Source organism: Carassius auratus, unplaced genomic scaffold, assembly GCF_003368295.1.
Source record: "Carassius auratus strain Wakin unplaced genomic scaffold, ASM336829v1 scaf_tig00011994, whole genome shotgun sequence".
In the NCBI taxonomy this organism is placed as follows: domain Eukaryota; kingdom Metazoa; phylum Chordata; class Actinopteri; order Cypriniformes; family Cyprinidae; genus Carassius; species Carassius auratus.
Window position 1 is genome coordinate 182,462 of NW_020524254.1, and position 72,089 is coordinate 254,550.

A 72,089-nucleotide genomic window follows, 5' to 3' on the forward strand; every position below is an offset into this window, starting at 1 on the left:
TATGGCACGATTCCCGACACGTTCGTACGCTAAGTATATCTTCTGTAAGTCATACTTTCGTAAGGTTGGTCCGAACCATTCGTAAGCTCTCTCTTAGTGTTGTTTGAGCTCAAGACGCTACTGTACAGCAGTCTTTAGAAACCAGTGCAGCGCAGTACAAGTCAAACTATGGTATGTTGACAATGTTGTGGCTCAACAATGATTTTATGTTATTTTTTAAGACTCATAATAATTTATGTTCGCAATGGATACATGCCTATTTATGAAGTTGACTTTATGTGGTATCAGAACTAATATGGTAATTAGCCTAGGCTTTTTCGTAATGTAATTAAAGTGAATTGACAATCAGTTTTTTGATAATTAAAATCTGGCAAACAATTTGGCTCTAAATGGCTAAGATCTATAAATGGGTAAGCATGGTGGTGTCCAGTAAGGGACCAACTATAGCAGCGATCCAACGTGTCCTTGTTTTGAATCAAAGACGGAGCCAGACGCGGAGCCATTTAGTCCATGTCAATTTTTTTATTCGGCAAAACTTAAGCCCTTTTGACATTTTTCCTGACGTGGCTATATTAAAAAACAAAATCGCCTCCCAAGACAACTCATTATGGAGCGGCTGGACCTTCTCAGACCTGCGCTTGCCAGGCTAACGTGGCGGAATTTTGCTTTAAGCCCTGAAGTTCAGCACTACTTTTTCTTTCTTTCTTTCTTTCTTTTTTTTTTTTGCTACTGAGAGATTCATCGAGGTCGTGGGAGAGGGCTACGGCCTAATCGAGACCTCTGTGTGGAGGTGCGTCCACACAGGATGGCACATATCCCTATAGCCAATCCATCTGTGATTGATCAGGCGTACATATCGCGAAAGGGATACGCGGCCATAAACGTGCAGGTTATAGTGGACCATAGGGGTGTGATATCTGACCTCATGGCAAGGTCCAGCAAAACTTCAACTTCCTCTGACGAGAGGCTTGGTGCCCTTTTTTATGTTGCTTCCCCAGCATATTTTGTATCTAACTCTCTCTCTCTCTGTTCATTGTAGATAGGTTGCTTTTTATTAAAAACATAAACCAATTGCAATCGATAAGTAACTGCAGCTGCTTGCCAATCAATTCTGATTGTAAAGTACCTTACCATTAATATAAAAGTGTATTATATAATTTGTATAAGTCGTTAAACCCATGTTAAGAGGCGGCACAAGTGGCACATCGGGATAAGGAGGATGGATGATTAGCGAGGGATCCCCGGTTCGTCTAACCCTCACAACATATGGTGTGAACATATTACTGACCATTTGATAATTAAATTTATAGTCTATATTCTACTGGTAACTTAAAATATGTTAAAATAAATGTTACTATAATAATTTGAGGAATATTTCATTTGCATAGAACTTGTTGTCTTTCTTAACGCTGTATTGCACCATCGCGTGAAGTGGAAAATCGATTCATGAACAATAGATACCAACTAATTCAGCACCCTTACTTTGGACAGCGCTCTTGTTACGTCGGACATAAGAGGCAGCGTGCTAAGAAGCTTCCTAAGGGACACTTCGGGGAGCACACTTAGGAACATAAACAACTTTGGTAAGATATATCTTTCGAGGTCATCTTAGCACGCTAAGAGTGAGCGTTATCGGGAAACCGGGCCCTTATCATTATCACTGAGAGATGTGGCATTTAAAATAAAGACATAAAAGTAGTTTGAATAGTACAACAAGTAGCAGCTTGACCACACAAGTAAGTTAATTCTAACAAACCTTAGATGCTTCAAGAAATTCAAAACATTGCAAACATGCTTCAAGCAAAAAAATATTGAGCTTCTTGCTTAATGTAGGAATTTCTTCCTCCGGGCCATCAGCCTCCTAAACTCAAGACCAGCCTCTCCACTTAATATTCACTTTATCAGTAAGATATTCATCATTCAATTCCTCACATACTGAAAGTGTCAACCTGTTTGCACATTTGCTTCTTGTACATCCCTGGGTATCTTAATATATAAGACTAAAGTGTACTTTCATGCACATTATTTTCCATTTTATATTTAATTCTACAGTATACATACATATATATATATATATATATATATATATATATATATATATATATATATATATATATAGTGTTCCTGTAACTCAAGTGGTAAAGCATTGCCTTAGCAAACAAGTAAGAGCAAGATTGGGGGTTCGATTACCCGGGAACAAATGATAGGTAAAAATTGATAGCCTGAAAGCACTGTAAGTCTGAGCTGAACTGTAAGTGGATGAAAGCATCTGCTAAATGCATACATTTTATTTGATTTAATTTTAATTTAATTTAAATGTAAAAAAAAAAAATTATATTTAATTTTTATATTTTTATTGTTTACTTTTATTTCATTCTTTTATTGCTATTTATGTATATTTTCATCTATGTTGTACTCTTCAATAATTTAATAAATTGCACTGTCCATGAAGCGGACCTGACTCACATTTCACTGCTGGTTATATATGCTCTATAATTGTGTATGTGACGAATACAAATCTTGAATCTTGAATCTTATGTGTGTGTTGATTAATTTTTGTAAGTGAATAAAAACCTAAATCTGCCAAGTGTCTATAGAAGACTTGAAATGCTTGGATCTGCTCTAATTCATATGAATACATTTTAGTCTTTATGAACTTTTTGAAGTGTCAAAATGTGAACTGTCAGTGGAGAGACAGAAATCTGTATGTTAGTGCCGCTATCATTATTTATGGTTTTGCAATTATTTATGTCTCAGTTTCTGACAATAACGAGACAGAAGAGGTTTCTGTGAGGGTCTCAAGAGTCTACCACAACATCAAATGACTCTTGACTGGAAGTTTACAAGCTGGCTTATCTTTATGTGGAAGTTCTAAAGAAAGCTCTGTGCAAATAGTAAATTCTTCTAAATTAGCTTTCAACCTTTGTCTAAGTAAGCAGTAAGTAATTGTTCACCCAAAAATGAAAATTCCAAAAATCATTTATTCACTCTCATGTTGAGCCAACTTTCGTTCATTTTCAGAATCAGAATCAGAATGAGCTTTATTGCCAGGTATGTTTACACATACGAGGAATTTGTTTTCGTGATAGAAGCTCCGCAGTGCATCAGAATGACAGCGACAGAACAAAAATCATATAATAAAAGAATAAAAAATAAAACAAAATACAAATAAGTAGGTGAGGAATGACCAGTGTTGTGGGTAACGCGTTACAAAGTAACGCGTTAGAGTACTCTAATTACTTTTTTCCTGAAATTTGTAACTTAACGCGTTAGTTTCGTGCGTAAGTAATCAGTAACTTCGTTATTTTTTTTTAAAAAAGTAATCCGTTATTTTAAGGAAAGGAAAATCCCGACTGCAGCCTGCTTTTTGTCAGACAGTAGGCCTAGGTCTACTGTGCCACCTGCGGATGTACAGTATCAGCGGAGCCGAAGCTCTGTGATCGTAAAGTCAATGGCTGTGATGCGTCTGTGCCCTGCGCCTGACCCTGTGTGTGTGTGGGTTTTTTTTTTTTTTTCGAACTCCCGGCAAGATAGCAGAGAGGACAGCGTTTGGTTTATGGAAGTACGCACATTATTTTCAATTTGTCAACGAAAAATAAAAGAACATAACGGTAAAATGCACACTCTGCTTTGGTGAAAAGCTTCTGTCGACAAAAATTCTACCTCAAATTTAACGCTAAGTTTTAATCACTACTTTGAAGAGTAAATGTAAGAGGACTGTGTTAAAGCGAATTTAGGCTTGTGACTGTGAGTGACAATTTACTAATAATTAGTTCGGCTATTAAGCGATTTGTCATTTGCCTGTGTGGCAGTGAACGATTTAATTCGGTTTGTTATCATTTTTGTTTGACAGGCAGCTGTTAATTTCTGTTAGATCATTGGCTGGCTGGTTGTTCATCATTTTTAAATGGATTTAAATCTGCAAGCCTGTTTAAGGTTGTGTTTACAAGTAAGCATAATTGTACTTTGATAACTGCATTATTTAAAGTTAAATAAAAATCAGGAGTTATCTTGTGGTGCTCATAATATACAGTAGCTACCCAGGCTGGGTAGGTGCGAATTTTGATTAATAATATGTTCTGTGATAATAAATAAATAAAACACCATGTGGAATAGCCGATAGCTGACTGTCTTTCCTGTTATTGTTATCCTGCAGTGTTAATTTAGTTGGATGACTGACGTTATTCATTGTCGGGAGTCACGACTTCTAGGTGCATTTAAAGGGGCCGGGGGCTGTGTCTGTCATGTGTGAGCCGCTGCGAACTGCTTTTAATTTTTGGTAACGCATGAGTACTCTAACGCGTTACTTTTATGAATAGGTAACGCTGTATCATAACTGATTACTTTTAATTGATGGTAACGTTGTAACCTAACTAACTACTTTCCAAAGTAACTATACCCAACACTGGGAATGACAATATACTAATTGACAATGGTATGGCAGGTATATTACAAAAAGCAGTTATGTATGTACAGGTATGTTATGTGCAAAATTTAAGTGTACACTAAGTATGTGTGTGTTAGATATATAAGTGTATGTGTATATAAATATAAATAATGTAGTGTGTTCCACAGTCATTATCAATTGTTCATTAGATGGATTTCCTGAGGGAAGAAACTGTACCTGTGTCTGGTCGTTCTGGTGTTCAGTGCTCTGTAGCGTCGACCAGATGGCAACAGTTCAAAGAGGAAGTGTGCTGGATGTGAGGGGTCCAGAGTGATTTTACTGGCCCTTTTGCTCACTCTGGTACAGTTCTTGAATAGAAGGGAGGGTTGTACCAATGATTCACTCAGCAGTCCGGACTACCCTCTGTAGTCTTCTGAGGACAGATTTAGACTGAGCTGAACTAGACAGTTACTGAAGAGCAGAAGATGGATTCGATGATGGTGGAGTATAACTGTATCAGCAGCTCCTGTGGCAGGTTAAACTTCCTCAGTGGGGGGAGAGCAGGGGGGTTTCTCCTGAAGTCCACTATCAATCAATCAATCAATCACCTTTATTTATATAGTGCTTTAAACAAAATACATTGCGCCAAAGCACTGAACAACATTCATTTGGAAAACAGTGTCTCAATAATGCAAAATGATAGTTAAAGGCAGTTCATCATTGAATTCATTGATGTCATCTCTGTTCAGTTGAAATAGTGTCTGTTTTAATTTGCAATCAAGTCAATGATATCGCTGTAGATGAAGTGACCCCAACTAAGCAAGCCAGAGGCGACAGCGGCAAGGAACCGAAACTCCATCGGTGACAGAATGGAGAAAAAAACCTTGGGAGAAACCAGGCTCAGTTGGGGGGCCAGTTCTCCTCTGACCAGACGAAACCAGTAGTTCAATTCCAGGCTGCAGCAAAGTCAGATTGTGCAGAAGAATCATCTGTTTCCTGTGGTCTTGTCCTGGTGCTCCTCTGAGACAAGGTCTTTACGGGGGATCTGTATCTGGGGCTCTAGTTGTCCTGGTCTCCGCTGTCTTTCAGGGGAGTAGAGGTCCTTTCTAGGTGCTGATCCACCATCTGGTCTGGATACGTACTGGATCCGGGTGACTGCAGTGACCCTCTGATCTGGACACAGACTGGATCTGGTGGCCACGGTGACCTCGGAACAAGAGAGAAACAGACAAATATTAGCGTAGATGCCATTCTTCTAATGATGTAGAAAGTACGGTGTTATGTGAAGTGTTCCGGTTCCAGTTTACCTAATTAATGCAGCCTAAAAATCCTTTAACGGATTTGGATATTAAAAGCATATTAGTATGTTATGTGTATGCCAGGTTAAAGAGATGGGTCTTTAATCTAGATTTAAACTGCAAGAGTGTGTCTGCCTCCCGAACAATGTTAGGTAGGTTATTCCAGAGTTTAGGCGCCAAATAGGAAAAGGATCTGCCGCCCGCAGTTGATTTTGATATTCTAGGTATTATCAAATTGCCTGAGTTTTGAGAACGTAGCGGACGTAGAGGAGTATAATGTAAAAGGAGCTCATTCAAATACTGAGGTGCTAAACCATTCAGGGCTTTATAAGTAATAAGCAATATTTTAAAATCTATACGATGTTTGATAGGGAGCCAGTGCAGTGTGGACAGGACCGGGCTAATATGGTCATACTTCCTGGTTCTAGTAAGAACTCTTGCTGCTGCATTTTGGACTAGCTGTAGTTTGTTTACCAAGCGTGCAGAACAACCACCCAATAAAGCATTAAAGTAGTCTAACCTTGAAGTCATAAATGCATGGATTAACATTTCTGCATTTGACATTGAGAGCATAGGCCGTAATTTAGATATATTTTTGAGATGGAAAAATGCAGTTTTACAAATGCTAGAAACGTGGCTTTCTAAGGAAAGATTGCGATCAAGTAGCACACCTAGGTTCCTAACTGATGACGAAGAATTGACAGAGAAACCATCAAGTCTCAGACAGTGTTCTAGGTTATTACAAGTAGAGTTTTTAGGCCCTATGATTAACACCTCTGTTTTTTTCTGAATTTAGCAGTAAGAAATTACTCGTCATCCAATTTTTTATATCGACTATGCATTCCATTAGTTTTTCAAATTGGTGTGTTTCACCGGGCTGCGAGGAAATATAGAGCTGCGTATCATCAGCATAACAGTGAAAGCTAACACCATGTTTCCTGATGATATCTCCCAAGGGTAACATATAAAGCGTGAAGAGTAGCGGCCCTAGAACTGAGCCTTGAGGTACTCCATACTGCACTCACACTATCATCTCCACACTGTCAGAAATAGGGGTACAGTAGGGGTCCATTTCTGTCCCCCAAGGTACAATCTAAACTAATGTACCCCATAAGGCTTATTATTGGACCTCAAGGGTCAAAAAGGTTTCCAAGCATTAAAAGTTGCATATATGTACCATTTCTTTTAAAGGTTAAGGTACAATATCAAGAGCCAGCCCTGATTGGCTGCTTGATTTTCATTTGAAAAGTCATAGCATGGTTCTTACAGGGCTTTCAGTAAAATCAGCAGTGTAATATTTGCAGTGTTAAAAGTCATTAATTCCCAAAGAGTTTAATAAAAAAAATTTACAGTGTTAAATAGTAATCATGTTCAGTGTTGTTATATGGTGTAATTTCACTTTTACACTAAAAGTGTGGAATAAAAAACAAAACGCAGAATTGTCATGACTCCGCCCCTCAGTAACTGCTGCCTCCCGAGGTGACGGCGACATTCTTTCCTCGAGCGACCGAGATGGTAAGTTGGATTGCTTTTCCCTTGATAAAAGTACACTGGAAAAACATTTTTGTTCATAATTTTACTCAAAATATCATTGGTGGTGAAATGACTAACTGCGAGTGTTTTTTGTCAGGTTTAATGATGATCGTGAGGTGCAGAGATGTAAGATACAGAAGCGTAAAAGTTTCTCATCATTCGGTTTCCTCAAAAAAAGGTGATTAACATTACGTGTAAAATAACTTATTGGAATGTGCTTACAGTGCACTATTTTGAGGTTGTTAAGCTCCAGGTTGTTGAGAGTGCACCAGCTCTTTAACCTCCTGGGGATCTCCGGTGCTGATTGTACGGGTACTGGATGCGTATTTTCCCAGCCTCATTAGCTGCTGCCTGTCTGTCAGACGGAGGTGGGCACTGAGAGCTGATTTAGTTTGGGCAGGAGGAGGTTTGGGTTGATCATGTTAAAGGCCGAGCTGAAGTCCGCAAACAGGATCCTCACATAAGTCCCGGGTCTGTCAAGGTGTTGCAGATCGTCCACAGACCTGTTTGCTCTGTAGGCAAACTGAAGAGGATCCAGCAAGGACCCAGTGATGTCCTTCAGGTGGGCCAGCACCAGTTTTTCAAATGACTTCATGATTACAGACGTTAAAGCCTGTAGTCATTAGTCCTGTAATTTTGGATTAATTTGGGATGGGGATGATGGTGGAGCATTTGAAGCATGAAGGGACTTCACACAGCTCCAGTGATCTGTTGAAAATCTGTGTGAAGATGGGGGCCAGCTGGTCAGCACAGGATTTCAGACAGGCTTTATTTTGTGTTTCTAAACACAAAAAAAAAAATACTCTTAATAAAACCTGAGAGTTTCATGTTGTTTAACAATATTTTACACTATCGTAACTTTATGCTATCTCGAGATGCGTAAATGATTTCATAATGGTTTTCTTGATAATCAATACCTTCATAGTTTTAAGCCTTTATTATTTCTCGATTCACTTTTCAATCATGAAGATACGTAAAAAGATGACAAAAATGTCTCCTAGTGGAAAAGAAAGGCATCTTAAGATTAATCTCATGTCTCATGTCATTAATTTTTTATATATATATATATATATATATATATATATATATATATATATATATATATATATATATATATATATATATATATATAATTAAGCCCAGACACCAACAGCCTACAAGGGAAATTATTTAAATACTGAACTACAAATTTAATATTTTATTAAAAGTTAATTATTAATGCTGTAACAATTCAATATTAATGCATTTAATATTTTTAGATTTAATATAGAAAAAAAAAAATCCCTTCTTCAAATTGTGAATGGATTATGTAAAGAAAGTTTATGTGCTCCCCTTAAAGCTGTTTTTGACCAGAAATGACTGAGACTTTATCTAAAACCAGAAAGTAACTGTCTATATTGTTATGCAACTTGCTTCACATTAAGAGTGTCACAGTCAGTTAGTTCTGCAACTCGTTGAAGCATTGGGTCTGTGACAATTAATGAATTGAGTCATTCTTGTTATCATATGGTAAGAGTAGGATGAAAAGCTGTCTCTGATTTGGCCACACACTAGTGGCGAGATCTGCTGACAGTGTAAGATTTTATATAGAAACCATCTCTCATGTCAACAGGAAGGCACACCTGACACTCTCCTTGCTGCTGAAAACAAATGTTATTCTCTAGATGAAGGAGGGTGAATGATATACCGTTGTGTTTATTTTTTAGCAGAAATTTTGGTCCTTGGTGATTCGTGAACCACATGTCAGTGTCTGCCTGTATTTGAGAATTTAAAAAAAGCATCTCCATTAACGCAAAATTAATACCAGTGGCTCCTGACATCATACTGAGGTCTCATGTTTGGGCTTCCTTAAGACCGACTAGCTGGTCTGATGTCTACTATTCAATTCTGAAACTGCTGGTTTGCACGTTATTAACCGGGACAAGATGAAATGCAGCAGAAATCAAGTGAGAGTTGCTCAAGCACTTGGTGTTTGGTATTTAAAACTTGATCTTGTAGTTAAATGCTCCATAATCCATATTTTCCAAAGATTTGGATAGCATTTGAACTACTTAGAATTAAGTACTATTGTTAACAGAGGTCACAGGTATGGCATATTTGGTATCTTTCGGCTGTATTTTTAATGGTCTAAATGTTTGTTTATATTATATGTTGATACCTATAGAAGGTATGTTACCCGAATCTTTAATAGTTTCTTCATCAACATCCAATCAAAGACCAGACATGCCTGAGGAAAAAGGGTCATAAACTTTCCCTCCAAAGCTACCATTCCTCATTAGCTCGCTCACTTTATAGATCACTGATCACCAGATCAGAGAAGGTTTTTTGAGATGCATAAACTCTAGGGCAAGATGCAGTGCTAAGAGTCCTCAAGAACCCAACCTAAGCTTGTACCAGGCTAGTCTTTCCACTTCAAGATCCTCTGACTTTAAACTGGTTCTTTTCAGCAAAGATGAGCTTAAGACTCCAGATTGGATCAGGACTCCCTTTCAGACAGATAAGACGTGCACGTATCAAACTTACTCTTATTAATTGATACAATAAGTATAATTTTCACCTTTTTACAACTGATGTGTCCTTCAGGCTATAGATCTACTGAACGACAAATTGTGTCATAGCTTCATGTCTTTATTTCTCTTCTCTTTACTGCTTAAGCTTTAACCCCTCTTCCTATGCCAACTGTATGCGTGTATGTTAGACTAGTTTAAGTGTTTATGTAGTTAATAAAGTCTAACTTGTATCACACTTGAGGTTGTTCATTGTTTGTTCATAACTGGAGTCCCTAATCATGAAGATTTTAGCTACATGCTCTGAGTAGTATTGTACAGTGAGAAAGTTGTTTTCCTTAAACAGGAAAGTAACGTTCTTAGAATTGACAGAGGGCTGACACTGCGATGTCAAGTAAATACTTACAGTGGATCTAAATATTTATAATTAATCATTACTAGTTATAATTGATTAATCATATTTCCGCTTTGAGCTGATTCACTACCCATACATAAATACACATTAAAAAGTGCACTCTGTAATAATGTCAAATTAATAGTACATTTGAAATCATTGTTTTATTATGTTTTGTTGTGCTAAGTTGACTTATTTTGCAGTTATTTGATGTTACTTTTAAAGTCAATATATTTGAAATGTACTCAATTTCAGCTTCACCATTACAAATGTGTAATTACAAATCCATTAAAATACATGTCCATGCAATCCATGAGATACAAGTTTCAGCAGAAAATAAAGTGTTGGACTGAGTGACATAGATGAAAGCATGCTTGATCACAACATAATCTCTCTCACTCCTGCAATCCTTTGACTCTACAGTGTCTCACAAGAAGAAGAAAAGATACTGTTATATTTTACAGTAGTTTACCAAATGCTTATCAGTACATTCAGCTGTATACTTTAACCATATTTTAAAGGCAATAAAAGTAATTATGAAATTCCATATAAAATATATATAATATATATAAATGCTAAAGTGTACTTATTCTTCACAAAGTTATTGAGCCTGAACAGAAATATATATACATCAAATCAGTGCCTTTGTTGACACATGAACCCAACCAAATACATTCGCATTGAAATAGTAAAGGATTTGACTGACAAATGCTACAATAATTAAGGGACATTTTTTTACCAATTAGTAAAAAAGTTTGGCATATGAATATCCTGGAGTTTGTTTTTGGATGAGAGCAGAAGATTTTTTTAAATACACATTTTTGAGCCCAAGACTCAAGAATGTCTGCTATTTTTTAGCTGAGATCTTTGGAAAGTCTTTGGCCATTCAAACTTTCCTCCTCACTGTGCATTGACGATATCGACACACGTCCTCTACCAAGATTTGTTACATCTCCAGTTGATTGGAGTGTCTTAATGATTGCCCTGGTGATGGAAATGGGGATTTCCAATGCTTTAGCGAGGAATTACAAGCCGAGCAGAGTGCCTCTTCCCGACTTCCAGATAATTTTTAAACATGTCTAAAAAGTGAGCTATCGGTTTGAATTCCTGACATGTGCGGATGAATGAGCCGATTTGTTGATCTATCTGAAGTTGACCAATCACGAACTAGGAAAACCACAGAAAAAGAAAGATGAAGACTATGGTATGATATTCCGGACATTATTCAAAAGGAATTGCAAATTGTATTTGCATTTGCGTTTTCAATTTGTGGACGCATAAAATGTGACATAATCCAAACGCAAATGCAAATCGCTCAGTACCGTTTGCATTTTCATTTAAGCGAACGCACAGTGTCTGCCAAATTTAAAATGGAAATGCAAAGTCCGTTTGCAATTGTGTTTCCCATATCTTACGAGCTATGAGCCTGTCATATTTAAATAGCAATATTAATTACCACATTTGCCTTTTCACTCTCTCTGCACTGTGCATGTAAACTGCCAAAACTCAAATGGAATCGCAATTCCTTTTGCATTTGAATTTGAGTTTCTGTGGGCATTGTGTGCTGGAGAAAGCATTTATTTCATAATGTGAACCCCACAAAATTTCTTTGTGAATTTTCTGAATGTAAGATTTAAAAATAATCCTGAAGATTTATTTTCACAGCCTTCTCTGCTCATATTTAATAGGGGTGTGTCTGTTCTGTGTGTCCCTGGGTAACCACTATAGGCCTCAGTTCCCCATATCGTCACTCCACTTCAGGAACTGTTTTCACACTAGACTTTATCTGGACTTATCACTGTTCATTGCACACAACTGTTCCCACTCACATTGTTTGCACCTGTCTATATATACCCTGATTGTTTCTGTCATTGTGTCCTTGTCTCATGTCACCCTGTGTTTAGTGTTTCCTTTCGGACATTCATTTTTGTTGTTTTAACTGCTTACCTGTATTTTGATCTTTGCTTGGCTGGATTATTGATTTTTGGATTCCCCTAATAAACACTGCATTTGAATCTACCAGTTTGTGTGTGTGTGTCCATGACAGGGTGTCAATAATTCGGACCTGAACTAGATAACCCAGTTATAAAATATGAAACAAATACTTGAAACATGACTCTGTTCTGTATAGAAAATATACATTCATACATTGGGATGAACTATAATGGATATTCATACATTGGGATGAACTATAATGGATATGTGACATTCAGTAGTATGGCATCTGAATGTGCTCATGTCAAATCTATATACTGTTCTGAATATCATACACATAAAAATGAACAATTTTGTTTATTTAAACAAGTTTTATTTACTTTTATAAGAGGATTCATTTAGTACAAATAAATGCATAATTGTATATACACAACCAAATTTTCACATGGTTTTGAGAAAGATTTTACAAACATGCATGGTCACATTTTTGTCAAAACATAAAAAATAAAATACTTTGGAAAAAGCACTGATCTTTATAGATATTCATTATATTTGGCTTTTAAAACTGAAAAATAAAAGAATACATGATTGAACACATATTACTGAGCTTAAGTGCATGCAGGCATTATTTAGTGAGGTAATTTGCACATGTACAGCCTAATGAGATTGTGACTGGTTTTACTTCTAAAAAATAGCTAGTTCTGTTCGGGCAGACCTTTTTGAAAACCATACTGATATTTTGCAAAATTGGTACTGCCTCAGAATTTTGATCTGCGCACTTTCCACATGTGACGTTATGGACCATGGAAGGCCACCTGTTTGATACCGTGTGTGGTCTGTGAAAAAATAAAACATAAGACTCATAAGTTTTGGAGCACTGTCACACATCATATCATTTATCACCATCAAATTCTCAATCTTAAACAGCCTTTTAAATGCTATGGAATGTCAAACAAATACTGACAAACAAATACTGTTAATACAGTTTCAACCACAAAAGAGTTCAGCTGATAAGAGTCAGCATTTTAAGGGAAGTCATATTAATCTCATCAACATGAACCAAGCTGCATGCATAAGCATGTCCAAAGTACCTTATTAAATATGTTTAATAAAATGAAAATTAACCTTTATAAAGCTGTTAATGAAATAATAATAATGAACCAAAAAGGCAAATAAGAGTGGTCTTCCATATAAACACTTTGTTCTTTGAGTCCTCAACACCCAACAGCCTCTCATCTAAAATCTCTACAAGTAATTGTAGGAACACTTACATGCACTTCCAAGTAGGATTGGTTTTCCTTGGAATATGTTTGTTCTGTTTGCAGTCTTCAAAGCCCTTGGGTAATTGTTCTGTGACGTTTCTCAAGTGTTCAGGAGAACATGGTTGATCACAGTCAGAGCAGGGCAGCTTACAATAGCCGTAAACAGACACGACAGCAGAAATAAACACCTGTTTCAAACAGCACAAGTTAGTGGACACTCATACAGTATGCGCCAAACTATACAACAATTACTGTTTACTAGATTGACTCACCAACAGAGCAGAGATATTCATTCTTCACTTGTTCAGTGTCACTCTTGTACAGCTTCTGTCCTGTAAAGCAGAGTAGGAGTATTGCTATATTGTGCTTCAGACTGACTTTTTATACCTTTATCAGGATGGCACTGAGGATTCCTCCTGACGTAATCCACCTACCGCTTTCCTACACAACAAATTTGCATGAGACAAACAGCAGCGGTGCTTGTGCCTGTTCTGTTTTTCCATAATGATGCAGGGACCATTCAGGTGAGGGAATGGCCCTTTTTTTCTCCATGATAAGTGAGTGACAGACAGTCGCACACAAAGCCGACTGAAGAACAAAGAGCAACTACAATGCTGTGCTGACAGTCATGATGCTCCAGGACAAATGAGCTCAAGTGTGCCCTATAAAGACATTTTTGCTTATTATTTCTCCATCGCTGTACCTTATGCATTGACAAAAGCAGTATAGAAGTAGACTTGAACTGTATTTTGTTATGCGATTTTATTGTATTGTTATGTGTAGTTGTGTGAAGACAGTTGAAAAAAAAGAAATGAATATTTTAATATGGAGCTTTTATAAGATGTTGCTTCATATTTTAGCTGAATAACAAATATAACAAAAAAAAACACATTCCATTTTTGATGAACGTAATATTAAAGACAATAATAAATGTTTCAGGAGGATCGAATTAAATCTACATATTTACTGTGGTATATGGATGTGTGCTTGTGAAATATGGAATAAATATATGAAATTTTCAAACCTATACCCATAAATCAACCTATGTGTTAACAAAGATGAACTTAATAATGCATTTGGCAATATTAAATGCCAATATTGATGATAACTGTCCATATTTGCATACACTGAATTTTTTTCTATTACATTTATTACATTTTAAAGTAGAAACGACCACGTAACTGCTTCAGGCATAAGGTGCTTCAGGCATTCATTTGTTGTTGTGTTTTTCAGGTGACATATGCAAAGCTTCATGACATGTGCCTCCAAGCTATCGGTTGAAACCATGACGGACAATATTGAGAGCAATTGTTCCATGGGGATTCCTTTTGTGTGGGATTTCTTTACCACAATGATTCATGCAGTTAGAGGAATCCTGGATACAAAGAGAATCTCCACTGTATCACCCAGATAGAAATTCCTCACTTTATACGTCATATTGAATACACTTTTCCATTTTAAACTTTTACTTTCAACAATGTAACATATTCAAAACTATTCAAACACTATACTTGATACTTGAAAAATGACATCTCTTAAAGTGTATTCTATTTTAAGAATACTGTCTGTTCTGTGGTCTGTTTTGACTGATATTAGACTCTATTTACATAAATAGATTGCTTTCAATTTAGTTTTCGCTTGAAACATTTTTAAAATAGGACAGAAAAAAGCACTGTAAGTAAAGGCGACAAACTGAAATTAAAGTTACATAAAGGTAAATGACCAGTCTATTTATTAATTTATTATTTGACAGTTTATCATTATAAAAAGTTTTCAATATTTTTTTTTCAAATAAATGTCTAAATATTAATCTAAAAAGACAAAAATTTTGGAATTATCTAAATGTATATTTTTATATTGTATTTCACAAATTGTATTCTATTTGCAATTTTTTTTTATCAGTTTTATTGATCATCAAATGTATTTTGTGATCAAATGGATGCAAACAATCTTGTTCATCTTTGTAGCCCACACTCCAACCTACACATCTACTCTTATTAATGATTTGTTTATACTATGGAAAGGTCACTTTCAGCATGGAAGCATTCTTGTCAACAAAACAAAAATGACACCCACCTTTTCTTTGAACCAGTCCTGGACTGGCCATCGGGAGCACCGGGAGAATTCCTGGTGGCCCAGTGGCTGATCTGTTTTGTTTTTTTATTATTTTATATTTATGCCTTCTCAATGTACCAAAGTGATCATTTCCAATGGTATCATTCGATAAGAAATAGAAAATAAATCATAAATCGAATAGTCTTGACTGTCAGCGCTGCACTATACCAATCAGCTTACATCTGTTACGTGTTTCTGTCAAACCAAACTTAATTATCCCCATTATTATCATCATTCAGAATGTGATACAGGACATGAGTATCAATTTTGAAGTTACATTAAAAAAAAAAAAAATTGCGAGTGACAGATATTCACATGAATTTATCGTACAGGGAGGGAGGCAGCTATGCAGACAGCAACACAAAAATATCACAGCTTAATAATTCAATATTGTGCTCAGTATTAGATTTTTTCAACAAATATATATTAATTTTGACATTTAGGCACTTTAGAAATTGTGTTTTAATACACTACCTGTCAAAATGTTTTTTAGCATTACGTTTTTTAATGTTTTTAAAGAAGTCTGAAATAAGTACACAAGTAACTTATGCAATTAATTATGTATTTTTAATGTAATTTTGTATTTAGATAATTCCAAAAATTTTGTCTTTTTAGATTGTTTATTTGAAAAAAAAAATATTTGTAAACTTTTTATAATTATGTTTTTTGTTTGTTTTTTTTTTTAAGTATTGTCTGACTGGTTTCACACACTTGGATGTATTTATTAATATCTTTATTTAACCAGGAAAACATTCCTGACCAACATAGGAAAACACAGTTTGCATATACAAATAAACAACGTAGTTACAGCATACATTTCAAAAGCAACAAATAACTGGTTAAAAACAATTACACACTGTTAAGTTGCTCTATAGATTACATAATAAGGATTTAAATTAATTATAAGATGCCAAGTTTAGTAACTTCATCTCCTTCCTGATTGATTTTATAAGCAGTTTTACTACAATAACACCATTAATTTTGGTAAGGGTTGTGATGACCACATGTTTTTGTTGAAGAAATTAAAGAGGCTGCAGCATTTCTGGCCAGCAGCAATTATCTGGCATTTGGTGCCCTTTGCAGGCATTTGTAATAATGTAAATTGTTTATTTTGTATTACATTATGTATTTTAACATTGTTATTCAATTAAACTAATTGATATTAATTAACCAATCGCCTTGTTTTATATAATACATTTTAAGTCATGAGAACTAGAATATTAAGTCAGATGTGTCATTGTTGTTGGTGGTGTAATTATTACAGACATTAAAACATGTCACTAACATTAACAATTTTAAAAGTTTCACAGGATTATGAACATATCTACCTGAAAGTGATGCACGGGCTTCATCTCAGGCTTTGTCTATTCTCTGCACCGATGTCTTTTTCCTGATATAGCCTACTTGTCCTTTAATTATGATGATCACTTAGAGGAAAATTTTGTGATTTTTGTTTTTACAAAACATTACAGTAAATAAATATTGTAGTATTTGCAGTAAACTGCAAGTATTGGAACAGTAAAGACAAAATTGCTTGCCCTGCTGTGGAGTCAAGACATTTGCAAATATGATTAAAATATGATTATGTGACAAAACTACAGAATGTTCAATTCAGTTCAAATCAAGTTTATTTGTATAGTGCTTTGTACAATACAAATCGTTACAAAGCCACTTTACAGAATATTATGTTGCTACAATATTTAGTAATAGCTTATAAGTGGTGACTGTCATTTTGTGCACATATGACAGGATTTTTAGAAAAATTAATACTAGTCAGCCAGACAAATGCGCATTAGATCAGATGCAACTACACTCACAAGAGATGCATTATTCAAATGCTTGGTGAAAGAGATTTTTAATCTAGATTTAATCAGAGAGAGTGTGTCTGAACCCCGAACATTATCAGGAAGGCTATTCCAGAGTTTGGGAGCCAAATGTGAAAAAGCTCTACCTCCTTTAGTGGACTTTTGCTATCCTAGGAACTACCAAAAGGTCCAGCGTTTTGTGACCTTAGGGAGTGTGATGGATTGTAACGTGGTATAAGGCTAGTTAGGTACGCAGGAGCTAAACCATTTAGGGCCTTATAGGTAAGTAATTATAATTTGTAACTGATACGGAACTTAATAGGTAGTCAGTGCAGAGACTGTAAAATTTTATTGATCTGGTAAGGACTCTAGCTGCTGCATTTTGGACTACCTGTAGCTTGTTTATTGGAGAAGCAGGACAACCACTTAGAAGAGCATTACAATAGTCCAGTCTAGAGGTCATAAATGCATGAACTAGCTTTTCTGCATAAGAAACAGGTAACATGTTTCGTAGCTTGGCAATGTTTCTAAGATGGAAGAATGCAGTTTTTGTAACCTGGGAAATATATGGGAAATATGATTTTCAAAAGACAAGTTGTTGTCTAATATAACACCCAGATTTTGTTACTGTAGAGGAAGTAACAGTACATCCATCTAGTTGCAGATTGTAATCTACAAGGTTCTGTGTAGTGTTTTTTGGTCCAATAATTAATATCTCTGTCTTATCCGAATTTAATTGGAGAAAATTATTTGTCATCCGATCCTTTACATTTTAACACACTCTGTTAGCTTAGATAATTTAGAAGTTTCATCTAGTCTGGTTGAGATATATAGCTGAGTATTGTCAGCATAACAGTGGAAGCTAATTCTGTATTTTCTAATAATATTACCAAGGGGCAACATGTACAGTATATTGATAATAGAAGGGGACCTAGGACGGATCCTTGTGGCACTCCACAATTTACTGGTGATAAATGAGATGAATCCCAATTTAAATAAACAAAATGGTAGCGATCGGACAGGTAGGATCTAAACCATCTTAGAGCCTGCCCTTGAATACCTGTATAGTTTTGAAATCGATCTATGAGTATGTCATGATCTAATGTGTCGAACGCACATTAGATCAAGTGCAGTTTCTGTGCTATGGTGGGGCCTGAAACCTGACTGAAATTCTTCATACAGTTAATTTTTGTGCACAACTTTTTCTAAAATTTTAGACATAAATGGAAGATTTGAAATAGGCCTATAATTTGCCAGTTCACTAAGATCTAGTTTTGGTTTCTTAATAAGAGGCTTAATAACCACCAGCTTGAATGGTTTTAGGACGTGACCTAAAGATAACGACGAGTTAATAATATTAAGAAGCGGTTCTTCGGATACAAGTAACAACTCTTTCAGTAATTTATTGGGTACAGGATCTAATAAACATGTTGTTGGTTAAGATACAGTGATAAGTTTATTTAGCTCTTCCTGTCCTATATTTGTAAAGCACTGCGGTTTGTCTTTGGGTGCGATGGATGAAACTGAAGTGTTAGACGCTGTAGAATCTACATTTGCTTTTGTATTTCTAATGTTATATATTTTATCAGTGAAGAAATTCATAAAGTCATTACTATTAAACGTTGGTGGAATATTTGAATCAGGTGGCATCTGGTAATTTGTTAATGTAGCCACTGTTCTAAATAAAAACCTTGGATTGTTTTGGTTATTTTCTATGAGTTTGTGTATATGCTCTGCCCTAGCAGTTTTTAGAGCCTGTCTATAGCTGGACATACTGCTTTTCCATGCAATTCTAAAAACTTCCAAGTTAGTTTTTCTCCATTTGCATTCAATACTATGAGATACTTTCTTGAGAGAGTGAGTATTACTGTTATACCATGGCACAGTACGTTTTTCTCTAACTTTTTTCAATTTGATCGGGGCAACAGCTTGTAATGTATCAGAGAAAATAGTGCCCATGTTGTCAGTCATTTCGTCTAATTCATGTGTATTTTTGGGTACAAATAGCAGTTGAGATAGATCAGGCAGGTTATTTGCGAATCTGTCTTTGGTGACTGGAACAATAGTTCTGCCCAGACGGTAACGCTGAGACATATAGTTAATATCAGTGATACGCAGCATGCACGATACAAGGAAATGGTCTGTAACATCATCACTTTGAGGTACGATATCTATAACAGTAAGATCGATTCCATGCGATATAATTAAATCTAGTGTATGATTAAAATGATGAGGGGGCCCGGTGACATTTTACTTGACTCCAAAAGAGTTTATTAGGTCAGTAAACGCAAGTCCTAATGCATCATTTGTATTATCAACGTGAATATTAAAATCTCCCATGATTAGCGCCTTACTGTAACCAGAGGGTCTGAGCAAACCTGCAAATTCTTTTAGGAATGCTGTATACGGCCCTGGTGGTCTATACAAAGTAGCCAGAGCAAGAGATACATTAGATTTCTTTTGCATATCTGACAGTGTAACATTAAGTATTTCAAATGAGTTAAACCTGTATCCTGTTTTCTGGGTAACATTGAGAATATCACTATATTGTTGCAACACCTCCGCCACGACCGGTCTGACGGGGCTCATGCTTATAACAGTAGTTTGGTGGAGTGGACTCATTTAGACCAAAATAATCATTTGGTTTTAGCCAGGTTTCAGTCAAGCAGAGTACATCAAAACTATTATCTGTGATCATTTCATTTGCAATAACTGCTTTGGGTGTGAGTGATCTAATATTTATGAGCCCAAACTTTAAAAATTGTTTTTGTTCATTTACTTTACATGTTTCTGGTTTAGCCACAATAAGATTTTTTCTAGATCCTACATTAAATTTATATATTTGACCTCACTATTCGGGGAACAGACACAGTCTTAATAGATTTTACAGCGCAAGTATGTTTATCATTTAAGCGGGTGGAACAAAAGTCATCATAATAGTTATTTGAGAATTGTCTTACTAGTGTCCTGGAATGTCACATTTTATTATTAGGTCTTTTGACACATACATGTTTTACCAAATAAAAAGAACAGCACTTTTAGAGTTCACCCCACTATTTGATGTGAGCATAATTATTGGAACAGTTGAATTCAAGGCAGATTTAAAATATTAAAAGCTAATATTTAGTTGCAGATACCTTGCATGTGTGGCACCCAAGTGGTGGGTTTTGTTGTTCAAGACTCAATTAATTACAACACCGACTAAGCCACCCTGGAGTTTCACCCAGGGAAATAATGGTCCAGTAAGGACACAGGTTCATTCCCACAAAGATAGAGCAGAGATGGAATATAGAAAATAACAATTTATTATGACAAACTAAAACTCCACACACACTTCAGTACACAAGGGGTTAATATGGCTCAAATCAAAACTAAAAGAAAAATATCTAAATCATACAATCCAAAAAGTAACTTGTCAGTTGGTGAGGAGAAATAACAAACCTACTAGGGCTGGGATAAACAATTATTTTTTAAATGATTAATCTAGCGATTATTTTTTTTTGATGCATCGATTAATCTAACGATTAATTTTTTCAGACCAATTCGATTTCGATTATCTCCCCATAAATTGACTACTAACAATTTATACATGTTGATTTACACATCTGAATGAAAAAAACATGAATTGCTTAACATTGCAATATATGTTTATTGCTCTTAAAATTACAAAATAAAAGACTGACTAAGAATGCATTACTTTGCACTTGTATAGAGATAGCATTCAGTAAAACCTTGAAGCCTTGAAAACACATAGCTTACTGAAACAAGCTTACTGAACACATAGGGCCTAGCTTTCTGAAAAAAAGTTCTTCTTTCAGATGAAAATAACAACAACTTGATGTCTAGCATTCAATAAAAAAAATCCTCCATGTGAAACTTTGGCGTTCTGCCCTTTTTCTATCGTGTCTAATGATTTTGGTTAAAATGCACGAGGGAGAGAGAGAGAGAGAGAGAGAGAGAGAGAGAGAGAGCGCAAGACAGCGCTCGTGTAGTTTGAAGACTGTTAGTGCGCGAGCGCGGGTGAAACTTTGGTGTTTCGCCCTTTTGCTATCCTGTTTAATGATTTTGATTAATATGCACAAGGGAGAGAGAGAGCAAGAAGTGCTCGTGTTGTTTGAACACTGAGTGTGCGCACGCAGCCGGGGCTCTCTCTCGTACGCGCCCTGTCAGGCGCAGCAGTCATTCTATTCTACCTCACTCACCGATCAAATAAGGCTTTGACAGCCGCCAAAAAAAAGATCAATGCAGAATAACCCCTGGATTGGTTATATAACGTTGGACAGAATGTTGATCCGGCCATCACGTATATTCATCGCACATAAGGTAAACGTTTTGCAAACGTTTTTTAGAGAAATAAAAACAGGTCGACGAATCGATGCGCATATTTTGCATCTTTATCCCAGCCCTAAAACCTACCCAACTCCACTTCACTACACACTTCAAACGTACAGTGATGTACTCACTGCACCAAAAGCACACGTGCATTCAGGTGACGGAAAATTAAGAAGAATTAAATCACTCAGTGAACAAGGGTACCCATTAACTTGGACCTAGAGTGGTCAGCACTCCTTCCTAGCCAATCCAACAAAAAATATACAAATTAACATCAAATTGTCACAAATCAATAAACAAGATAAAAAGAATACAATCAAATATCACAAATCAATACACAAAAAAAACACAAAGTTGATCAAAGAAATACAAATAAACAAAATCACCAATTCAATCACCTACCCATAAACATTACTCACACACACACACATCACTCCATAAAATCACGCAAACTCACAACCATTAATACTTATTTCTCACACACACACACTTCCAACAGTAAACGAACACACTCACACAACTTGCATCAATTTATGAATTCATTCACACAACAATCCACTTATACCATACAACCCCACAAACACAATCTCCCAGTTGAAACAGTGTGAAGGTGACTAAATGGCCACGTGGACTAAACTCGGGTCTCACAATCTCCAGACTTCAAGTTCACTGGATGCAGACTGGTAAAGCAGGTGCGAATGAGGCAAGGCGGAACATCACGGCCACGCGCCACAGTGCGAAGGTACTCGAAACACAAAGATAAAGACCAAACAGGAAGGGGAAGCCCAGTCGCGGTCGCACTCAGCTCGCTGTAATCATGCGGACATATTACCAGCTCTTGACCCCCTTAAACTAAAACAGAGGTGGACACTATATAGCCAACAAGTCTTTTCGCGAATATTCCTCCATTAAATCAATAGTTTACTCACCTGAATATTAGCAAATCAGCCCTTCCAACGTCATACCACAAATGGATAAACACAGCCCAGGATGCATACCAAATTGTGTGTGGCTCAAAGATCCCCATGTGGGAACAGCTCGGAAAGACGGCGTCCAAGTCTGCAGCAGTCAACACGCTTCCCAACAACTCAGAAACCCTCCTTACTCACTCACGCGCCTTGTTATTACCATGCAGTAAGTGATCAAGTTGTTACCAACATTAACTAGGCAGCTATGCCTGATACACATGCAATGAGAGCAGTGAGTCTGCAACCCATAGACATCACCATACTCTTGGTCTTATGCTTTGAAATGCTTTTCTCCAGCCTTCAATGCAGCCAATTCCAAATGTTGTTTGTTTTGGGGAGTTCTGTCTTTAGTCTCCCCTTAAGCTGTTGAAATTAATGTTCAACCGAATTTAAATCTGGAGATTGATTTGGGCAATCTAAGACTTTACATTTCTTTGCCCTGATAAATTCCTTGACTGAACTGGCAGGGTGTTTTGGCTCAGTGTCCTGATCCAATATTTTCTTGAATATTGGTAACCAAGATGATTTTTTACCCTTCCAAATTCATTCTGCTTCTGCCATCATACATTAAGTCATCATTAAAATGAAGAGGTCCTGTTCTAGAGACAGCCATGCATGCCCATGCCACCAACCACCACCACCAAGCTTTACAGATGAGGTTGTATGCTTAAGATCAATTTCAGTTCCCATTATTTCACACTTTTGCTTTCTAATCACTTAAATAAAGTTTATTATTTGTCTTATCAGTCCATCAGCTCAGCTCCAAAACTCTACTGGCTCACATTTGTGAAGAAACTTGCTAGTTTTGCCCCCATGGGTGGAGTCCCATAACCTCTTGACCATCACCTGCGTACATGGAGACACACGACAGGTCCCCGCTCGTCACCATCTTGGCCGCCACAGGCACCTGGCCCATTGAAGTGGGGATGGTGAGGTACTTCCCTGTCCCCATGCTGCTTGGGAGAGACTGGCCGGGGTTTGACCGGCTGCTCACCACCACTCAGCATACCAGATTGCCGAAACCGGAATTCGACCCAAGGGCCTCGGCAGGGCCCCACCTTGCTAGCTTCAGACAGCGCCAAAGATGGTGAATCCCCCTCCCATGCTCAACTCTACTTTGATGTGTTCCAACAGGTGGTGGGAGGGGAGAGTTTGCAAAGGAAAAACATGGGGACGATCGGTTACAACATTGCTGGTTACAAGTGAGAGTAATCGAGGGGAAGGAAAACCAGCCACCGCCTCATCCAGTTCCTCACTTTGATTTCCAAAATGGCTTGCTTTACTGTGTCATGCAGTGAAGGGAGAAGGGAAAAACTACTGGTTGTGCCCCGGACGAAGACCAAGTCTATGATGACTGGCCACCTGGGGGGCGCAAAACACCATACAATGGATCAGTGACCGCCTTTACTGGCCAGGCCTGGATGCTGACATGAAGCGGTTTTGTCAAGCTTGTCCCACCAGCCAACGGACGTCACCACAGACACCTCCCCCAGCCCGCTGATTCCTCTGCCTATCATCAAAGTTCCCTTCGAGTGTATAGGGATGGATTTGGTTGGGCTGCTGCCAAAGTCTGCCCAGGGCCACGAACACATCCTGGTGAGAGTGGACTATGCCAGTCTCTACCCAGAAGCTGTCTCCCTTCGAAAGGCCAAAGCCATTTCTCAGGAGCTGTTCCTCCTCTGTAGTCGAGTCGTCCAATTCTCCAATGTGTTCTCCCCCCTCCCTGGACGCACCCACACACTCCAGCATGATGTCTGCACACCACCAGGCATGATTGTCAGGCAGCGGCCCTACCGAGTTCTGGAGGCTTGGCAACATGCCATCGAGAGAGAGATACAGGTGATGCTGAAGTTAGGGGTGATAGAACCATCACACAGCCCATGGTCCAGCCCCATCATCATGGTCCCAAAGCCTAATGGCAACCTCCGCTTTTGTTATGACTTTCAACGCCTCAACAAAGTCTCTGAGTTTGACGGCTATCCGATGCCGTGGGTGGATGAGCTTTTAGATAGCCTGGGTAGAGCCCGGTTCATCTCCACCCTAGACCTCACCAAGGGATACTGGCAGGTACCATTGACAGAGGAGGCCAAGCCAAAAACTGCGTTCTCAACCCCCAGTGGCCACTGGCAGTACCGGGTTCTCCCCTTCTGCCTCCATGGGGCCCCAGCCACTTTCCAACGAATAATGGATATCCTTTTGAGGCCCCATCAATCCTACGTGGCCGCTTACATGGATGACGTCATCATGTACTGGGAGAGCTGGGAGGACCACTTGGAGCAGTTGCGGAGGGTGCTAGTGGAGTTACACCGGGCTGGACTGCCAACTGCCGGAAATGTAATCTGGCCCTCTTTGAAGCTAAGTACTTGGGCCTCCAGGTGGGCCGTGGCCTTATCATCCTCAGGAGATGAAAGTGGCAGCGACCCTCTCAGCGCCGCAGCCCATCTCCAAAACCCAGGTACGAGCCTTTTTGGGTTTGGCGGGGTAATATCGCTGCTTAAGTTAAGTTACTTAACTGAGTTAAGGCGGGAATACACTGTGTGATTTCGGCGCGATTTCGGCAAGGTACCAACTCACACTGTACGAGTAGATTGCTTGCGGTGTAAAGCCAAAGCTCACGATTTGTATGCACTCACTGTATGGTCCGATCGTCGAGTTGTGATTTGACTGCTCACACCATACGTGAGGAATCAACCGAATCAACACGTAGGACCCCTCAGAACCCGGATGTTTGTTGCGGTTTCTGAATAAACATGCTTTCCCGGGATAAACGCAATGCTTTGGTAATATGCGCAATTCTGTGTGCTGAAACGTCAAAAATAACAAAAAGCGTAGGCATATCTAGACGCGCAGGTGGCTTGGAGGCCGTGGCCAATATGTTTATCCATTTTGCAACGTGAACTGGAGGAAAGCAGGCCTTTTCTTCCCTATTTTTTTATTTTTCTTTGCCATAACTCCACAAGTTTTCCCTCCATCACTTCAGTCCACGCTACACGCCGTGTCACCATGGTTTCGTTTATGGTTTTGCGCACGCGCAGTGAGGGAAACGCGGAAAATCGGTCCATAGCCCTGCTTCAATAGTGCAATAACTCACGAGAGGCGACCAAAATTTCTGACATGTCAGAAATCCATCCGACCAACCGATTGCCGGTCGGGAGAGGTTAATCGCCTCTCGTTTCCCCTTGTACACTGCATGAACACTGCATGACAAACGACGCACGAAAATGCTGAAAATCGGCCTGACCCAAAAAAGAGTTGCATGAGTCAGAATTCGGCTCAAAATCAGATGAAAATCGCACAGTGTATGCCCGGCCTTAATGGATTGAGCAAACTCCCCATTAAATGAACCCAAGAGCAGAGGTGATCAAACAGCAAGGAGTCATGGATCTTCAACAAAAGACAATCTTTACTAATAAAAAGTACTATAAATCAAGAGAAGCTGGGCTTTCGAGAAACAGTACAAAGAAAAATAGACACAAGGGTCCAAAGACTTAAACTTTAACAGACTTAGCTTGCAACAGGTAACATAGGCTCAAGACTGAACAATAAAGTATGGCACAATCACACTTAAATATGGCAAGATACAGGTGTGATGCATGGCAAGATACAGGTGTGATGCATCAGGCATAATGAATGTTAGTGTTCAGCAGGAGTCTGTTGAGAGGCGCCACCTGCCGACCAGGAGGAAAATAGCAGTCCAGTTAATGGTTCCTTACATTAGACAAATAGCTGAGAAGTATAGACATTAAGTTTACTGCCTTTATTTACAAGTTTATAATAATGTTATATATTTTGTTTTTAGATATTAATTGTACTTGACTGGGTGAAGGAGTGGCAGGAAGCAAGTGCGAGAATAACACAGTTTAATGAAGACAATGATACAAGACAACAATAATACACAAATATGACGGGAAAACTGCGAGAAAGCGAGCCGAAGGTAAGTGATGTTGCTTGTTGGTGATGTGCGTAGAGTGGATGGGGTTCCGGGGGGACACGGACATCCAACGCAGAAACACACAAGAAAGCAAACATAAGTCACGTACATGAAACAATGCTCTCATGAACACAAGACGCTAGACAAGCCAATATATGGGGATGAGTAATGAGTGACAGCTGTTGCTGATGACAATTAGGGGAGACGCCCACAAACTAATCGGTGCTGACGCGTAACACACAGACTTCACCCACAAAAGTGCAAAACCCTGAGATCACGGTTTACCAACCGTGACATTAATACTATTATGTCTAATATAATAAATATAATATAATAAATTTTTTTGATATTACTCATTTTTACAATCCACCTTATTTTTCCTGTACGAGTGGGTGTGGTCATTTGTACTTTTATGGTTCTGGCTTCTGGTTTCCTCTTCTTCCAGCTGTTTTTAGCTGAACAAAAACTTTCTCAGGATTTTTCTGCTTGATATTGCAGATTGGTGTGTCTTACCATATTATTACATAATTATTATTATTAAATGTATTTTCTAGGGATGCACGATAATATCGGCACAATATCGGTATCGGCCGATAAAAGCTTAAAATGACCATTATCGGTATCGGCCGATATGAATATTTCTGCCGATGAGCCAAACCGATATTCTCCAAGTGAAATAATTGACCTGTTTTTCAGATGTGAATGTCTGTCTACATTTGTAAAATAATAAATTTATGGTAGAATCATTACAGAAGAGATACATGGATTTCTCTTCAGTAAAATTAAAGTTTAAATATATCAGTATATATTTGTATATATATCTATATCGGTATCGGCATCGGCCAAAATTATTTTGAAAATATCGGCATATCGAATATCGGCCAAAATCCAATATCGTGCATCCCTAGTATTTTCTTATTGTGAATACACTGCTTTACTGTTTACTGCACACTGTTATTCTTCTCTTTTTTTTTCTCTACCGTAGTAAATAAATACATTAAACGTGATATACGCACGCTTCCTAATTCGTCCCACCGAGAGCAGAGACTACATTACCCATACACCCTTGAGTTTTACAAGTGAAAAGCGCATGCATCGCTTTTACCGCTGTCATTGTCAACCACTCAGTGTGGTCGGAGAGGGTGTGTGAAACGCGCACACTCGGCTCTGTACAAATACAGTGAACAACACTTAAAGGAGGGATGAAATGCTATTTCATGCATACTGAGTTTTTTACACTGTTAAAGAGTTGGATTCCCATGCTAAACATGGACAAAGTTTCAAAAATTAAGTTGTACGTTTGAAGGAGTATTTCTGTTCCAAAAATACTCCTTCCGGTTTGTCACAAGTTTCGGAAAGTTTTTTTAGAGTATGGCTCTGTGTGACGTTAGATGGAGCAGAATTTCCTCATATGGGTCCTAGGGCACGTCTGCCGGAAGAGCGCGCGCTCCCATATAGCAGAGCACTGAGAGCAGAGGCATTCAGTGATCAGAGCGAGAGCGTCGCGAAATTTCACAAAAGAAGTGTATTTTTGGTTGCCAGGGCAAGACAACCCTGCACAGATTACCAAAAATAAAACAGCATTAAGGGACCAGTGGATGGAGTTTATTTTTACAGAGCATCAACGGAGTTGTGCAAGTGTTTGTGTTTGTTCCCTGCATTTCGAAGATGCTTGTTTTACAAACATGGCACAGTTTGACGACGGATTTGCGTATCGTTTATTTCTTAAGGATGATGCAATCCCAACGAAAAAGGGCCACGATCGTGTGTTGGAACCGCAGGCAGTGAGTAAAACTGCCTTCTTGTTAGTGCGTCCGCCTCTCATGCCGAGACCCGGGTTCGAGCCCCGCTCGGAGCGAGTCATTGCTGCTGCTGCTCTCGTTCAGTTTCAGCCTCGGGATCTGATTCTGGATCATAAATATACGCTGAATCTGACTGTTAGCCATGGTTTGTTTTGGTTGTTTTTTTCCTCACGGTGTCACAGCTTCCAAACGCTCTCAACACAAAAGCCTACTCGCGCTCGTGATTCTTTAGCTCCACCCACACGTCACGCCTCCAGTCGGTCGTGTTTTTCCGGGAAAAATCGGTACAGACTATCTTTCTCTTATGAATATAATAAAACTAAAGACTTTTTGGAGTTATGAAGGATGCAGTACTACTCTATAGGTACTCAAGATTAACAGGATATTGAGTGAAACGAGCATTTCACCCCCCCTTTAATATGCTCTCCTGACTTCAGACTCTGAGTACTAAAAGAACACGGTCAGAATCAGATGACTCGCTGGCTGACACCCAACCAAGACAGAATGGTATCGCTGCAGGTCAGACGCAAGCTAATGAAGTAATGCAGTATCTCTTTCTAAGGGTATTTTTTCAAAATTATTTTGCACATTTTATGTTCAGTAGCTTTTTCTAAGTGTATTTTTTCAAAATTATTTTGCACATTTTATGTTCAGTAGCTCTTTCCAAGGGTATTTGTTCAAAACTATTTTGCACTTTTATTTATGTTCAGTAGCTCTTTCTAAGGGTATTTGTTCAAAATAATTTTGCACATTGTATTTATGTTCAGTAGCTCTTTCTAAGGGTATTTTTTCAAAATCCTTTTGCACATTTTATGTAGCTCTTTCTAAGGGGTATTTTTTTTTTTTTTTTTTTGCACATTTTATTTATGTTCAGTAGCTTTTTCTAAGGGTATTTTTTCACAATTATTTTGCACATGTTATGTTCAGTACCTCTTTCTTAGGGTATTTGTTCAAAATTATTTTGCACATTTTATTTATGTTCAGTAGCTCTTTCTAAGGGTATTTTTTCCTAAATCTTTTTGCTCATTTTATTTATGTTTGTTAGCTCTTTTTAGCTCAAGCAAATCCACAAACTAAGGATTTATAATTTTTTATAAGGTCGTCTGTTGACTGCTGTATATAAAACCCCTTCAACACAGGGGATGAGGGGAGTCGTCAAAAAAATTATATATATATATAGGCTATAATAGAGTACAGGCACCTCTTTTGGGCCACTTAAAGCACTGGTTGGATGCACATGTATTATTTAATACATTTTAAAGAAGTAATAAGCATGATAACGACTGTGTGAATTGCTTTATATCTATAAATACATCATTATACCTATGTCTCTACCTAATATATTGCACCATTTAAAAAAAATAAAAATAACAAAGCAACTGAAAAGAATAGACACTGCAAGTAAATTGCAATGGCTTTTTTTTTTCTCTTAAATAACTTATGTGGTGGATATGGCTGTCAGGGATACGCGGGACTCAGATGCAGGTAACAGAGTTTATTAGCCCACACTGGGCAAACAGGGAAAAAAAAAACAGAAGAATGGCTACTCCTCAGAGTAGAGCAAAAGAAATCTCTCAGCGGGGACCAGTCCAAGCGTCTTCTGTGACGCAACGTCAGGTCTCATCCACCAGAGCGTCGTTGGGGGACGCAGCGTCAAGTCACACCAAAATCCCTGAAGGAAAGGACAGAGTGCAGAGAGGAGCTGGGGGTCAGGTCTCAGAAGATCCAAAAGAGAGGTGAGGCAGGGACCGGAGGCAGAACCAGTCTAGACTGACAAGAGCAGTACCCGGGGAAAAAATACAAATCCAAAAACACGACAAGGCAGGACTAGGCAGACAGGTTGAAACAATCACACTCGAAGCACAAAACAATCACAACGGTCTGACAAAAGACAGAGCACGAGAGGAACTAAAATAGAGGAGAGCTAATGAGGAAGGAGTGGCTACAGGTGTGACGGAACACAGGGAATTAAGGGTAACGAGTGGGAGGGGGAAGAAACACTGACAGCAGAACACATGAGCTGTCAAAACAAAACCCATGTGTTCTGAGACTAGACACACAGACAAAAATATAGCAACACAGACCTAAGTCATGACAGTACCCCCCCCTCCAGCTGCGCCACCAGGCGCAACCCGGAGGGTCTCACCTCGTCGCCGGCGGAAGTCCTCAATCAGAGTCTGGTCCAGAATATCCCGAGCCGGAATCCAACTCCTCTCCTCAGGACCGTAGCCCTCCCAGTCCACTAGATACTGGAAACCCCGACCACGACGTCTAGCATCCAAAAGCTTTCTCACAGTGTAAACAGGAGTACCATCCACTAGACGAAGGGGGGGAGGGGGTATGGGGGAAGAGACAATGGGATTAAGGGGGGGGGGGGATCTAAACACAGGCTTAACCCTGGACACGTGAAAGACAGGGTGAACCCGACCAAGCGTGGGAGGAAGCTTGAGCCGCACTGCCACCGGACTCAGGACCTTGGTGATGCGACATGGCCCAATAAACCTGGGTGCCAACTTACGAGAAGGCTCCCGGATGGGCAGGTCTTTGGTGGAAAGCCATACCTTCTGTCCGCAAACGTACTGGGGAGCCGGAGTCCGGTGACGGTCAGCCGCCAATTTGATCCGTCTGGAAGCCCGGGCCAAGGCCTCCTCAGCCCTCCTCCAGGTGCGCCGACACCTACGGACAAAGGCCAAGGCAGACGGGACCGCAGCTTCGGGTTCCTGTGCAGGGAAAAGGGGTGGTTGATAGCCAACAGAACATTGAAAAGGAGACATACCCGTAGACGCCACCGGGAGGGAATTGTGGGCATATTCAACCCACGACAACTGCTGACTCCAGGAGCTCGGACTCTGTGATGCTAGGCAGCGGAGAGCACGCTCAAGATCCTGGTTGGCTCGCTCGGCCTGCCCATTGGTCTGGGGGTGGAAACCTGAAGACAGACTCGTAGAGGCCCCGATCTGTCTACAGAACTCCCTCCAAAACCGGGAGACGAATTGTGGTCCTCTGTCGGAGACCACATCAACCGGAAGACCATGGATCCGGAAGACGTGGTCCACGACCACCTGAGCTGTCTCCTTGGCGGAGGGGAGTTTGGGTAAGGGGATAAAATGGGCCGCCTTGGAGAAGCGGTCCACCACCGTCAGAATAACAGTGTTACCCCTCGACGGGGGAAGGCCAGTGACGAAATCAAGGGCCAGATGTGCCCATGGACGAGAGGGAATGGGTAGGGGCTGTAACAGACCAACAGGAGACTGGTTAGAAGTCTTATTCTGAGCACAAACTGAGCAAGCCAACACAAACTGCCTGACATCTTGGGCCATGGATGGCCACCAAAATCGCTGACGGATGGCAGCCAGCGATCTCCGAACCCCTGGATGACAAGCAACTCTGGACTCGTGACCCCACCGAAGGACCTCAGGACGCAGCGCAGCCGGTACAAACAACCGACCCCCCGGACACCCCCCTGGGACCTCCCCCTCCCGCACGGCCTCTCTTACCCGTCGCTCGACATCCCAAGAAAGGGACCCCACCACCACCTCTCTGGAGAGAATGGTACTGGGGCTCACCTCCTCACCGGGATTCTCGAACAAACGAGAAAGGGCATCAGGTTTAACATTCTTTGATCCTGGCCGATACGAGAGGGAGAAATTAAACCGCCCAAAAAAAAGTGCCCAGCGGGCCTGGCGGGCATTCAACCTCTTGGCCGAACGGATATACTCCAAATTCCTGTGATCCGTCCAGACCAAGAAGGGCAACGCTGCGCCCTCCAACCAGTGGCGCCACTCCCCCAGGGCCAGCCTGACTGCCAGCAGCTCCCTGTTACCCATGTCATAGTTTCGCTCGGCTGGGCTCAGACGGTGAGAAAAGGCGCAAGGATGCACCTTCCCATCCTTGGGGGACCGCTGGGACAGGACCGCGCCTACCCCGACATCAGAAGCATCCACCTCAACAATGAATTGCCGTTCCGGATCTGGGAGACAAAGAACAGGAGCAGAGATGAAACGGGACTTGAGAGCACCAAAGGCCTCCTGAGCTTGTACATTCCATTTGAACGATACCTTAGGAGAGGTGAGTGCAGTTAAGGGTGCAGCAACCAGGCTAAAGTTCCTGATAAATCGCCTATAGAAGTTGGCGAACCCCAAGAACCGCTGCAACGCCTTCCGTGAGTCAGGGGTTGGCCACTCGGCCACGGCCCTTACCTTAGCGGAATCGGCCTTGATCCCCTCCGTCGAGATAATATGCCCCAGGAACGAAACCGACTTGGCATGGAACACGCACTTCTCCGCCTTGACGTACAGCTGGTTCTCCAGCAGCCGTTGTAGCACCTGACGGACATGTTGAGTGTGGACCTGCAATGAGGGAGAGAAGATGAGAATATCATCAAGGTACACAAAGACAAATCTGTTCACCATGTCGCTCAACACATCGTTCACCAGGGCCTGGAAGACAGCTGGGGCATTAGTAAGCCCAAAGGGTAGGACCCGGTATTCAAAGTGTCCCGTGGGGGTGTTAAATGCTGTCTTCCACTCATCCCCCTCACGTATACGGATCAAGTGGTAGGCATTACGGAGGTCTAGCTTGGTAAAGACCTTGGCTCCCAGTAACAACTCAAAGGCTGATGACATCAAAGGCAGAGGATACCGGTTTTTTACAGTGATGTCATTGAGGCCACGGTAGTCAATGCAGGGTCGCAGGGAGCCATCCTTCTTAACAAAGAAGAACCCAGCCCCAGCAGGTGAGGAAGAGGGCCGGATGAGGCCGGCATTTAAGGAGTCCTGAATATACTTGTCCATGGCCTCTCTCTCAGGACTAGACAGGGAATACAAACGACCCTTGGGCGGAGAAGTGCCTGGGAGGAGGTTGATGGCACAGTCATACGGCCGATGAGGAGGCAGGGATGTGGCCCGGGACTTGCTGAAGACCTGACAGAGATCACGGTACCCCTCCGGGACCCCGGCAAGATCACCCTCCTCAACCTGAAAAACAGGAGACACAGAGCCAGGAGACAAAGCAGAACCAAGACAAGACGCAAGACATGACTGACTCCAAGAGAACACAGAATTGCCGGACCAATCCATATGAGGGTTGTGCTGCACCAGCCACGGGTGCCCAAGGACAACAGGAGCACCCGGGGAATCTAGGAGGTACAACTCAATTACCTCACAGTGATTGCCGGACACAGTCAAACTTACAGGGGTAGTGGAATGGGTGATGGAAGAGATGAGGAGACCATTTAGGGAGCGAACAGAAATAGGAGAAGGAAGAGGAATAGTAGGAATACCCCACCGTGCTGCAACAGAGGCATCCAGGAAGTTGCCCTCAGCACCAGAGTCAACAAGTGCAGAACAGGAATGAAAGGAGTCCTTGTGCTGAATCGAGACCTTTAACATGGTACGAGAGATGGGGGAGTCGACATGATGAGTAGCACCCACCAGGATCCCCCGGACTACTGATGGGCTCTGGCTTTTAACGGGCACTGGATAGCTCGATGGCCCGGCTTCCCGCAGTACAGACACAGGCCCCGAGTCAGACGATCCTGCTTCTCTTTAGGGGTGAGGCGAAGACGCCCCACTTGCATAGGCTCAGGGTCTGTTGACGGTGACAAGGAGGTGGAAGCACTACTAGGAACGCCCTCCACCAGCATCCAGGGGGACTGAGCACCACGCCGCTGATGTCTACGCTGAAGGCGCCCCTCCACACGGAGGGCCAGATCCACAAGGATGTCAAGACTCTGCGGTAGATCTTGAGTGGCGATCTCATCCTGGATGTCATCATCCAAACCTTCCCGAAACCTTGCACGCAACGCTGCCTCATTCCAGTCACAGGAGGCGGCCAGAGTTCTGAACTGGATGGAGTAATCGGTGACTGATTGCCTGCCCTGGCTCAACCGCGTTAACTGGGCAGCTGCCTCATCGCCCTGAGCAGAGCGGTCAAACAGTTTGATCATCTCTGCCCTGAAGTCCTGGAAAGTGGCACAGAATGGAGCACGGGCATCCCACACAGCTGTTGCCCAGTCCCGGGCCTTTCCTTTCAAGAGGGTGATCACGAATGCGACTTGGGACTCCTCAGTAACATAGCGCCGAGGCTGGAGGGCAAAGACCAGAGAACATTGGGACAGAAAGGCACGGCAGGAGTTAGGGTCCCCATCATATGGCAGTGGACAATTGGCATGGGGTTCAGGCTCAGAACAAGTAGCCGATCTGCTGGCCAAGGCTTCAAGCTGGAGCCTCTGAATCTGGAGATTGAGGTCCGCTACCTGGGCTGTGAGGCCCTCAACCTCCCTAGTGGTGGTGGTCAACTGGCTGGAATGCTGTCCCAGAAGAATGCCTTGTTGACTGACTGCGACTCTTACTTGGTCTGCACCTGCTGAATCCATCGTGGTCAGACCGTTCTGTCAAGGATACGCGGGACTCAGATGCAGGTAACAGAGTTTATTAGCCCACACTGGGCAAACAGGGAAAAAAACAGAAGAATGGCTACTCCTCAGAGTAGAGCAAAAGAAATCTCTCAGCGGGGACCAGTCCAAGCGTCTTCTGTGACGCAACGTCAGGTCTCATCCACCAGAGCGTCGTTGGGGGACGCAGCGTCAAGTCACACCAAAATCCCTGAAGGAAAGGACAGAGTGCAGAGAGGAGCTGGGGGTCAGGTCTCAGAAGATCCAAAAGAGAGGTGAGGCAGGGACCGGAGGCAGAACCAGTCTAGACTGACAAGAGCAGTACCCGGGGAAAGAATACAAATCCAAAAACACGACAAGGCAGGACTAGGCAGACAGGTTGAAACAATCACACTCGAAGCACAAAACAATCACAACGGTCTGACAAAAGACAGAGCACGAGAGGAACTAAAATAGAGGAGAGCTAATGAGGAAGGAGTGGCTACAGGTGTGACGGAACACAGGGAATTAAGGGTAACGAGTGGAAGGGGGAAGAAACACTGACAGCAGAACACATGAGCTGTCAAAACAAAACCCATGTGTTCTGAGACTAGACACACAGACAACAAGACAAAAATATAGCAACACAGACCTAAGTCATGACAATGGCCCTCCAATAATGAAATATAAAACTCATCCCATAGCATCCTTTATTCATTTCAATTTAAGTTTAACTTAGTAAACAAATAAATTAAAATAAAATAAAAATACCATAAAGGAAGAAAGAAATCCTGCATATTCCTATAGTTTGTAAGAAATCCTGTATTTATTAAGGGTTCAATCATGTAGTTTTCTTTCAGTTGTTTCTTATTTCCATCACATATTTGTTTATTTAATATTCTGTTTTGTTTTCTTTAAATATTTTTGTATTACCCCAAAATGCAAATGGTGGTGTGGGGTGGGTACATATGTAAATGTATAGCTGGTATGTGTAATAGGTTTGTGTATATATAGAAGCGTATTTTGTTGCCATTCTCAAAAAGACCCTATTGGTTTTGTGAAACATTAACACTCACCTACATCAACCTCTTTCCAACACACTAAATTTGCATGAGATTTTTATCTTTTCCACCATGTCACCTTGTGAAATGTTATAATCTCACCACAAGTAAACACATTCACAGGGTCATTCCCCCTTATTCTGCAAGTTTTACATGTATACATAATGCAGAAGGAAAACAAAAACTGCAAACAATGTCATACTGACAGAGATGATGCTGCAGGGCAAGTGAGTTCAAGTGTGCATAATTAAGACATCACTGTTAAAGGAACAGTTCATACAAAAAATTACAATTTGGCCTCAAGAGGTGATTTTGCTCCATTATCAGAACAGAACAGATAATCCACAAGACTCATTAGTTAACAGGAGAAAAATGCAGAAAAGTTAGTTCATGCATTCATGACCTCTTGACTGGACTATTGTAATTGCCTTATAGCTGGTTGTCCTGCATCTTCAATAAACAAGCTAAAGGTAGTCCAAAATGCAGCAGCTAGAGTCCTTACCAGGTCAAGAAAATATGATCATATTACCCCAATTTTAAAGTCTCTGCACTGGGCTACCTATTAAGTTCCTGATCAGTTACAAATTATCATTACTTACCTATAAGGCCCTAAATGGTTTAGCTCCTGCGTACCTAACTAGCCTTATACCACGTTACAATCCATCATGCTCCCTAAGGTCTCATAACGCTGGACTTTTGGTAGTTCCTAGGATAGCAAAGTCCACTAAAGGCGCATTCTTATTGTCCAGTGAGAAACTTTGTTCCCTGACCCCTGTTTATCCTTTCACATCAAAATCCAAATGTTTTTGGCTGTTTTCATTTGTAAATGGTTCTTGATCTGTGCATATTTCGCTCCTGATTCAGATGAGGCAACTTTTTCATCAGGAAGCAATGTTAAGCATAGATGACTTGTTTTTATATAGCTGAAAGCAACAGTTAAAACGATCTACATCTTGTTAGGATGAGTGCATTTTTAGAAATGTTTAATTTTTTGGGTGAACTATTTCTTTAAGGTGTATATTCTATGCAAAATAGTGAAATTCAAGGTCGTAGACAGAGGAATGACTGAGAGGAAATCCCTTTTCTGTCATTGTAACTCATCTGATGGACCATGGACAAGACTGCCCACGAGCTGTTCACATCTCCCACTGACTCTCGTAATGGTATTTTGCTGCAGGCCTTTGCAAGCTGGTTTCTATCATTTAGCACATGGCACATGACATAAAAACAAAGCTAAACAAAGAAAACAGAGCAGGTGTGAAATGTGAAATGTGAGTGTGCTGTATCTTTTGAAGTTAGTTCTTTCAGTAGCTTCCCCCAAAAATGAAACACACAAAAAAAGGTGATAATTTATGTGGGATTGCGCATTCTCTTTTGTACTGAAATTAAATTCCCGTGAATTGTTGTTGAATCATGCTTAATGTGACATTTCAACTATTGAATAGCTTGTGACATATAGGAATCTCTACAATGTATGCATGGCCTGCAGTGAACTCTGTAGACCTCACCCTGGTATAATATTTTATCTTCTAATATCTTAAATATCTTGCCTCCACCCACACTTTAAGATGCCTATCCTGAGGTTCACTATAGTTCCCGTGGTTAGATCCATCCCTTGGACATGAAAATTCAACTTATCCCTCAGATTCCATATTTCATAAATTCTCTCAGTTTTCTATTTTATTAAAAGTCATTACATTATAATGGTTAAATTTCAACAACAAATTATTCAGTTCTATCATACAACGTGGGTGGATTAAGTTTAAATGAATTTTTGTGCATGCATACATGTGTATGAAAGCATGATAATTAAAATTGATTGACAGTCTGTTATGAACCCAGTTTGGGTCATATTTGTCGGTTGCTTGTTTTTTTTCTTTGTTTGTTTTGCAGGATGGAGTTAGGGTGAGTGACATCGTGATGGCTGAGATTAAATTTTAATTTCTAATTTAATTTTACTTTAATAAATGTTATTCCTTTTTCTTATCATGATCCAACATGGTGTCTTCTGTTGCGGCTTGCGAGCCGGCCGTGACAAATGAGGGCTCGTCCTTTAAATTTGGAAAAAACGCTGTTGTTTTCAAAATGGTTTGAAAGCGCTTTTTTTTTTGTTTGCGTTCGGTTATTGTGTAAAAAAATCAGCATGCTGGTTAACCGAAGGTTGTAATGTGTGTGTTGCTTTAAGAAAACGTGATTACGTGGTTGTTCCAAGAGGAAGCTGTATGTTAATTCCAGATGTCTTGAGGGCCGATATTCTAAACAGAATGCATGATGGGCATCAAGGTCTGATGAAGTGTAGGGAGCGGGCCAGTACATCTGTGTGGTGGCCAGGCATTTATTCTGAAATCAGACAAAAGGTTCAGATCTGTCAGAAATGCCTAGAGATGAAACAGACACAGCATAAAGAGCCCCTCATCTCGACACCCCTTCCAGACAGGCCTTGGAAAAGGCTAGCTATTGTTCTGTGAGAGCACAACAAGCACGCTTATCTGATTGTGTCTGACTATTTCTCTCGATTTCTTCAGATTCTTCAGATGCCAACAGTTAGTTAGTTATTTTTCTAAAAAGTTTTCTTCTTATCAGTTAAATTATTCTGTGGTTGAGAAGTAGGCATTATCTTTAATTTGGGCCCTGCAAAATTTTGAGGTGTAAGTGGGATCCGTGTCGTACCCATTAGTCATGTATACAGACCATAATCCACTCACTTATTTACACACTTTAAGGTGCCCAAACCAAGCGATTGACTTGTTGGTGCCTCTTTCAAAAATCATATGCCGTTGATATCTGACACATCAAAGGTGCCGACAATGCAGTGGCTGACGCATTGTCTAGAGCTCCTTACTCTGCTTAGCTGTTGATTTTTCCATGTTCAGTTTTACTCTGATTCTCTTAAATTGCTTCTACAGGGCTCGTAGTTGCTGAGGACACTGGGAGTATGATAGAGTGGTGGGTGCTGTCCAGTATGTGGGGGTTATCGGGTGAAGGGTTAGATTGGGTTTCATAAATGGACACCCTTGTCTAGGGGGAGGGTGTTATGAACCCAGTTTGGGTCATATTTGTCAGTTGTTAGTTTTTTTTCCTTTGTTTGTTTTGCAGGATGGAATTAGGGTGAGTGACGTCATGATGGCTGAGGATTTACACCTGTGCTGGAACTGATGCTAGCAGATTTAACTAGCGCACTGCTTGCTTTCTTCCTTCGTGTTGCTTTTGTCCCGTTTCTACTTTAATCTTACTTTATTAAATGTGATTCCTTTTTCTTATCGTGATCCAACATGTCGTCTCCTTTTTTGTCACGGCTTGTGAGCCGGCTGTGACAGTCCAAGAAAGAAAGTTTGACCAACTGAAATGGAAATTTCCTCTTCATCTACCTATACGATTCCCACTCATTTCTTTTCAACTGCCACAGTGATCATACATTTACAATATTTAATTTACTTTAATTTAATAAACATGATGAAATGTGCTGTTCTTGCTTTTATCTATTTTTAAACTGATGATAAATGTATGTATGTGTCTATCCATCCACTCATTCAACCATATATATATATATATATATATATATATATATATATAAAAAAAATAGATCAGTGGAATTGTTTCATTTTGCCATTTAATATGCATTATTTTATTAACAGATATTAACAGATATTTATTTGTATAGTTTCCCATAAAGAGCTCTTTTATTATTTTTTTTTATTTTTTTAATGTTTTTATTGAGAACATGTAAACAACATTACAGAAAAAACAGGCATCCAAAAAAGAAACTCCAAAGACGATGAAAGCAATAATAATAATAATAATAAGAAGAAGAATAAGAATAAGAATAAGAATAAGAATAAGAATAAGAATAAGAATAAGAATAAGAATAAGAATAAGAATAAGAATAAGAATAAGAATAAGAATAAGAATAAGTAAAATAAAAGGAGACATTCACAAGAATTTTTCCCATAAAGAGCCCGCACTCTTATTGTGTCTTTCGTGTGATGTCACTTCCTGGCCTTTTTTCCTTCCTTTCCGCGTCGGCCATTTGTGATAATCGGTAAGAACATCACGAGCTCTAGAGTACAATGAGATTTTTTACTGTTTTGAGCAAATATTTATAACATATGCCTCACACCATTTATGCACGGGACTGTTTTGTACCGCGTGTGTCACATATTCGCCGAGTAGTGTGTTTGGAGCGTGTTTTATCGTGAGTGAAGGATTAGCGGGGCTGAGTCGCTACACGTGCGGGGCTGACCGAACTCTCCCCAAATCAAATAACGTTACACGTTAAAATACAACTCTCAGTTCTGCTTCCAATTTGTAAAGAATGGTGTTTATGTGTGAATATAGCTTGGTTTATGTTTGGATACTGACTGGTTTGATTGTTTACTGCAGACTGAGCTGATAATCATCAAATAAAGTCAGGATGCAGAACGACGCTGGTGAATTCGTGGACCTGTACGTCCCTCGCAAATGGTGAGCTTCGATGGAGAACAAACACTTGTTTGGTTTAGGAACTTTGGTCATTTAATCCTTTTTATTAAATTTGTTTATTTTGAATTGTTCGCACAATTTATCTAGAAACATATTTGCAGTTAAAATACTGGTAAAAAAAATTGTGAGCACATTTGTACACAATATTTTTGTTTATTCTTTTTTTTCTAGTTCTGCTAGCAACAGAATTATTGGTGCCAAGGATCATGCCTCCATCCAGATCAACATTGCTGAGGTTTGACATTGTTTTGAGTATCTCAAAACTATTTTATTTGGTTTATGTGTATCTACACATACGTATTATTAGACTGCAAGCATATTATTACAACTGTAAAATGCAGTTTAGGCTATATACATGAGAAGAAGAAAAAAATCTTTGACAAAATTGTTGGTGTATGTTTTAAGTGACACCAGCTGAAATGACAAGTGTTCGATACCAATAGGTCTATTATTGTATTCCAGTGAACAAATGCTCATAGATCTGATGGTTAATGTGCTGCTGCTTATGGTGTTTCAGGTGGATAAGGCTACAGGGAGGTTCAATGGACAGTTCAAGACCTACGCCATCTGTGGTGCTATCCGGAGAATGGTATGTTCAAGCACCCTTTAGAGAATTGTTCACCCAAAAATTACAATTTAGCCTCTGGCCATCGAAGATGTTGATTAGTTTTTTTTTTTTTTTTTATCATCACAACTTTGGAGAAATGTAGCATTTTATAACTTGCTCACAAATTGATCCTATGTAGGTTATTAAAATGTGTCATTTGGAGTGTGTTCGTATAAATGTGAACGCATGGATTCGTGTGGTCTCAAGACTTTGCTTTGTGATCTGCAGGGTGAAGCCGATGACTCCCTCCTGAGGCTCGCAAAGAACGACAGCATTGTGGCAAAGTAAGCCCATGTCAGTGAACTGCTGCTTTTTCATCTCCTTCTGGATTTTTTTTTTTTTTTTTTTTTTTTCTTGAGCGTGTGAAAAGAAAAACTTGCTGTAAGATTAAGTTTTCCTGTTCAGCAGCTGATTCTTTGTTCTATAACCAGTATCAGTGAGCACTTTGAAGAGTTACAAGGCAAAATGTCCTTATGTGAAATCCTTTGTATTAAAGTCTTTTCAATAATATCAAAACTAATTTTAATAACTCTCATAGTATTCACTGAATTTCTGCAGTTGATCAGATTTGTGGTGTAATTGTGGATGGTTTGTTACAGGCGGATGCTAAGTAGGTTTCTCTCTAATGATTGTTTTTCTCTTTACAGGAACATCTAAAGGAATTTCTTTGTAAAATAAAACCTCAAATTGGACACTTGTGTCTGTGTCTTTAATAGATGGTAGAAGTGCATGAGAATTATTAATGGATGCTTGTTTTAAGTAATGTAAATGATCATCTAAGAAGAAATGAATGACCAATTATTGTAAGACTAAATCAGAAGGGAGTACTTTTAACCATCATAGGAAAAGAGAAACAGTTCTGATGTTAGGAGTGCATTTATTTGACAGGACCAGGTTTACTAAGATTTACTGTCGGTCACAATCTGAATGGGCATCAGAAGAGGAAAATGAATTCATATACTTTTGGAGAAGGTTCAGCTGCAGTAGAAATAATGGCCAGATGGAGGAGATAAACGGAGGTGATCTAGTTAGTGAGACTAATTATATTAACTATCCGAAGTAGTCAGTGTTGGGAATATAAGTGTAAGTGTTCTAACTTGTAATATGTAACCTCTTACCAAAGTAGCCTTCAAAACACTGGAAGTAATGCCCTAAGAACAAACACTTAACACCGGTGCACACAGTGTCTGGTTTTTATAGGAAAATACCATTTTATAACTCAAAGAATGGTTAGTTTGTGTGATTCTCTTTTTTTTCTGATATACCTATCTATACCCATCTATTTTAGTGGAAAAAAAGAAGCTATATGTATATACACTGATAATAGGTTGTAACGACGGGCCTCCGTCCAGTAGAGGTGCTGTTGAGCTCAAACAGCCTCCTACTGGAGGAGCTCCTGTGCGCCGCCCACTCTTCTTCCTCTAGAGGGCGCCTGGAGGCCCGGACACCCGAAACCTTCATAGTGCTGCATTCAACTCCAGAGTTAAATATGATATAGATGACAGTAAAGTTACGCCCTTCGCCACTGCTTTTGAATATTAATCGTTAACTTAATCTCATATGGCATGCTTGAAAGTTAAGTCGGAAACTGGAATTTGATTACCAATAATAATAATAGATTTATTCGTATCGTTTAAAAGAGATGTTACAATAAATGTTATGGTTATCCCCTACTGGAAATTTTTGTGAGTGTAAGTATGGCAAAATCTACTTAATGTCTCGTTCAAAAATAATATTCATATATGTGTACTTTGATTTCAAATAAATAAATGTTACTTAACTTCACTAATAAATCCCCGAATTTTGTGGTGTTGAATTCCGTACGTAATAATAAATGCTAGATAAAAAATAATAATAATATGTGACTTACAATGCCCTATTGTATTTTTTTTCTCCTTTTTTGTTTATGGTATTATATAATTTTGTTAAAAAATAACAAGTAGGCCTACCGTGAATAGTTAAATTAGGAGAGGGCCAATAAGAAACAACATCCGGTAGATTAAGCCCCGCCCACCGAAGAACCCTTGGCTCACGCTAATTAATGTTCTAGTTGCGTTCATTGTTTCTGCGCTTCAATGGCTGTCCTGCAGACACTGAGGATTTGCAATCCACGCTTGGAAGAATGACTAATCTCAAACTGCATGCACGTCTAATTTGATTGCATGTTTGATTAAATTAAAAGCTGCATTTCCTCTCTAATGCCGGGAATTTTTCCAGCTTTAATCGACCTTGCACAAGATAACCTCAAACTGGAGGACAACTACTGTCTGTTTGACAGCTCTCAAGTGCATCTTAATTTTTATATATAAATATATTTTTTTCTCTCTGTACGACTTACTCTAAGTCCAAACTTACATTGTTATTTCGTCTGCAATCGTCGGAGTAACATTATAGCTTGTTTATAAAAATAATATTTGCAAGTCCAATATTAAAACGCGTCTCGGACAGCTTTTCCTTTCCTTTAAGAACTAAATCCGAATCGTCGCCGCTTCGTTCAAACACAGCAGCGCCAATCTAGATTCAACTTTTCTCTTATTTGATTATATTTCAGACTCAAATGCACACAGCGGCTGTTTGGGAGTGAAACTCACTCTCCCACACGGAAGTGACTCACACGTTAGGCCAGTGATCGTTTGTGTTTTTCTAAGTGTCTTTGTATTAGTTGCGTCTATTGAATTAGATATCAAAATGATTCCTGACAAGGCTCCAGGCGAGGATGTGTTACACGCTTCAGGAGACTTGAAGAAACAAGCGCACATCCCCAGCTTTGAGAAATACAAGGAGCTCTACATCAGATCTGTCGAGTCTCCTGAGGGTGAGTTTCATTGGGCTGCTCATTGACAGGTTAAAAAAACTGTTTTGTTAAAAGCTTCACTTGGCTGTATCTCAAAGCATCGTGCCCCTGTTAGACAGCAGTTTTGGACATCTGTAACCCACCTATTTAAATGTAAACATTGCATTAAATCTGTTATTGTAGGATCTAACCAGCGTAACTCGATTTCGTTGTTCTTGTGTATTGAAAGTGTTATTGTTATTTGCAATATCATTAAATGTTGTTGTCGTTTTAATTCTAAATACTTAAGAAAAATTGTTACTTGGCCCACATGCACTTTCTAAATAATAAAAAAATATATTACATTCCCTTTTAGATATGCTTAAATAAACCGTTATTCTCTGTTTATACTAGTGCAATTGAATTAAAATATAATTTCTGATTTTAATAATAACATCTTAATATGCTTGTTGTTGTTGTTTTATTAAAATGCGTTTTAAAAAAATACAAATTCACACTTTGTCCACATGCACTTCCTAAAAAAAACACCACATGCCCTAATAATGTTTAAAAACATTACCCCCTGTTTATAGTAATACAAATAAAACATTTGTAATAGTGGTTTTGTTGTTGTTTTTAATAGTAAACATTAACAATTATAGTTTTTTTTTTTTAATACTTTAAAAATATTTATAAAACTGTTTATAGTACAATTGAAATATAAAGTTTTTAATAATAATACGCTGTTCATGCATTTATTATTGTTGTTTTTATTATTTTAATATTTTTAATAAATAAAAGTCCTTACTTGGGCCGAATGCACTTCCTTGAAAAGATTACAATTTTTGTTTATTAATTATAAAAATAAAAATAAAAAACATTGTTTGATAGCAAGGAAATGTGTTAATGGTTTTGCTCTGGATACACAAGTTCTGCATCAGCTGTGCATAAATGTTCTGGTGTGTTCGTCCTGTTGTGTCCAGAGTTCTGGGGAGATGTCGCCAAAGATTTCTTCTGGAAGACAAAATTCACCGGGAAGTTCCTGGACTACAATTTCGATGTGACCAAGGGTGACATTTTCGTGAAGTGCATGGAAGGTGCCACAACCAACATCTGCTATAATGTTTTGGACCGCAACGTCCATGAGAGGAAACTGGGTGACAAAGTGGCTTTTTACTGGTTAGTTTTTGGGAATTATGTGGTTTAAAATGTTTCGTTTTGCTCCAAAAGTTGTGCATGTGACATTAAGTCTTTTCTTGTATTTTGAGAACGGTGTTAGTGTGTTGAATTTCAACGTGTCTACTATTAACTGTCATTTTAACCAATGTTATTATACAAAACAACAGACAGTAAACGTAATGACTCTGAATCAACATTGGTTTATGATGATTGCTCATGGTTCAACCTACAAACTTTCAGTAACCAGTCCAGTTCTTTAAGCACAAGCAACACAGTTACATTCAGGTTGAGACCCGGATTTTTGGCCATAAATTTACAAGGTATAGATCCCTTCCAGGTTACCTGAGTCAATATAATATTACTGGGCCTGGTCTATTAATAAATTAACATGGCAAATGTTGACAGACGGGTAAGACAGAGCAAAACAACTGAGATAAATTTAGACTCTCGAGCTGTTTTAGTAAATCATGGACGCTTGAACCAGGTCCCTCCAGTAGCGCTCCACCCAGAATGAGGTGCATCTGCAGTGCTGCATCTTCATAAAGATTATTTCTTCATGTGCATTGCAGTGGATCACTTTATCTCTGCTGGATGTTGTCCAAGCAGTTTTTTTGGCAGTCATTGTTCATCGGCATTCAGATCTACAGAAATAGCTTGGAAACTCTTTACGTGCAACAAATGTGGTCCAGGCAGTTGCTTTCGCAATGCCAGTTTAGCAGTTGTGAAGTTTTCAGCCGTTTCTTGTTACGACATAAGTATAAATCATTTCACTTCTGCAGTTGTTGTGTTTTGCCAGACTTTTCCTTTCTGTCTCAGAGCACGGATCTAATTTAAGAACGTAAGCTGACTTACAAAGTCAAAATAAAAAGCTACTTATTAACCTGCGGGGGACATTCAAGGGCACTTCTCACACCAAAATAAGTGTTTCCAGAAGTTTACAGCAATATCAGAAACATTGAGAGTGAAAATTTAACATAAAGGTGAAACTAGGAGATGCAAAATCATGTTCATACTTTGCTGTTGAACACAAGTGACAATATACATGACTGGTGGATGAATGAATGAACTTCATTAGACTACACAGTAAGTTGGAAAGTTGTTTTTTTTTTTTTCTTAAATAAGTCTGTTATGCTCATCAAGGTTGCATTTATTTGGTGAAAAATGCAGTTAAAACGAATATATTATTACAATTTAAAATAACTGTTCTCTAAATTAATATAATTTAAAACGTATTTTATTTCTGTGATGCAAAGCTGAATTTTCAGCATCATTACTGCAGTCTTCAGTGTCACACGATCCTCCAGAAATCATTCTAATATTCTAATATTTACCAATGTGGAAAACAATTGTGCTGCTTAACATTTTTGTGTAAACTGTGAATAATTACCGTCGCTTATGATAGTCATATTTCTGGGTGTTGTCTTGGACAGGGAAGGTAATGAACCTGGAGATGAGAAGACCGTGACCTACAGAGAACTGCTTCAGCAAGTCTGCAAGTTCGCCAATGTCCTTAAGTCACAAGGTAAAACTGTTGGTGTAATATTGACCAGCAGCAGGTTAAAGATCTATCCCTGATATTGTGTATTAAGACAATGTCCTTTTCTTGGACTGTGCAGGCGTGAAGAAGGGTGACCGTGTATCTATTTACATGCCCATGGTGGTGGAGCTGGTGGTGGCCATGTTGGCCTGCGCTCGGATTGGAGTGGTCCACTCTATTGTGGTCAGTCCTTGGTCTAATCTGGGATTGTGTTGACCAACCAGCTTTTTTTTTTTTTTTTTTTTTAACACATGTAAAGACAAATTACCCATACTATTTTTCAGGGTGTGATCTCTATCAGTGCCCCCAACCATTTGGCGCTGTGTCAAAATGTAATTCATAAGAAAAATACAATAATTTGTTGCAACAGTATATTTACTCACATTTTTGTGTTCACAACCCAAGTTTGCGGGTTTCTCCGCTGAGTCGTTGTGTGAAAGGATCATGGATTCAGAATGCTGTATTCTCATTACGGCAGGTAAGAAAAAATCCAATGTGATTTACTCAAAGTGTGTAATCCTAGAGTAGCTAATCCCAAAGTTAATCAACCGCATTTCCGTCTACAGCCGAAGAGCGCAGCTTTACACATTGTTCACAAGACTGGGGATTAGAAGTGGTGTTAATCGTATTACCATCAAAAGCTGTTGAGCCTGCGGCTGCGATCTTTGAGTAGTGACAGGAAACCAAATGCTGAGAGTTTGGCAAGTTTAGAAAAGAGAATGAGTTTCGGAGATAAGTTTGACCCCCTAAACTATCAGTAAATTGTCTTTAAAGGCTGGAAGAGAAACTAAAACTAAAGAAAAACTAACTTATGTCCAGGACTTTCTAATAAACGTGCTCTTCACAATGTTTTTATATTGCTTTCTTGCTGACAAATGTCAGGATATATACATAGATTGTCATTGTAAAAGAAAACCTAGTCTTGTAGGTAGAGCTGAAGTCTTTTCCGCTGCATTGAGCTTGATGCAGAGTTCATGAGATCATTAGAGGATTGCGAGTGGACTATAACCATCAAATACACATTTCAGCCAAGATAAGACCGACATCTTTTATCACCTAATAAAAGTTTACTGTCTTTGTCTTTTGGGGATTATCTGTGAATAGCAGATTTTAGGTAAATTGAAAAGTTAATAGACATTGTTTTTGTTTGTTTCTCTCCCTTTCCTTCCCCAGACGGGTTTTACCGCGGTGATAAGCTGATCAGTCTGAAGCTTATAGCTGACGAGGCTCTACAGAAGTGCAGGGACAAGTATGATTATTAATTAGTTGTGCACTTCTTATCATGTGTGCATGTACTCACAGTTATTAGGTTTAGTTTGTCAAACATTAACTAGTAGAGATAAAGGATGATGATAGGAGATTGAAAAAATTATGATTGTTTTGAATTTGGTTCCCGAATTCATTTCTGAATCCGTTCTGTTTTTGGTCCCTGAATGATTCTTTCAGAAAATATTTTGAGAGAGAAAGACTGGACTGGACATTGTTTCACTTTATTTTTTCATGTCTTTTACACTGTCAGGTCTTTCACAGTGGAGAAGTGTATAATGCTAAAACACCTCACAAAGGAAGATGAGGCTTCGTCTGGATCACTGTCGCCCCCAGCCAAACGCGCCTGCCCCGATCTGCAGGTGAACTTAACCTCTTCTTAACCAGCTGACAGGCTTCACACTTTCAGCCTTTTTTCATCTTAATTAGTTTCTTGTTGATTCGGACATCTCCACATTGCTGCAGGTGTTTTTGTAAGAAGCCTATGTTATAAAAGGCTTTCTTTGATCAAAATACAGTTAACATAATAGTAATATTGTAAGTATAGTAATATAACTATTTTCTATGTTAACATATTCATAAAGCTGAATTTTCAGCATCATTTCTCCAGTCTTCAGAAATCATTCCAGTTGTGCTACTGATGCATTTTTAAACTAAAGCCCAATGAGTTTAGTTTATAATGTAGGTTACAAAAGAAGCCACACACTTTGTGCATGGAAAAAAAAGACTAGCCTTAATGTATTATAACACCTGAATCAATGGAGCGCTGTCTAAGTAAATGGGAAATAGATTCCGATGAAAAAGTACTGCATTATCCCTTTGTTAAGGTTTCTGAACCATTAAGTCTTGTCCTGTCCATCTCCCGTGAGTTCTGAGTCTTGCATTGTCCTGAGTGTTACAGATATCTCATGGTTATTTATCCAAGGTTTTGTCACTGTTGTAAACCCATAAAGGCCTGGCATGATTTCTGAGCTGTTCTGCCGAAGACCTTTGCAACAGTTGAATGTGATATGTGTACATTCATCAATGCAAGATGACCTGTATTAAAACCCTAATTCTAATGATGTCAGTCGGACTTCTATATAAAATATCTTTATCATTTCATCTCTTCCTTCAATGTGGCTCCACGTCTGTGTGTCTTTTTCCTCTTTCGGTGTAAGTAATCTCTCCATTAACCCCCTTTAGCAGGAGAAACAGAAAGAAAGAGTAAGGAAGGTCCGTCCCCCCCCACAGGTATTTCATGTCTCCATTGTGCATAACTTCTTTTGTTTAAACTCCTCATGTGTTATTAACACGGGTTTGTGTGCTCATGGGCGGCTCTCTCGCTCTTTGGATGACTTAAGACCTTTATCACTATTCTCAGAACGCTGTTTGTGTGTGATTGTTGGTCTGTCTGTGTGTTTGCTTTTGCAAATGCAATTTACACATGCATCAGGCTTGGTGTTCAGCAGTAAGCTGTGAGACCATGATTTAAAGGCATATTCTTGATTATTCAAAACTTTAGGTCTTCAGAGCATTAATGCCTTAATGCATCTCAATGCATATAATATGTTAACTAATTCTCTATTACATTAAAAATTGAGATGAGCTGCTGTTCAGAATTCTAATGTTTGTGAATGATGGTTTCCGTTTGATCTGATCGCCAATTCTGATCCATGAGCTGGCACTGAAAACCTTTTACTGTGCCTGGTAAAAGTACTGATAGTCACAGCTCTGGTAAATGACTGGTGTGTCCTTGAGTCCATGTTCGAAATAATCTCCTCACATAAACTTTATTGGTCCACTAGTGCACCGTTTCCTCACAGGTGTCTGGAAAGCTCTTTTATGTTTCTAGTGACTAGATCTTGTGTTAACAGTTGTATTCTCTCTGTGTAGTCCAACACTAACTCTCTCCTGTGAGCTCCATGCAAATGCTTGTGTCACTTAAATGAACTCAAAAGTTCATGTAGTTTTCCCTCAGTCTCTGAACTGCATGAAAACCTAGATTTGTAGAGTTGTCTGTTACGTTCATGTCTCTCTTTGTTTGTTCGTCAGTGTTTTTGTGTTTTGTTAACTCAATCTGATGTTTTCAGATGCTCTCTGTTTCAGTTTTGAGAACACGTTTGACTTAAGCAGACGGCTTCTGTGCTCCATTCACTTTGGTTAGATTGAACTGAATGAATCAAATAAGTCTGACTGGAGTAAATACCACTACGAGCCTCTAAATAACGTGTTATATGTATTTTGTATTAAATTAGTCGTTTTCCACTTCAGTAACTCTTCACCATAGAAATGAATTGAAAACCCATTGTAATCAATAATACTTGTTGAAGTCTATTATAGAGCATGTGGACTGGAGGGTTTAAAAGCATGTTTTAAAGCGATTGAAAAGCATGCAAATTCTTGAGTTAAAATAGTTTAGCTGTGGAATTGAAATTTAAATCTATTAAAAATAGTTTTCGTTAATTGAAATCAAGCTATGATAAATAGTATATGGAAAAACATAAATCAAAATGAGAAATGTTGTCCTGGCAATAATTACAAGTTATAGTACTTTAATTATTAAAACTGAAATGAACATGAAAAATATAATAAAAATAGTTAAATAGAAATAAAATTTAAAAAAAAAGCATAACAATGTTACTAAAGCTTAAACTGAAATGAGAATTTGAAATATAAAAAAGCTAATTCAGAATAAATAAATAAAAAATACTATTATGCTACATAATACTAAAATAACACTGATCTGGTTATGCGTCACCAGTGTAATTACTCTTGCTAGAGTTGGCTCTGGATAAATTGTGCTTGTAAACAAGGAAGTAACCGGAATTAGTTATATATAGATGTTATTTTAACATGATTAAAAAAACACTTTCCAGAAAATATTACAAGTTTATCCAGTTTATGAGATGACTGGCTACAAGAATAGTGATCAAATACATAGATAAAGCAAAAGTTGCACACCTACAAAACAACCAAATTCACTTGAACAGACATGATGTTATAACTACAAACTGGAACGAAGTAGGGACTTCTCTTTACTTGAAAGCTGCATTAGTTCTGTTCAGCCCAGCGTCATTACAGTTTACGACCTTCTCAGACTGATTTGATAACATCATGTTCCCTAAACGTTGTACTGTTCTCTGAAGTGGGACACCAGGAAGTTATATGGGACGAGGTAACGATGAGCGCTGTCTGTGCTGTGATTGGTGCAGGTGCCGTGGAATCCTGAGGTTGATTTGTGTTGGCACTCTCTGATTGGTGGAGCATCAGAGGAGTGTGAGCCTGTCTGGTGTGACTCAGAAGACCCGCTCTTCATCCTCTACACCAGCGGCTCTACTGGGAAACCCAAGGTAGATCCTCCAAACAACCCAGTCCTCCTACAACTGTGTGATATTTGCTCTCCATATACATCTCAAATATATATTTAACCCTCTTTTTGTACCTCTCCACTAGGGAGTATTGCATACAGTGAGTGGCTACATGCTCTACACTGCGTCCACCTTCAAGCTGGTGTTTGATTATCATTCTGATGATGTGTACTGGTGCACTGCGGACATTGGTTGGATCACCGGTCACTCATACATCACATATGGGCCGTTGGCTAATGGCGCGACCAGTGTGTTGGTGAGGGGAACACCTGATAAACACTTTTTGTGTCCGATTTTGCATTACGCCATGTTAATAACACAATGAATCCTCTACATAAGCATTTACTGTTGTCCTCTGTTTCTAGTTTGAGGGTCTTCCCACATACCCGGATGTGAGCCGAATGTGGGAGATTGTAGATAAATATCACGTCTCTAAGTTCTACACAGCCCCCACCGCCATCCGGCTCCTGATGAAGTACGGCAGCGAGCCCGTTCAGAAGTACGTTTGTTGTCTATTGTGTCTGTCCTAGATTTAGTAAACTATAGAGAAGCTTTCCACAGTCATGGAGAGCCTGCCTAAATCAGACCGTTGTGATTTACGAACTTAGAAGTCATGGAAATGTAAAAAAAAATCTTAAAATATAATAGGAAACGTGTAGTACTGTTATGTAATGTTATGCTTGGTAGATTTATTTATTTATTCAAGAATTTAATACTTTTATTGAGCAAGGATGCTTTACATTAATTAGATGGAGTCATTGTACAGGCCTATGTTGTTAAAATATATTTATATATATATATAAGAAAAAATATAAAGAATATAATATATAAAGAATCCTCAAAAAGCATCATAGTCCAACCCCCCCCCCCCAAAAAAAAAAGTTATCCTGAGCCATGAATTTTTTTTTTTAGAATGTACAATTAATTTTCTTTTCTCTTTTTTTTTTTTTTTTTTTTTTTTTTTTTTGTGAAATCCTTAAAGAATAGTCAAGAATAACTAGAAAAAGTGTGAGAATTTATTGGACAAAATGTGAAGACGGACTGGATGGCTGACAGTCTAATAAAGCTCTTTAAAACTTGCTTGTACAATGTTGTCTTGGTTTAAATAATCTGAAATATTTTTTACTGACACTCTGTGTGTGTGTGTGTGTGTGTGTGTGTGTGTGTGTGTGTGTGTGTGTGTGTGTGTGTGTGTGTGTGTGTGTGTGTGTGTGTGTGTGTGTGTGTGTGTGTGTGTGTATATAGCTTATAGAGTAGTATAGTATTTACAGTATAATGTTTAGGAATAAATATTTAGTATTATGAATGTGTATGGTTTTATTGCCCTCCCCATTGCCGGAGAACACTTGATAACACTTGATAGTACTCATCTCATCATGTGTTATGTAAGTGCTCTGTATTTCTGTCTTGCTTAAAAAGTCTGCAATCAGAGCTGTGTTTATAATACCGTTCCCTGAACATTAAGTGCAGTGTGCTTTTGCATACAACTGGTGCCGGTATGTGCAAACTTTCTAACCTCAACCAGCAGCACACAACCTTGATACAGCACCAACAGAAACTTCTACTCATTCTTCATTATTCCTGTTTTCCACATTTTACAATAATAGAGTGAAGTCTTCAAAACTATGCAATTAAAGTGCAAGTGCTGGAATGACTATTTTAGTCAGACTTGATTTTTTGCCATGCAACACAACTTTTTTTGTCTAATTGAACTAATTGAAGTTGTTTAAGCCTAAGTGCCTAGATCATTTTCTTGTACATTCAGGTGTGTCCTAGTTTTTTAACGGTACTCAGAATAGTTTGTGTGTTTGTTGTCATCAGGTATAAGAGGACCTCCCTGAAGATTTTGGGGACCGTAGGGGAGCCCATAAACCCTGAAGCTTGGCTGTGGTACTACACCGTGGTGGGAGAGAAGAGATGTCCGGTGGTGGACACCTTCTGGCAGACTGAGACGGTATGAACTGGACTCTAACCACCCTTGTAACTTACACCCATGTTGCTTTCAATCTGTCTACAGTGTGGTCTTTTGTTTGTGTCTTCCTCAGGGTGGGCATGTGTTGACCCCTCTGCCGGCCGCTACTCCCATGAAGCCTGGCTCTGCTGTGAGTGAACCTGTGATATGAGTGAATTAATAAATCAATAAAAAAAGTTTGGGGTCGGTAAGATGTTTTTGTATTTGAAAGAAGTCTCCTTCGCTCACAAAGAGACTCGTTTAACTAAGAGAAGTTTTTTTTGGTGCTCAAAAAACTTTTCTTATTATAAGTATTAAAAGCAGATGTACTGCTTGATATTTCTATGGAATCTAAAAAAATAGCATTTATGTGAAATATACATTTTGCAACATTATAAATGTCTTCAATGCCACTTTTTAGTATTTGAGTGCATTCTTGATAAAAAACTATTTTACTTATCCAAAACTTTCGAACAATAGTGTTTATATTTGTCATGTTGCTAAAAGATATAAGGCTGATGCAATGTTCATTACCACAGAATATGTAAAATAATTCTGTTGTTTTCTACAAAACCAAAACATATTTGTTTAAGTGTAGTATGGTACAGTAGAATTGCTTTTATAAATTACTGTATGGTGGTTGATGTTTTTCCTTTTTGTAGACATTTCCCTTTTTTGGGGTTGTACCTGCTATTCTGAACGAGTCAGGAGAGGAACTTGAAGGCCCAAGTGAGGGCTATCTGGTAAAGTGTTTTAAATGTATTAACCCTAATTAATCCGCTACATTATATCCCTCCAAGCTTATACACGAGTGCTTCTCTTCCTCAGGTGTTTAAACAGCCTTGGCCAGGTGTGATGAGAACGGTGTATGGGAACCACGAAAGGTTCGAAAGCACCTACTTCAAGAAATTCCCTGGATACTACGTGACTGGAGATGGTAATTTGTGATGTGATTCATATTTAGTTTTACTATAAGTGGGCATCGTATAACTGTGAAGTGAGAGAAGGTTTTTGCTTTAGTTAAGGGTGTAATGTGTCTGTCCAGGATGTCGCAGAGATAAGGACGGGTACTACTGGATCACCGGAAGGATAGACGACATGCTGAATGTGTCTGGTGAGTTCAAGATGAGGACATTCGTTCATTTATCGTTCCTTTAATCCTGGATGTGGACTGGACCTACAGAGGCTAAAACTATGCGGATTAATGAGATTGAAAGAAATGCTAATGATGAAGCCCAGGCCACACGTTGTAATCATTTGTCTCTTGCTCGTTTTCTATCTCTACTGATATGACTCTAGAGATCTACAAAGCACCGAAGTGGTCTAATTACCAACAAAATGGCCTGTAATAGAGCAAAAGCTTTGATGTGTTGGTGCTGGATCTGTTTGTTCCAGGGCACTTGCTGAGCACTGCAGAGGTGGAGTCGGCTCTGGTGGAGCATGAAGCTGTGGCTGAGGCAGCGGTGGTGGGGCGGCCGCACCCTGTTAAAGGCGAGAGTCTCTACTGTTTTGTCACTCTCAATGATGGAATCAGCTACAACCAAAAACTGGAGGCGGAGCTTAAAAAGCAGGGTGTGTATAAAGCGTTCATTCAAGAATTACGATTCTGTCATCATTCAGTCACTCTTATGTAAAAGGAGGGTCACTTTTCATCCCACTGGCTTCCATTCATACGGATATGAATGCGGGACACAGGCAATGCAAGCTAATGTGGATTTTGTGTTCCAGAGTTCAATGTATTATATGCATGTATAAGTGTTTTTGTGTTTTCACACAGTGAGAGAGAAGATTGGTGCCATAGCTACACCTGACTACATTCAGAATGCACCCAGCCTTCCAAAAACCAGATCAGGTATTAGTATAGGACTGTTTATTGTTAGTATTTTACAAAAAGAAATTTAATACTCAAGATGAATACTTAAGTGTTCTTCTGTTTTATTAGGTAAGATCATGCGGCGTGTCTTGCGGAAGATAGCGTGTAACGAGCAGGATCTAGGTGACGTGTCCACATTAGCAGACAGCTCTGTGGTTGAACAACTGTTTGAGAACCGCTGCTGTTCTGCTGTGTGAGCACCAGAGGCATCCATCACACCGCCACCGTCTGACCCCGACACCAGCTTCAGATCTGGACAGAAGAGGATCATTCTGAGCTACGTATAATGGGGTTTAGGATAACGCTAGTGGGCAGAAAAAAAAAAAAAAAAAAAGTCTTAGAGATGTATAAGTTTTGCCGACTTTAAGAAATCTCTAGGAAACCCAAGGTTTGGGTTTGGCATAGTTTTAACTGCATTTTTTACAGGACCCACTTGTATGTTAGAAATCATTGTGTTACTTTAACCCCAAAAGTTTATTTTTATTATGTTTAATTTCCTCCTATTTTCTCCATGTTAATTTCATTCATTAATCTTTATATGACTACAATGTCCTGCTCTAAATGTGCCAACATAACCTCAAAACATTTTTTTTCATTACTTAAACAGGAAAATAAGACTGTATGTGTCATGTTTTTGTTGTGTACTATGTAATAGCGCCTTTTAAAATCACTCTGCTTTGGTTGAAGGTTTAATTGTTAACATTTAAAACTACACTTCGTGTAGAGCTTTCAGTTCAAGCCAGAGCATGCATTAATATTTACCTGAATAACATGGTATCATGCAGGTGCCTCCAATGTTAAACCATTTGTCTACCGTGGATATTTTATCCCTGGTTCAGTCTGAAACTTTGTGATAAAAGTTTGTGTTAGAACCTTATTTTATATTTACCCAGGAAAGTTATAAAAGTGCTAAGATTGACTGCATAAAGGCTGTATGTTAATTTGAAAGTGCATTCAACAGAAGTGAATGACATTGATGGAGAAAAGTGATCAATTTCCAGCCGTTTCATGAGCGTGTGGTGCACCAGTACTGTATCTCTGGACTGTTTTGTGACTATTGTCTAATTGTTTTCTTCCATCTTGGTATTAACTGTTTGTTGATCAAGTTTGGATATTTCATAGCTCTTATTGTGGTTGAGTATTAGTGGTCAATGCTTTTCTCAACCCTGACAATGTTCACTAGCCTGTATGATGAGCGACTGAACCTTTGAAGTTTGGATTGTTTTTTTTTACCCTTATGTTCCTTTTCCTTCATTTTCTTGTAACCATTTGAGCAGAGCAATGTCTCAAGCCGAACTGTGTGTATTAAAGTGCTGAAATTTTAAAATGGTTTTGTCATGTTTATGGTTTCTGCATGTGACTTTTGCATCCCTTCTACTTTTTCATGTATGCAAGTTGCGTAAGTCATAATGATAATGCTGCTATTGAAATAAATTTATGATTATATTTAGCAAAGATTGATAAAATAACCAAAAGTGACAGTCAAATAAAGGCCGTTCTTTTGATTCCTTAAAGAATACTGAAAAAAGGGGGGAAATGCACTCAATTTTTACCACATTTTATGGGCAAATAAATGCAGTCATGGTGAGTTTAAAAGACTTCAAAAAAAACAATAGAAGATCTTACTGATTACGAAAACCTTTAAAAGGTAGTGCATGTTCCAGGTTTCAATAAATATGTTTACCAACCTAAAATAGCATTCTTCCAGAATCCTCCACAATTGAAAACCAATTTTGTTTTTGTTTTTCAACACTTATATTATTTAATGTTTCGTGCTCAAAAACAGGTCTTTCTCTTAGCTCTGTTTTTGCTTTTGTACCTTTAAGCCTTTGACTTCAGGCCTGAACGGGTTGAACTGAATCCATTAATGAATCATTCTTTCGAGTCTTTTTATTCACCATCATAAATTTGAACTGAATGATTCGTTCAAAACATCGACTCACTGAATCAGAATGATAACAACAGTGAGTGTTCGAATTAACACCTCACTGAAACGAAAGATTTCTTTCTCACACAAAACTATTGCAATACCTCGTCAATTCGTCTGAGCAACTGTTTACAAATATTTTATGGAAAACACCTGTGGATATCTTTATACATTTGTGTTTCACAGAAGAAAGAATGTCATACAGGGTTGAAACAACGTGGATGAATAAATAAGGATTTGCTCATTAATAAGCACATACTTACTTTACTATGTGTATACAGCCTACGTTACTCTTCTGTCTTTTTTTTTTTTTTTTCTTATCCATGTTTCAATACACATAAAGTCAACAGACCTCCACAAGATGGCGATGATTCCCAACTGTTCCCTTCAGGAAGACAGAGAAGGTCCTCTCTTTCTACTAAGAAAGGATCCAAAGCAGGTTTTTAGCCTATTTCCATTACATAAAACCCTTTTCTGCATGAACTACACACATGTCCAGTTAATTAACTCATAGGTTCATGTTTGATGGTGTTTTGCTGGGTGAAAAGCCCATTGACCATCTGTTATTCAAGTGGTGTGAAAGTGATTGAATAATTCATGCCAGACTGCTCAGTTTGCTTTCTGGGGATTGTGAGGATCAGAGGGCGCTCCACTCATTTTTCTTTGTGTGTGTGTGTGTGTGTGTGTGTGTGTGTTGGGAGGGAGTAGATTAATGTGACCATTTTCACTGTCCTCACATATGCATTTTAAACAAGAGATGATGAAGTGATACATTTATATAATGACTTGGTTAAGAGTTGAGGTAACAGGTGAATCCAACCATACATTTGGCAACAAGAAGACTGAGTGGCATTGAACTAAAGTTTCTCTTCCCATATTCAGCTGGAGTATATTTAATGTACATCATTTGTCTGCAGCTGGTGAACTCGTCTCACTCTCTTCATGAACCCCTTGTTGATGTTATTGATTTTCATAACACCAGGCTGTGTGTAATTTTGCCCTGTTTTCGTTTTCCGTCTATTTCAAAAGTATAATGGCACACTTTTACACACACTTACACTTTCGTCCTCTTCAACAGATTTCATTTTCTCCTTTTTTTGTGTTATTATTACCACTTGTTTTCTACTTCCATCCGTGTCTCCCAGTCCTTTCATCTTTAGGCACTGTTTGTTCTGTGGTTCTTCAGGGAGGCAGCAAGCCCTGTGTCAGATAAGAGCTCAGTATTCTCCTGCAGGTTTTTCTGTACGGCTGAAAGCTCTAGTGCATCCTTGTTTTTGTGTCTGTTTGGCTGAAGGGCATCAGGTCTGGTGTTTGTGTGGACTGGGATGCACCGCAGCGAGAGGCAGGTGAAAATACACAGTCTGGTTTGACCTGAGGCTGTTTCTTTGTTGCTGGTGGCATTTAATTAAAAAAATAAAGACTCTTATGCTACTTCATTGATAGTCATAACGCATAAGCCATTGTAAAAACACATTCAGATTAGTATTCCATGTGGAAAGTAAATTTTGTATAAATGTTATATATTGTATATATTTATATATAACGATTGGCTCAGTAAAGTGTTGTTTACTGTTTTTTGGTAAAATAATACTTTTATTAAAAGATGCATTCATTTAATCAAAAGTGACAGTAAAGACATTTACGGTGTTACAAAATGATTTTCACAAAAATAAGCAGCACAACTGTTTTCAACATTGATAATAAAAAAAATATTAGAATATTAAAAATATTAGAATGATTTCTGAAGGATCATGTGACAGAAGACTGTAATGATGCTGAAAATTCACAAGAGTAAATTACATTTTTTAAAATGCATTAAAATAGAAAAGTTATTTAAAATTGCAATAATATTTTACAATATTATTATTGTTTTTACTGATTTTTTTGACAAAATAGATATGCAGCCTTGGTGAGTACAAGAGATTTCTTTCAAAACAAAATCTGAATTAACATATTTTCATTGCCTAATTCGCCCATTGACTAATATTTCAGGTGGATTAAAAAGAAATGCTGTAGCCTCATCTATACACACAGAGAGAGAGCATAATCATCTGTCTTTACTTTACTGAAATGTCATATAGTAATATATAAGATTCATATGCACATTTATCTTGTTTTACAACATCAAATTAGGCCACTTTTCTTTATCCTTCATTAATATGAAGCATATGGCATTAACAGAGATTTCTGTGATTGCATAAGAAAGCAGATGCTTATGACTTAATATCCATCAAGATTCTTGGATGCAGATTGATCAGGATAACTGGCTCTGATATTAAGATTTATAGTCAATATCCACAAACAGTAAATTCAGTCTGACAGAAATGTCATGGTGCTATTGTCAGCTTCATGGATGCCCCCCCACACACTCGGTTTATATCCTCAGGTTCAGCCTCCTGTTGAAGCTGTCTGCATCGTTTCGTCTGGCAGACTGTGGGACACCCAGGGCGGTCTCTAGGGTGTGTGTGTGTGTGTGTGTGTGTGTGCTGGCCCAGCTGTCGTCAGCATTTGACCAGTGAACATATGCAGCACGGAGCTGCTGCCGTTGTTTCTCCTAATGGGCCTTCATTATACACACACTTGTCACACTCTGGGATACAGACAGGCCTGGGACAGGTGGGAGAATGGAAGGGCTGAAAAGATACAGAGCAGGGAACAAAAGGAGTCACGACGGATGCGAGAGCCAGAATGCATGTACAAGCTAAGAATAACAGAGATAGATTAACAGGGAGGAGGGCAGAATGATGATAAAAATAAGCTTTTCTGGAAAAAAAATAACAATAATTTGTTACTATAGTATAACATGTAAAAAATTGTTTATGGTAAAATGGAATGACTTTGTTGATTCATTTTGAATAGGATAAGTTGATAATACTTAATAGGTCATTATAAAGAGGTAGTTTTACCAAATCACAAACTTATTTTGAATTGGATAAATTGAGAATATTTATAAAGGATAGTTTTACAAATTTTTCATGAAAAAAAAAAGACTGTGGAGACATATGTGAGCATTTTTCTCTTGGAGAGAAATCTCAGTTTGCTCTCGTTTCGATATCCTTATTGTCTGGAATCACTTGAGATTTTATTTTAAAAAGATCTCATTTGTTTTCCTGTATCCAGGTAAGCCCCAGAAAGTCTCCGGTGGAGTTTCCCATTCATTTCCCCAGTACAGGGGGACAACGAGAGTGATGTTCTTCCATTACCAATCACGTCTTTCAGGTTCCCCGTTGCTTCGCTCCCTCTGAGTCTGATGGGATCTGAAACTGAAAATTAGGCTGATAGAGAGAAATAGGGTAGAAATGGAGAAGAGGAGAGAGAGGGGTGTGTGTATGCAGCAGCACATGAACATGAGAGCAGCTGGTGATCTCAGCTGGAGATCTGCAACCCCAATCACAGCACCGACTGTTCACTTCCCTGTCTGCCATCACGGACGGCCTTCCAGCTCACTGAACTCAACCGATACCGCAGGTGTTTAATAGCTGCTTTTAGACATGTAAACAGAGATCATTTACCGCACTCCTGTAGCCCTTGTGTTAAATTAATTATCTATAACTCTAGTGTCAGTGCAGACAGATTTGTTGATTATATTGGGATTCGCTTTGTTGCATCACATCACTTCCTTTTATTTTTTTTGTCTTTAGAGGACTTTTCTGGGTTCTCAACTCGTCGCTACATTCAGAAAAACAAGCAAATAGCACATTTACAATAATGCATTTAGTCAGTGATGCAAAGCATTTAACCAAAATAAACATTAAAATACACATTTCCAAAATTATATTATTTGATGTGATACATTTATTATTAACCTTGCAAAATTCAATTCAGTGTGAACATTAACATCAACATGTAAAAACTTGCTTGTTTTGCTCCATAGAATTAATTCTGTTGGGAGATTGCTGTAAACATGTCGATCACTGTTAATAATCTATTGCAATTAATATAAAAAAAGATTGTAACTGTAAATTCACAGCTAAGTACTATCCCCTTCCTTGAGTGAAAAACCTTTTTAATTAAGAAAAGCAAACATGCAATAAGCAATGCAGATGCTGTCCTCATTAAGAACCGATCATCAGATGGCTTGTGGATTTACATTAAAGAGTAAAATCTTGAGCAAACCATGCTATGTTATTTAATTTATTTATTTATTTATTGTGTGTTGGTTGAAGGAATGTGATTCAAAAGCCCCATTACTGATGATCAGTAGAAACTGGTTATTGATTCTGTTGTATTGAACTCTTGTGTTGTGGATGATTTCCAATTAGTTTAACATATTGACAGTGTTACAGACCCAGACTAAGCTGGCACTATTTTGACTGACGCAGACATGGAAACCCAGTGCTGTGTCAGGAGGAGCCCTACTTAGATCCATCAGAGATCTCTTACAAATAGTGTCAAGAAAACTTCTATTCTATTGCACCATCCATCTATTATTTCCATCTCTCACGTTTACTCTCATTGGTCTGTCTGTTCCTATTCATCTCCTTTCATTCAGACCTATGCCAAGTCATACTATGCAATCATGTATATTTATGGGGTTTATTTGTACTGTACTTTATACTTTATTAATCTTAAATATTCAGAATAGTCCCAGCAATTCCACAAGGGCTCAAGTGTGACCGTCCGTGAAGGTCATTATACTTCAGGAAGGGGAGATGATGTTGGCCAGAGGCAGTACGGGGCTTTGGCTTTGTTCCCTTTAGAGGCCTGTGAGACAGAAGTAATTAAGAATAGATTATTACATTGCCTTCATGTCACCTGCACAACTGTCTTTGTGCATTTTCTGCCTGTAGCCATCTACATTTGCATGTATTTACCTCCAGAGGGTGATTTGATTGAACTGGACTAAAAAGAGAGTTCAGGACTAAAGATGTTTTTGTGGCTCAGGTGAGCCGAGCTTCTCAAACGTGTTTATGAATAATGGATGGTGTTCTTTCTGAAAGAGAAGAACTAAGAGTGCTGTTTTTTTTTCTGGTGTGAAGTACACTGTCTGCATATCAACAACTAAATAACTGCTATGGGCCATGGGTGAACCATTGTTATTGTAAACTATTGTTGTTTTAATATATGTCAATATATCAGTTGTTTTGATATGCATATAGTTTCTCAGCCCAACTTCTTTTTTCAAGATGTTTGTCATGACAAATCAAACACATCACTGTATTTGTTGTTTTAATGTCTGTGTGCTTTCTAGAAAGTTTGAATCATGGAGACGAAATGGTCCCATTTAATAAGCACTTGGCAGAAATCTCAGCTGTAGTATTCATAGTTTTGCGCAAATGCATAATTCTCAGCATGGTTCAAAAGCTATTGCTAAATTATTAAAATGTGTCCTTTTAAATGTATGGGAGATCAAAGGGTTGTATTAAATGGTCAGGCTGCTTCATCTCTCATTCATTTTGATGTCAAGTGAAAAGGTAAAGTCAGATATTCTCATTCTCCCTTCACAAACATTCAGACTGTTCCAGCTTTGGCAGACATACAAGTAAGCCTGACTAAAACGATACAAGACAATGAGGTTAATTGAAATTTTCAGAAATAAATGGAATTGTCAGATTTAAACTTATTTTATATAGCTTTGTTATAAACTATTGAGACACGGACTAATAAGGTCTTTAAAACCATTGTGAACAGACTCTTCATTAAATTCAGCAGTCTGTGAATAAAGTATTGGCTTTTTTTTTTTTTTTAAATAAATTTATACATTAATTTAGCAAGGACACATGAAATTGATCAAAAGCAATGTTTTCAATGTTATATTATTTCAAAGAAATTATGTTCTTTTGAATCTTCTATTTAGCAAATACTCATGTAAATCATGAATCAAGTATCACAAGTTTCCCCAAACTATTAAGCATCACAACATTTGTGACACTGATAATAATCAGAAATGTTTCTTGAGCAGCAAATCATCATATTAAATGATTTCTGAAGGATCATGTGGCACTGAAGACTGGAGGAATGATGCTTCAGCTTTGCATCACATAAATGCAGCCTTGGTGAAAATAAGAAACTCCTTTCAAAAACATTACATAATATTACCAATTTCAAATACGGTAGTGTTTATCTATATAGAAAAGGGAAGAGTTGGGTAGAAAAACTGAAAATGCTCAAAAAGCACACGTTTATTAGTTATTATACTTCTTTATCGTTCTTCCTGTAGTTGTCATTGATGAGATCAAGTTCATTTACAAACCAGCGGCATCAGATGTTGATGAGATCGGTCACGTGACGTCTCCTATCTCTATTCCTTTAATTGCCTTTCTCAATCTGAAATCTGAATTATTCTGCAGCTGAAGGGGTTTTCTGACACTGTGGGATGCAGAACGAGGGGTTTTGGGCAATTAGCTAATTGTGTGAGTGTCTGCAGCACAGATGTGAGTCCTGAGGTATCGGCTTTCCATTTATGCACAAACATGCGCGTGCGCTGGGTTTGGTTCGCTCTCTTTCTTTGTCTCTCTCTGTCTATTTGTTTCTTTTCACCAGTCTCTGAAACATTTATCCTTGTTTAGAACAAAGATAGGCACAAAGGCAGAGCTGTCATGCAATGTGGCACAGATAGGGGGAGCTGCAACGTTAAGTTTATTTTAAATGAATTTTCTTTTGTGTTTGATTCAGGGTTAGAGCCACAGGGAGGGGAAAGGGGCTTAAATGGTGCCAATTGGATGAAATAACCATGTTTAAAATTATGGGCTGACACTGTGAATAATTGCTTGATAACATGCTACGTTTCCATTTCCCGTCTCTATGTCTCTCTTTCTCTCCTCCTGCGTGAAGTGATAGCATTTTGCACAGGTCAGGTCAATCTTGCATCTATTGGCCCCCCCCCAGCGTCTGGATAAAACACATTCGCACCATATATTCCCAGCAGCAGTGCCATTGGCTTGTGTGTACAGACAGATATTGTGTTCTGGGTGATCCTTGATATCACATATGAGTCTCTTAGAAACGGCAGTGTTTATCTCAGTCTGGTGATAGATTACAGTTAGAGGAGCTCACCCGTGGCAGCGTGTCCTTACATGGACGCAGCTCTGCAGTTCTGCTCACTCACAGACTCTGAGCTGGAGCGTATGGGGTTTGTGCTGTTCTGGTGATGTTTTATTATTCTGGAGGTGATGGGAACTCTGTTTTGGCCAGGAACAGAGGGAAAAGAGAGTGAATCTTTGTCTCGCTTGCTCTCTCTCTCTCCCTCACTGTCTGCCTTACACACACACACACACACACACACGTACGCATCAGATCTCCTTCCCTGCCTGTCTCGAGAATGCCAGGCTGTTGCCGTGGTAACCGTGTGTGCTGCGAGCTCCTCCATCCCTGCTGAGTCCAGCAGTATAGAAAAAAAGAGCAAGACGTTATAGCACAACCCTGGTGGAAAAACCTAGAGAAAGACTCATACAGTCATCAGAGACATTTAGAGAGTGTCTTACTTTTAGACTGTTTGCGGAGTAAATGTTAAATTTAATAATAATCATTTTTGATATATCATTTATTTATAGGGCCATGGTGCTGTGGTAACAGCATGTTTTGTGATATTTTGTGATATTTACTATTGTCGGTAATATGTTACTCTTTGAAGAGCCTTGAAGTAAATGCTATATACAGTATGTTCCATAAAATTTGATTTTTATATACATATATGGATTTTGTTAGAGCCATACACGAGATTACAGATTTAGTAACAATTATCTTTATAGTAAGATCTGTTTAAATGTTCAGTTCTGTTCTGTTTCATATTTTTCAAGCGTGCACGTTGGACAAGTACCCTAAAGAAACATAGTTATCATGGTGCATAAACATGGCTATATTTCAAGGTATTAGCATCTGATACCACTGTACAGAATATGCTAGTCAAACTCCAAAAAAACTTCCATTTAATACATATAAACAAATCACAAGCCACCCTTTCCATCTGCCACTGTGCCATTTATACTGGAGTGACATTTAGTCTTTAGGTTATAGCCTGGGGGAAATCATAAAGCTTAATAAACGATGATGCAATTTCATCCTCTGTCAGTTCAGTACTGTGAGAGTGTTTGGTAAAACATGGCAATTCTGACGCAATGGCCACAGACAAATCTCAGAGATGAGATTTATCTCACAGCATCACTGAACATCAGTAACGTCTACCTGTGCACCATCACCTGTCTGACAGAGAATAATGACAACAACCTACACTGCATTTGTGGATTTGCAAGTTGCATTATGGATTTGATCTGAATATGGGCTTTCAAACCCTCCCGAGTGCTCTGTTTATCACAGCAGTCGACAGCCGTCAGCCGAGCCATATGGCTGTGCAAACAATCTCATCCATTTCCTATTCAAATCACTTGTCACCATGTCTGTGTGCTATTCGGATCCTGGCTGCTCGAGGAGAGGAGGCAGATCCCAGTCTGTCATTTTCAACATGTCACCTAATTATTATTGCCGTATGAACTGCCTTTGTTTTGTTGAGATGTTTGCTGGCATTTTCACGTTGTCTCATATTGGCGATGTCATTGAAATCAAGGCAGTCGTGAGATGTATAATTGTCTCACAGTCCTGCTGGTGGAGCTGGATTCTTCAAGGGTTCTTGAAGGGTTAATTATAGACACAGTGAATTTCATGAGCTTTACAGGCCTGTCAGGCTGTCTTCTGCCTCTCTCTCTGTTCTTTTGTGTTCCCTTTAGTCTAGGTCGCTTCCCTGGAGTGATACAGTGCAAGGTCAGCAGAATATAGCTGAATGTTTTAGCCTCACCCATCATCTCTCCCCTCTCTACCTTTCAAACAGCTTTGACTCTTGACTGTGAAGCGTTTGGGATGCTGTATGAGAGAGTGGATAATGTGTGGATATTAATATAATATGTGGATCTCTCTCTCTCTCTCTCTCTCTCTCTCTTACACAAACGTAGAGGTGAATTTTACCTCTATATATTTCCATTTAAGGAATCCTCCCTTGCATCTGGCCTGGATATGTAAACGCAGGGTCTATTGCTGACAACATCATCATCCATCTCTCTAGGAATGTAGGATCCACACAAACTGTCCCTTAGACCTGGAGCAGCTATAAATATGAATAGCTGCATGAAACAATTCATCATGAAAGCAAGTTCTTGGGTGCTTTCCAACCACTTGTACTGTAGCTTTGCATTGTTTGTGGAGAATCACAATTCGAAACCCCTCCCCAAGTGTACATGAAAACACGGCAGCACATTTGTTTTGTTTTGTGTGTGAATTTTGCGGGGCATCAAGGACACACTGATGGTTTACTGCTGAAGAATAGACATGATTGTGCCACACACTCTGTTACATAACGGAGCACAGCAGCTCTGTTGTCTATGGCGGGGTGAGGTTGTTGAGGTCAGTGCTTTGTACACACAGGACAGGACACAATGTTATCTGAGAGACCGCAAATAAAGACATAGAAATTGCCCTGTGAATTTACAGTACTGTTAGTGAGCATCCTGATACCACTGCAATATGTGCTGTGTGCTTTAATCTCATTAGTAAATAAAAGTGTGAGAAAACAGCTATTAAGAAAGTATTTGATCATTATAATATGCAAATATTTGCACCAGCTCTGCAATTCAGCACACCGATCAAGTCATATTTATTTATACAGCACTTTATACAGTAAATTGCTTTATATATAGAGGCTTTATACGGAACCCCGTTTCTTCAACTGAATAAAAAATAAAATAAGGTAATTGTGACTTTTTATCTCACAATTCTGACTTTTTTCTCAGAATTGCGTGATATAAACTTGCAATTGCGAGTAATAGTCATAATTGTGAGATATAAACACAAGTGCGAGTTTAAATCTCACAAATTTGAAATTTTTCTCACAATTACGACTCTTTTCTCTTGCAATTCTGACCTTTTTCCACTCATAATACTGAATTTCTTCTTGCAAATCTGACTTTTCTCAGAATTGTGAGATAGAAACTCACCACTGCAAGTTATAAAGAAATATATAAAGATACTATTTTCTTACAATTGTGAGTTTATACTAGGCAATTCTGAGGAAAGAATTCAGAATTGCAAGAAAAAAGTCTTGTGAAGGAATAAAGGGCAGAATTGCAAGCTATAAATTCATAATTGTGAGAAAATGTCAAAATTGTGATATATAAACATGAATTCACACATTTCTGAGAAAAAAAAAGTCAGAATTGAAAGATACAAACTCACAAATGTGAGAAAAAAAAAATCTAAAATTGAAATTTACATCTGCTGGAAACACAGAAGCAAAGACCAGGAGCCTCTTGGGTATCTTCAGCAGGATTCTTCATTGAGAAACGCACGGTGTGGCACTGCAGTCATCAAAAGCCTAACCAAAGCAGTGATACTTTAGAGTTTATATGCATTCAAGGGGGAGGGATACACACAGTAGAGGTGGAGACAATCTACACAATAAATTGCTAATGCAGTACAGGAATCAGCCCCACACTGGCATTTTCCCAGCCTTGATCTCATCAGTACCAAATGCATGGGTGCTAACTCAATCAGTCTGACAGTATTGCCATACCTTCACATTACCATTGAGACAAAGGCACAGCTGTGCCTTGAGTTTAACAAGCCAAACTGTCAGGAAGAGCATAAAGACAAAAGGTGTCTCACACCTGGGTGCTTGACTTGATCTTCTTAGAATGTCATCATCTTTACCTCAAAATGTAATACACAATTAGTTTTTCATGTGATGCTACATAAAAACGTGGGATCAGCATATTTTAAACAGATTCCTACATTTGTAATACCACACATCTCACAATTTTGTCTTTATTTCTTAAAATTGCAAGTTTGTTTCTCGCAAGTAAGCTTCAGCGCAGAAACAGGCTTTTATATAATAGCTTCACAGTATATTAAACATGAAAAACTGGTGTTGGCCGTAATTACAACTTCAGGTCCCTTAGAGGGTACTGCCACAGTGACACGCTTTTTACCTCTAAAAGGGCAACATTTTTACAAAACCTGTGGAATGGATTTGAGCGTGGTGTGTTTAAAATGATAAACAGCTGAGAGATGTCTACTTCAACTTACTAACAAACTGTATGTGGGCCTGATCAATAGGGTTTAATGGGATTCATTGCAGTCTGGACTCGATTTTACAAACATTTTACCAGCATTTGTTACAAAACAAAACAGAAGAATAAAGCAAAACCCATAACAAAACAAGTCAGGAAACCCCCCCAAAAAGCATGACTGAAAACGCAATGCCAAAAATAAACAAAACAATAAACAAATATGCAAGAACTGTTCCTTTAGAGGTACAACAGCTTGTCACTGGGACATCTTGGTATATTATCTATTCCCAAAAGCTCCATATTTATGTACCCATAAGGTACTTTTAACTAAAGTTGCTTTTGCAAAACAAAACAAGCACATGCGGGCTGAGAGATCATTACAGGAGCAATAAACCAAAGACAAACCGAACAAAACAACAGAGGCATTAAATGGTTTGGAGTGAAGTGTAGGAATAAAAAAGACTTGTAGACTTTTAGTGTATTTAGTGTAAGAGCATGTATTGCTGAGACAGCAGATGTGTTGATACATCAAGGATTTCTGTATTAGTCACACGTAAACCCACCATCAGAAAGCCTCAGAATTGCCTGTTTGAGGTTTTGGTAACTGGTCTTTAAATGAATGGTGCTGATGAAAGCCCACATCACTGGTAAAACTACCATCTCGCTGTCCCGCTTTGATGCTTGCTCTGTAGTTTTGCTAATGGGTTGTTTTATGTGTGTATGAACAAGCACATTTTCCTTTTTATGAAAAACCACATGAAGTGTTTGACTGTAGTAATTTATCAATTAATGTGTGAGTTTTCTCTCCCTCTTAGCGCTCTTTCTCTTCATCTCTGTCAGCTCAGTACAGGATTGGAAGGCACTAAACAAACACTATAGGCAGTGGTGGACACATGAAAGAATATGTATATTTTCTGAAGAAAATGCCAACGTCACTTACAAGTGCAAGCTGTGCAACACAGTGTGGTTGCTAAGGTAGTGGGGGTTTGTTAGCGTGCTTCTGAGTGTTTGCGAGGGAGTTCAGGTTTTTAGATACGGCTTGTGTTTCTCTCACAGTGTGCATCTAGAATTTATTTGTCTGTTTTATCATCTTCCAGCTGAAAAAATTTGTCAGTGCGATCAATTTGAATTATAGTAGCCGGCCTTTCAGCAGCAAACCACAAGATCTGAGGTATCATCAAACACCTGAACAAAGATTAGAGACGTCATACATGTCGCTAAATGAAAGTGGAATGAAGTATGAATCTGATCATAGTGGGATGGGTGTAGATCAGTCTGTGTGTCTGGCCTTTCCCTCTGAGCATTTCATATTTAACAGTGTTCTGGCTGATCAGAGAGCAGTCAGCCGCTGTAACTGGCCTGGTCGTGAAGCTCTGATTGAAACTGAAGCCTGGCTTTAATCCACGACCCTTCACCAGTCAGGCTGTACCGTTCAGACGCTCTTCATGCCTCCCTTGAGTTACTCCACGCTGTGCTCTGCTAGATGTCATGGCTCGTCAGTTTAGACTCTTTGTGTCTAAATCACTGAGCGTTTGAATACGTTGTGCCAGCCTCCAATCAGAAGACATTATGTACAAATACTCATTCACACATGCCGTTGTGACAGATGGATATGCTAATCTGTGTTGACACACCTGCTGAGCAGAAGGGCAGATGAAAATTGGGATTCTAGTTTGGGATGGATCTGGAAGGATTTTTTATATTTTTTTCTGGATACAAATCTCTTATAGGCTCATTTTTTCTCCTTTATATCTGCCACCCCCTCCACCAAAAAGAAAAAGAAAAAAAAAAGAAATAATAATTTAAAGAGAATTCCTCTGTTTAAAAATAAATGTTCTCTCGTCTCAATTTTCTGTTCTCTTATTTCTTTCGTTTTCTATTTCAGATGTTTCACTGGCACGCTCAATGAGGCTTTTAGGGGCCTTTTGCTCGGTGTGTTCTGGCTGCCAGATGGCTAAAACCTGTTATCACATGGCTACTCAAAATATAATATTGATAATGGTGAGGGTTTAAAATGCAACCTATAGAAATCTGCATTCCCCTACTGTATGAGCCATAGCAGGTACTCACATTTTCTTTTGAAAATATATAATGGTCTATTTCACAGACCATAAGCACCAATCAAGAATGAATGCATAAATGTGTAATTTGTGAAGAGACTGGTGAGATTTACTCTATGATAAATCATAAAAAGGATCATTTGGGGTCTCAAAATAGCATCAGTTAATCAGTCACAGTAGTGAAGACACTATCTCAGCTGAATAGGCTCACTATGATTTCACAGAAATGCCTCTAAGTTCCAGTCTTTAGGTCCGTCTCTGAGGTACAAGCCTGTATCGAACAGCCTCTGTTTCGTCTGATCTTCCAGACTAATGAGCACAGAGGAAGATAGATGTGAGGAGCAGTCTAGCAGTAACAGATCTCAGACTTATTGCTCCCATTGACCGCTTAATGATGGCGTTGTTAATGTCTTTGTGGGATAAATAGCTAGGAAAGGGTGAAATTTACTGCCTTTCTAAAACCTACTATTGATCCTACCTGGTAATCCTGTACAGACATGCTGTTGAGGTGAAATGAGGGGAAGAGGCTTTACACATGCACTTTTCTCAAGATTACAGTATTATAGAGATCATTTGATTATGTTTGATCTCGCTCACTTTTTGCCACTTAAACGGTCTCTGTCTTTTACAGTACATAAGTGGCATACAGTAGGTTAAAAGTCAGCTTTTATGTGTCTCATTGAAACGCTGCATTATTTTCTCATTTCTGTTTTAATAGTAGGAATTAAAGTACGTTTAAAAAGAAATTAATACTTATGTTTAGCATGAGAGCATTGAGTTGACAAGCATAATGTATCAAATAATGCAGTTCGGGTGAACCTAAGAGACTTCTTTTAAAAGCATTTAAAAAATCCCCCAAACTTTGAAAGATATTCTTTTTTTTTTTTTTTTACTCATAAAACAAATTTCAGCAAGCTGCATAATTTGAGGTATCATTCATGTCCATAGCTAAAATGGTGTGGGACAGGTTACAAGTGTAATGCTTTGATTTAAAGTTTTAAAATAATTAATAGCAATAATGAAGCTTTTCTTTAGAAAATGTCACTAATAAAATCTGGACTTTGCCCATTGAAATAAGATGATTTCATCTAATTAGAGACATTCATTGAAAGAGAGAGAACCCGAGCGAGAGGAATATTGAGGTACCATCTAATCTTTATTGCATAGAAATTCCCTACTGAATATTTGCCAACAAAAACTAGAGCAGCGCTGTCCCAGTTCCAACAGTTGAGACGTCAGTCCAGCTCTCACTGTTCTGTTTTGTTGTTGTTTGTCCTGTTTTGAATGGTTATACAAGATTTGAAATGCAACACTTGAAATTTTAGAAAAGGATTCGTTTACATGAATGATCTTTTAAAGGATAAATCATTGATATTTCTACTTAAATAAAATTTCAAAGTGCCTACAGTAATCACATTGTGGTGAAGGTCATTGTGACATTGAAACTCATTTGTGTTCAATGTCCACTGTCATATAAATATATATGATAATCTTATATTTTCCTATTAATTATCGGTTTGGTGGAACAGTGACTGTGACTTAAAAACAGAGAATCAATGGTCTTTTTTTCAACATTCTATACTTTATCCCACACATGCATATTTCAGAGATAAGGGTGTGCTGATCTTGGAGCATGCCTCTCATGTCCAGTTACTGGGTCCAGCGGGCTGTCACGCAATCTAAATGTCAGTGACTGTCAGACAGACCAGCAAACGCACACACACAGCATTCTGTCCTCCAATCAGGGCTCTGATCTGAAAGCATCACTGGTGTGGAGAGGTCAGGAGGGGTTAGTGCGTCTTCAGTGCATGCAGATGAGGAGGAGGATGTGGAGACACTCTGAGAGCAGCCGGGTTTATTTTAGCTTTTTATTTTCAGCTTATTTTCAGCTGAGGGGATGTAAGGGAAAGGTGTGTGTGTGTGTGTGTGTGTTTCAGCAGTGCATTAGCAGAGCCCAGCTGGTGGTGAGGACACCGTGGGGGAGACCTGAGGGGCCCTTGACATTTTCACTTCCTGTTCTGTACTGTGAAAAAAGGTGTAGCATCTTATTTAACTACAGAAACAAAACACACATACGCATATAGTGATGATTGTTTCTTAGAGAGAAGACACACTGGGGAGTGTTGTAATGTAAAAGATACCATAAAAACTGTAATATTGTGAAATATGTTTTATATTCCTTGTTGTTTAGTGAGCTAAATTTACAGCATCATTACTTCAGTCTTCAGTGCCACATGATCCTTCAGAAATCATTCTAATATGCTGATTTGCTGTTTAAAAACACTTCTTTTTTTTATTATCAACGTTGAAAACAGTTGAGCTACAATGGTACAATGGTGTTTCGTGTATTCAGAGTTGTTCACAGTGTTAGAGAGATGGATTCTCATGCT

The 72,089-nt window shown here is 38.8% G+C and overlaps 2 protein-coding genes across 4 annotated transcripts; both read left to right on the top strand.

The window, feature by feature from the left end:
* The first annotated feature begins 39,608 nt into the window (after window positions 1-39,608).
* On the top strand, window positions 39,609-41,481 carry LOC113073332 (40S ribosomal protein S21). Of its 2 annotated transcripts, none has more exons than XM_026246246.1 (6): window positions 39,609-39,742; window positions 40,084-40,164; window positions 40,354-40,417; window positions 40,700-40,771; window positions 41,018-41,083; window positions 41,437-41,481. In XM_026246246.1, the coding sequence occupies exons 2-5, from the start codon at window positions 40,115-40,117 to the stop codon at window positions 41,075-41,077; spliced, it is 246 nt and encodes an 81-aa protein (XP_026102031.1). In that variant the 5' UTR covers window positions 39,609-39,742; window positions 40,084-40,114; the 3' UTR covers window positions 41,078-41,083; window positions 41,437-41,481. The 2 variants fall into 2 exon arrangements, with proteins under 2 accessions (XP_026102031.1, XP_026102030.1); XM_026246245.1 differs by having other exon boundaries at window positions 39,610-39,742; window positions 41,018-41,073.
* Window positions 41,482-42,841: 1,360 nt separating this feature from the next.
* LOC113073333 (acetyl-coenzyme A synthetase, cytoplasmic-like) lies at window positions 42,842-56,045 on the top strand. Of its 2 annotated transcripts, XM_026246247.1 has the most exons (19): window positions 42,842-43,604; window positions 44,546-44,741; window positions 46,172-46,263; window positions 46,358-46,461; window positions 46,684-46,756; window positions 47,452-47,527; window positions 47,798-47,906; window positions 48,730-48,777; window positions 50,739-50,876; window positions 50,980-51,150; window positions 51,260-51,393; window positions 52,716-52,848; window positions 52,940-52,996; window positions 53,508-53,588; window positions 53,674-53,782; window positions 53,891-53,959; window positions 54,241-54,417; window positions 54,623-54,697; window positions 54,788-56,045. In XM_026246247.1, exons 1-19 carry the CDS (start codon window positions 43,478-43,480, stop codon window positions 54,913-54,915), a joined length of 2,097 nt encoding a protein of 698 aa, XP_026102032.1. In that variant the 5' UTR covers window positions 42,842-43,477; the 3' UTR covers window positions 54,916-56,045. The 2 variants fall into 2 exon arrangements, with proteins under 2 accessions (XP_026102032.1, XP_026102033.1); XM_026246248.1 differs by lacking the exon at window positions 48,730-48,777.
* Window positions 56,046-72,089: the final 16,044 nt, after the last annotated feature.

Coding starts and splice junctions, on each gene's coding strand:
- LOC113073332 (XM_026246245.1), top strand. CDS start 40,115: ATGCAGAACGACGCTGGTGAATTCGTGGACCTGTACGTCCCTCGCAAA. Junction 40,418..40,699: donor TCCAGATCAACATTGCTGAG/GTTTGACATTGT, acceptor ATGGTGTTTCAG/GTGGATAAGGCTACAGGGAG. Junction 40,772..41,017: donor GTGGTGCTATCCGGAGAATG/GTATGTTCAAGC, acceptor TGTGATCTGCAG/GGTGAAGCCGATGACTCCCT.
- LOC113073333 (XM_026246247.1), top strand. CDS start 43,478: ATGATTCCTGACAAGGCTCCAGGCGAGGATGTGTTACACGCTTCAGGA. Junction 46,462..46,683: donor GAGTGGTCCACTCTATTGTG/GTCAGTCCTTGG, acceptor TCACAACCCAAG/TTTGCGGGTTTCTCCGCTGA. Junction 52,997..53,507: donor CCATGAAGCCTGGCTCTGCT/GTGAGTGAACCT, acceptor TCCTTTTTGTAG/ACATTTCCCTTTTTTGGGGT.